Source organism: Malaclemys terrapin, chromosome 1 (assembly GCF_027887155.1).
Source record: "Malaclemys terrapin pileata isolate rMalTer1 chromosome 1, rMalTer1.hap1, whole genome shotgun sequence".
Classification (NCBI taxonomy): domain Eukaryota; kingdom Metazoa; phylum Chordata; order Testudines; family Emydidae; genus Malaclemys; species Malaclemys terrapin.
In genome coordinates, this window is record NC_071505.1 from 135,022,548 (window position 1) to 135,094,184 (window position 71,637).

The 71,637-nt window shown below is 46.6% G+C and overlaps 2 protein-coding genes across 4 annotated transcripts in view; one reads left to right on the forward strand and one right to left on the reverse strand.

Moving 5' to 3' along the window:
* LOC128843260 (C3a anaphylatoxin chemotactic receptor-like) overlaps positions 1-3,950 on the forward strand; it is a 5,112-nt gene extending 1,162 nt beyond the window's left edge. Inside the window, exon 2 of the mRNA XM_054039950.1 lies at positions 2,349-3,950. Within this exon, the coding sequence (XP_053895925.1) occupies positions 2,361-3,539 (1,179 nt within the window). The 5' untranslated portion in view covers positions 2,349-2,360 and the 3' untranslated portion in view covers positions 3,540-3,950. The remainder of the gene's footprint in view (positions 1-2,348) is intronic.
* Positions 3,951-7,863: 3,913 nt separating this feature from the next.
* On the reverse strand, positions 7,864-41,154 carry FOXJ2 (forkhead box J2). Of its 3 annotated transcripts, none has more exons than XM_054039917.1 (11): positions 39,777-41,154; positions 20,486-20,838; positions 19,982-20,056; positions 18,140-18,208; positions 17,625-17,765; positions 16,952-17,150; positions 14,146-14,466; positions 12,481-12,582; positions 11,724-11,924; positions 10,988-11,086; positions 7,864-10,424 (listed from the first exon to the last, which is right to left on the reverse strand). In XM_054039917.1, the coding sequence occupies exons 2-11, from the start codon at positions 20,816-20,818 to the stop codon at positions 10,336-10,338; spliced, it is 1,629 nt and encodes a 542-aa protein (XP_053895892.1). In that variant the 5' UTR covers positions 20,819-20,838; positions 39,777-41,154; the 3' UTR covers positions 7,864-10,335. The 3 variants fall into 3 exon arrangements, with proteins under 3 accessions (XP_053895892.1, XP_053895900.1, XP_053895884.1); XM_054039925.1 differs by having other exon boundaries at positions 16,952-17,147; positions 20,486-20,841; XM_054039909.1 differs by having other exon boundaries at positions 20,486-20,841.
* Between the last annotated feature and the right edge of the window lie 30,483 nt (positions 41,155-71,637).

The window sequence follows — 71,637 nt, forward strand, 5'->3', positions numbered from 1 at the left end:
GAGGGGATATCATTTAAAGTGCATTTCTGCTCTGAAAAGCAGCATTGACCATCTCTCTCAAGGATTTATGTATGTACGTATCAAATGCAATCTGGTGACAAGTAAAACAATGTCCTTTTGCAGAAAACTTGGGGCTTGTCTTCACAAACGGTGATACAGGGCCACAGTAGCACCAGTGCAGTGCTTATTGAGGAAGCTCCTATGCCAACGGGAGAGCTTCTCCCACCTTTGTAGTAAATCCATCTCCCCGGGAGGCAGCAGGTGTGTTGGTGGGAGAAGCTCTCCTATCGATGTAGCGCAGTCCAGACAGCGGACTAGGTCAATGTAACTACGTCGCTCAGGCCTGTGGATTTTTCACACCCTGGAGCGATGCAGTTATACAGATATAGGTCTGTAGCGTAGACCTGGCCTTGTTCTGGGATCTTGGAATGCACACCTCAAATCAATTCAAAATGCTACTCTTCCTCAGTGGTCTCTCTGACCACGTCACCCCCACACCCACCACCCCTTTGTTTCCCTCATTGGGTCTCCCATCTTCACTGTATCAAATACAAACTACTAGTCTTTACTTTGAAGGCAGCTTAGCCCTCCCTTACCAAGCCTTTCTTGGCCATTTTCCTCAAGCACCTTCATGCTTTCAGCTATGCTGCCCCGTATCTTGGGAGCAGCTCCCCCATCACAATCCATAGTGTCCCTTCTTAAAACTCACCTCTGCTGTGATGTCTAAATCTCTTGACAATGGATAGGCAGCTGATGTGGTAAGACTGCTGCTTATTATGTTAATCATTATTGTTTCATTGTTTACCTTGTCCTCCCCTCCTTTGTGTTTCATCCATCTTCTGTCTCATCGTATGTTACAGACTGTAAACTCTTTGGGGCAGGGCCTGTTTGATTTTTATTGTGTGTGTTCAGTGCCTGATTGGAGCCTAGTTGCTAGTGTAACAGAAATGTATAATGATAATAATCATAACAGAATCACGCTGGGTTCTGTCCTTCTCATGCTTCACCAGCAATAATGAAGATGTTGCATGCTGAATTAGACCCTTGGTGACCCCTGTGCAACTTCACTATATTCCTATCATGCCCTGAGTGATACTTCTGCAACCTGATTCTCTTTATGGGTCTGGCATCGGTCTACCTGCCTGGAACTTGTAAACAATTCTGTTAATGCACAGGAAGAAATAGAATCAAGCTCCCTCTCACTGAGCTATCTTGGCTCTGCTAGGGGAACATGAGTGGAAAGAAGTCAAAACTATTTTAGTCAATCACGTGAGTAAATCTGGTTCTGAACACATCCAAGGGCTGAGGGAGAGGTGTTGTTTTTACATTGCCGCTTTTCAGAGTAAAACTGTACTTTAATCTCTCTGTGCCTCTTTCTTCATCTGGAGATAATCACAGACTCATAGGACTAGAAGGGACCTCGAGAGGTCATCTAGTCCAGTCCCCTGCACTGATGGCAGGACTAAGTGCTACATAATCACACTTTCTGATGTATGTAGAGGTCTTTGAGATCTATTAAGTACTGTTATTACTCCATATTCCAATTTCTCTTCTTCTCTCAATAGACCTCTTTATTTACCTTTCCTTTTTCTATCCATCTATTTCTTACTCTTCATGCTGTGTCGCTCCTTCCTTGGAATAGTGGGGGTTGGGAGATGCTCAGGTTTAAGCTGCATTGGGTAGGAAAGCAGGGGAGAAGGAATGTTTCACAAGACTTTTGCTGGAAATGTCCCCTTCTGTATGGAATCGCTGACTCCACCGTTCTAGTTGTTACATCATGGAAACAGTTGCAAATCAGAGGCTCATGGGAATAAAAAAATTGCTTTCAAGGCATAAACCTCACCACCCGAGAGGGAACCGCTTCTATTTTAAAGGAAAGCGGAACTAAGACTGAGTTTTTGCAGTAAAAGAGAGAATTATATATATTTTTTATAGAGAGTTAAAAGGAGATGAGGAGGGACAGCTGGAATTAGGGTAACAGAGTGTAAATAAAGGATAATCTCTACTAAGGATAGTACTGGCATTAAAGGCGATTTTGGACATAGGAGAACCTGAGTACACCAACACTAACACTGTGGCACTATGACCACTTCTAGTGGCTAGACCACATAGAGACGTAGGATTTTGCTACAGCCTTTGCACTAGTACAGCCAGGTCTTCCTGCTCAGGGAGTAGGTGGGACTTGTGCTTTCATATTGATAGCTTCTAGGTTCAATCCCGACTGCTGACAACCCACACAAGGATGTTCTGATACATACAGAAAGTGTAATCTTGGGGATGGGCACATACAGCTGGCAGTGGGGTGTGTTAATGGTATAGCAAATGATCTTCTATTTTTTCCCCACCAGTATCTAAAGACTATGTCTCTGCTCCTGAGGAGTAACAGCACATACAAGCCAGATGATGGTGCCACACTACAGTACACGCCAGAAATCATTGGTTCCTTAATTATCTTCATTCTCACCTTTATCCTGGGCCTCCTGGGCAATGGCTTGGTGATCTGGGTGGCTGGCCTGAAAATGAAGCGGACCGTGAACACTGTGTGGTTCCTGCACCTTGCCATCGCTGACTTCCTGTGCTGCTTGTCTCTGCCATTCTCCATCATTCACCTGATCCTCCATGAGTACTGGCCATATGGCCGCTTCCTCTGCAAGGTTATCCCATCAGCCATCATCCTCAACATGTTTGCCAGCGTCTTCCTCCTCACTGCCATCAGCATTGACCGGTGCCTGATGGTGATGAAGCCAGTTTGGTGTCAGAACCACCGTAACGTGAGGCTTGCATCAGTGATGTGCGGTTGTATCTGGCTCTTGGCTTTCATTATGTGTTGTCCTGCCTTCCTCTACCGTGAGACCTTCGAAGATGTATTCGGCAAAACTGTTTGTAGTTATCAATTTGGAGATGATAGGGATTTCATGGATTATGGGAATGATTCAGCCATGAGCTCTGGCATATCCCCAGATGAATATTCTGTTTTTTTCTCCAGCGGTGATATTCCTGGCAGCCTTTACAATGATACTGACTTACTGGGGAACTTAAATGATGACTTCTCCAACAGCAGTCGGCCAACCACCCTACTGATCATCGGTATTACCAGGATTGTCTTTGGCTTCCTCCTTCCCTTTATCATAATGACAGTTTGCTACATCCTTATAGTCGTCAAGATGCATGGAGCCCAATTTACCAAACCCCGTGGTAAGACACTGCGAGTGATTCTGGTTGTGGTGGTTGCCTTCTTTGTCTGTTGGGCTCCCTTCCATGTAGTTGGGGCACTGTCTCTCCTAGCTATGCCAGGCACTGGATTTAGGGAGGCAGTAGCACTGTGGGACCACCTCTCTACAGCACTAGCCTATGCCAACAGCTGCATCAACCCTTTGCTCTACGTATTTGTGGGGAGGGACTTCAGGCAGAAGGCACGCCAATCGGTGCAGGGCATCTTGGAGGGCGCCTTCAGCGAGGAAGTTACACGCTCCACTTCCTACTCACGGGACAGGACCAAGACTTCAGCATACAGGGATATCAGCAGCAACACCCTCTAAAACGGGGCTTCCAGACAGCATTACCGGGGCGGGGGCGGTGGGGACATTTGCACTTTCCATGGCAGTGACTTTTTGCTTTAGGACAGCAGAGCCAGAACAATGAGTTTGACAATTATCTGTATGGGATGCCCATGGTGACTGGGGCACTTCCAAGCAAGCCAACCTCCCCTTTAATAGCCTCCTGAAGAGAGGAGAGTTAGACATGCCAAAAAAAAAAAAAAAAAAAGACATACAAGGGAGGCAGAGAGCCCACAATTTGAGAGAGAGAGAAGTGCACTTGTGAGAAGACTATGTAGTTACTCCTTGACATTACTAAATAAGAATGTGGTTGCAGAATATCTATGTACTACATTTATTGAGCATGTATCACATCATCTCTACCTGCTAAATTACAGGGAGAAGTTATTTCGACATTTCTCCTTGGAATTTGTCATTGTACCTTTCCCCACCCTTAACTGTGCTTCAGCTGGGACCCTGACCTTTTTTCACAGCAGTGCCCAGAAGGAGTGTACTCTGGGAATTCTAGTTTTCCTCACAACAGTACATTGTAGCAGACATCCCCTACCTGCTCATCAGCATTGGAAGCTGCCTTTCAGGCCAGTATTCCTAGGGCCTTTCAGTTTCAGTTAACCATGGCCATTCACTCTACTTTTCCTGTCCCCAAAGGGCTACTTCTCTTATTTTCATGGCAGCTCGAGAGTTTCTACATCGCAGCTAATACATCACTGCACAGAATCAGTAACTGGGGCATAAGGGGCAATTTTCTGAAAAACAAACCTCATGCTGTGGACATGGGTTCATTAGAAATAGGACCCTCCTTTATGGCTTTAGAAGGTCCCCTTGATATTACAGCCTGAGATACAGTGATGATGCAATTGAGGTAGGTCCCACCAATCATGAAGATGTCCCTACTGCATCTAAAGCAGCTGGATACCCAAGTAATCAGAGCACCGACTGCCATCCAGCAAGTAACCCTGAGCAGGCTGGAGCTGAGTCACCCCTTCTGTAAAATTTCAGAAGTGAGATGGCTCGGAAGGTGGTGTGCCTGAATTCAAACTATATGCTTCTATTAGACATGAGAAAGGACTGAGAGATATGGAAGGAAGTGACCACACAAAAACACACAGTGCTATAAATACTCATGCACACAAACAGCCTGTTGTTTCCTTCAGTGTAAAATCTTAGAGATGCGCCAAACCCGCAGTTCTGATCAGATATAAACTTCCCCAATGCTTAGAGTATTCCAAATGTAGAATTTGACTAGATGTGCACAGTAAAAGATGCATATGGAAAAGTTTTAAAGCAAGGGAGCGCTATCTATACACATGGACACTACCATGACTCCCAAGTCTCTGAGTGTAAATAAATGCTGCACCAAACAGTGGTGACATCATGGTAAGGGTCTACTATGCACCACAAAGCAGGAAGTGGGGTGGCTGAGGCATTTTTAGAACCAATAACAGAAATATCCAAAACATGAGACTTGGTAGCAATGGGGGATTTTAACTACCCAGATATTTATTGGGAAAGTGACACAGCAAACCACAAAATTCCCGTGAGTCTTGGAATGTATTGGGGCATCTTTTGTTTCAGAAGGTGGAACAAGTAACAAGTGGGGCAGCTATTTTAGCCTTGATTCTGACTAACAGGGAGGAAATTGTTGCAGATCTGAAGGTAGAAGGCAAACTGGGTGAAAGTGATCATGATACGCGAGATTTAATGATTCAAAGGAAAGGAAGGAGTGAAGCAATGGACTTCCAAAAAGCAGCCTTTAACTAACTCAGAGAACTGGTAGGTAGGGTCGCCTGGGAAGAAAATCTAAGGGAAAAAGGAGTTCAGCAGAGTTGGCAATTTCTTAGAGACAATATTAAAGGTACAACTGCAAATTATCCTGACGGAAGGAAATATAAGAAGAATAGTAAGATGCCAATATAGTTCCATCAGGAGCTCTTTAATGATGTGGAAACCAAAAAAGAATCCTACAAAGAGTGGAAATGTGGATAAATAGCTAAGGATGAATGCAAAAGAATAGCACAAGCATGTAGGAACCAAATCAAAAAAGCTAAGGCACAGAATTAATTACACCCAGCAAGGGACATAAAAGGCAATAAGAAAAGGAACTACAAATGTATTAGGAGCAAGGGAAAGGAGAAGGAAAATGTAAGGCCACTACTTAGTGGAGAAGGAGAGCTAATAACTGAGACATAGAGAAGGGCAGAGGTGTTCAATGCCTATTTTACTTCAATCTTCACTAATAAGGTTAATCGTAAGACAATGTTTAAGACAATTAATATTAACAACAAGGGGCAAGGAACACAAGACAGAATAGGAAGAACACATTAAAGATTATTTAGGTAAGTTAGCTGTATTCAAGTCAGAAGGGCCTCACAAAATTCAAGTTAGGATATTTAAGGAACTAGTTGAAGCAATCTCTGAACTGCTAGCAATTATCTTTGAGAACTCATGGAGGGCAGGTGAGGTCCCAGAAAGCTGGAGAAGGGCAAACTTAGTACTTATATTTAAAAAGAGGAACAAAAAGGACTCAGGAGATTATAGACCAGTTAGCCTAACTTCAATATCTGGAAAGATACTGAAACAGATTATTAAACAATAAATTTGTGAGCACCTAGTGGATAATAGAGTGGTAAGTAACAACCAACATGGATTTGCCAAGAACAAATTATGCCAAACCAACCTAGTTTCCTTCTTTGACACTGTTGCTAGCGTAGTGAATGGGGAGCAAGGGAGGGATAGCAGTAGACGTGCTATATCTTGACTTTAGTACGGTTTTGACACGTGTCATATGACATTCTCATTAGCAAACTAGGGAAATGTGGTCTAGATCAATATTTTCATTAATGGCTTGGATAATAGAGAGTGTACTTGTGAATTTTGCAGATGACATCATGCTGGGAGGGGTTGCAAAGGTTTTAGAGGACAGGATTAGAATCCAAAATGACCTTAATAAATTGTAGAATTGGTCTGAATTCAACAAAATGAAATTCAATCACCCAAATGCAAAGTACTTCATTTAAGAAAGAAAAATCCAATGCACACCTACAAAAATGGCAATAAGTGGCTACAGGGAGTACTGTAGAAAAGTATCTGGGGTTATACTGGATCACAAATTGAATACGAGCCAACACTGTGAAGGCTAATGTTCTAGCGTGTATTAATATGAGTGTTGTATTTAAGACATAGGAAGTAACTGTCCCATTCTACTCAGCCCTAGTAAGGTCTCACGTGGAGTACTGTGTTCAGTTTTGGGCACCACAGTTTAACTACTAACTGTGGTTTGTAACCTATTGCTGTACAAAATGACTGGAGGAAAGCTAATGTGGTGCCAATTTTTAAAAAGGACTTAAGAGATGATCCCGAACATTACAGGCCGGTAAGCCTAACTTCAGTACCAGACAAACTGGTTGAAACGATAGTAAAGAACAGATTATCAAACACAGAGATGAACGTGATATGTTGGGGAAGAGCCCACATGGCGTTTGCAAAGAGAAATCATGCCTCACCAATCTACTAGAATTCTTGGAGGTGTCAACAAGCACATGGACAAGGGTGATCCAGTGGCTATAGTTTACTTGGAGATTCAGAAAGCCTTTGATAAAGTCCCACACCAAAGTCTCTTAAGCAAAGTAAGTAGTCATGGGATAAGAGAGAAAGTCCTCTCGTGGATCAGTAACTGGTTAAAAGACAGGAAACAGTGTAGGAATAAATGATCAGTTTTCACAATGGAGAGAGTTAAATAGTGGGGTCCCCCCAGCATCTCTGGTGGGACTAGTTCTGTTCAACATATTCATAAATGATCTGGAAAAAGGAGTAAACAGTAAGAAGGCAAGGTTTGCAGGCAATACAAAAATCACTCAAGACAGTTAATTCCAAAGCTGACTGCAAAGGGATCTCATAAAACTGGGTGACTTGGCAACAAAAGGTGAAATTCAGTGTTAATAAATGCAAAGTTATGCACTGCAGCAACAGGCAAATAATTAAAAACACAAACATTTCCCATTACATTTGGGGTAGTTCCATGCTGCCTTTTCTGCTGTGCATCAAGCAATGGACAGAATGAACAGGCGAAAGACTGACTGATCTATATGAAGTGAAAAGGTTCAACGGTGCAGCTCTTTCACTAGCTCCTAGGGCTGTCTTCCCTACAGAGGGTCTTGATTTCATATCTGACTTCGGTGCAGGCAGCTCCTCCTCTCTCTCCAGGCTATACAGGTAGGAGCCGAACCCTAACAATAAAGTTGATAAATCTTGTGTTTCACCTGAGCAGCCGCCACTGAAAAATAACTCAACACCAGCACCAAAAGGGTTAAACCATAAACATTCACTTTTTGTTTTTATTAAGAAAGCATGCACAAAAATAAACTCGTGAGGCCACACCCCCTCTCCTCTCTCTTTGACACAAAGCATCATGGGCCACACCACAGTGCAAGGGTGTGCAAGGGACTCCTCTCACTTGCAGGCTGATCTCCGTTGACTGCATCCCTTCACTCCTGACAGTCTATGTCACCAGCTTGCAGTGCAGTTCCAGTGCGAAGCCCTTTGACTCCATGCGTCCAATCCAACGCCATCTTGCCCACAAATGATGCACGGTATTTCAGGGGTGGGGGGCGAGGCTAATTTGCACACTGACCGGCATATATTTACATATGCAAATGAGGCGCAACTGAATATGCAAACAAGGCAAATGAATATGCAAGTGAGGAGCACTTGACGACACAAAGGAGCCATCTTGGTTTGTTTTCAGGGTTCTCTGAAAGGCCAAGCAGCCTTCTGAACAACTTCCACAGGCCCGGCTCTTGGGAACATCCCCTGCAAAGCACTGAGTGGCATCCGTAGGGAGGTCATCTCTGCTGCTGTGTGCCACAGAAACCCAACTGAACATGGCTTCCTGGTCTTAGCATTCCCGTCCTGGGCAGCAGACAGAACCGCTGGCTAACTCCATGCTGAAGTTGGCTCTGGAATTCCCCACTCCTCTTGGGAATGCTCAATGATGACCACCCCCACTTAAAAAAACCAACAACAACAAAAAACAGTGCCCCCCACCCCCCGTCAAATCCAAGAATGTCCATCTTCCCGACAAAGATCCAATTGGTTTATCTCAACAGCAAATTATATAGCGATGCTAAATTATCTCCCCCACCCTTGGGATGTTGAGTCCCCATGATGGTTTGCTTCCAACTTGGTTCCCCTCACCGATAAACGGGGGCTAGGGGGTTACAAAACAGAAAGGGGAAACATGAGGTTTGACAGAACAGAGCCACGCTAGAAACAGGGGGACAGCTGGGGGAAGGGCAACTCAACCCTCATTCCTGCTTCAACAGCTCTTCTTCCTGCTTTGCAAGTGCTCACACAGAGTCTGGATTTTGGGATGTGCCAACTCTTCACCCTCTCTCCAGTGACGTGTGAGGGGTCTGACCCATCCTCCCCATTCGTCCCTTTGGCTGCGAAGTTTAAATATCTGCCCCACACCTCCTGTCCTGTCATCGGTGCTTCTCAAATATAACAACTGTGAAGCCTCACACCTCTTCAACTGGGGAGAGGGGGACGGGACTCCAATCTCTAACCTACAAGTCTCCAAATCTCCCTCAACTCTGAGCAGTGGCTTCTTCTTTCCATCCTTGGTTCACTCCCCAAATGGGACCCACCGACCGGGTATTTATTCAGACAAGACTCCCTTTGCTTGCATCCTTACACCACAGGCAAGGACAGTCTCCAAAGAAATTAATGGGGAAATAACTAACTGAATAAGAACTCAGGGGGTGTCTTCTTTGGAGATGCAATTTGCATGTGTCTTCTTTGGAGATGCAAATAAAAACCTCACTGCATATTTGTAGGGACGGAGATGGGGTGGGAGGGGAAATGGTGACGTTAAAAGCCCCGGGGAATTCTATTTGATGTGCTGTACCCAATCCCCCCAATGCTTGTGCAAAATACACCTGCTGAGCTTCCCCTACTTGACAGGTGGGCTTCACATTCCCAGAGACTGCAAAAGTCAGCATAGAAAACAGGTCAGGATTCCCTGTGATCTCCTTACAAATGGCAGTGTTCTCTGAATCCCAAATGCATCTGTGCTAGAAATTCTCCTTTTTCTGCACTCAGGGCTTCCCTCTCCCAGCTCGGCCCAAATCCCAGCTGTATCTCACCCCCGCAGAGATTCTGCTTTCTTTATCTTCAGGGTCTTCCCTCCTCCTCTTGCCGTCCCTTGCTGGTGTGAGAACGATCACAAAGCTAAAATCACCCCTCCAATGTCCCTTTGAGCCCCTGACCTTTACAACATTTACGAAACAACATAATTACAGGCTCCCAGGGTCCACTAGGCTCTCTCACTCCGGTAGCCAATACAACACATTCACCGGCAAAGAGGGATTGTAAAACGCAAAATGAGGGAGGCAGAGAAAGATGCTCTTGAGGTTTCGGCCTTCCGAGGTCTTGTCATGGCACCAGGGAGCCATCTCTCCACCCTCCGCCCCACGCAGGGCACCACGCAATGTGGGGAAGCTGATCTGATGTGTCCGAGGCCAGTGGGGGAGGGCTGTGCTCGATTACTGATAATAATAATAATAATGAACAAAAGAAAAAAAGAAGGTAAAACAGGACGCAAGGAAGGATTATCTTCGGCAGCATCTTGCGGTGTCTTCTCTGGCGCAGAGAGAGAATATATATCTATATACAGGCAAGGCAGGGAGGCATGGGCAGCTGGACCTGCGACCTTTCACCCCATGCCCCCCTTCCCTCCCAAGTCCCTCACAAGGGACGGGCTCTCGAGTCTGTTAACATGCTAGGTGATCAAGTCCCAGTCGAAATCGTCGGGGATTTCCTCATTGGCGCCTGGAGGAGGGACTGGAGGCCGGGGGACCAGATGGTGAGCTGAGTGGAGGGGAAAGAGGGAGAAAAGGGGAAAGAGATGTTAGAGGAGAAGTCAAGCTCTGTCCTACTAGGTTCTTGGGAACAATAAACGGGGAAGGACTCAGGTGGCGTGAACTTCCCCACAGCAGTGACCTGCCAGGACACATTCCCCCTCAGGCAGCACACGTTGCCACCCCAAGGCAATGTCCTATCAGTGTCCAGATTGGGAGTAGGGGGTCAGGTGGTCTAAGGGTAACTGCAGCAATGGGAGCTTCCCCATGAGCTGCCCTCAACAGTGTTCAATCAGCATCTAACTATGGCCTAAGGAGTCTGTCAACATGAGCTTCCTCACAGCAGTGCCCAGGGAGCACCCAGCTATGGGAAAGTGGTGTGAATGGGCAACGAGATGGGGGTGGTGAGAGGAGTCGGGCAACAGAACTTGCTGTCCTCTGCAGTCTAGGCTCCCTCAGCCCTACTCCCACTCTCTGACAGCAGAGGGGAAAGGCCCTGCCAGCATGTGCTGCTGGATGGCTGAGTTAGCTGGGGTGGGAGTCGTAATAACATGTCATCGTTTCACCCCTTACCTGGGCGATTATACCCTGGATTGTCCTGGGTGGAAATCTGGTACATAGGAGATGGCCCGGAGAAGAGATGGGGAGGCTGAGGCTGACCATAAGAGTTCACTGCCAAACAAAAGGGAAAAGAACCATGAGTGATCCCCTCACCCAGCTCGCCTGGCACTGACTGGGCGTCGCAGCTCAGCTGCAGAACAGACTGACTGACACTCGCCAGGGAGAATCAGGAAGTGTTCAATGGACAGGCCCTGACAGTGCATTACAGCTCAGCCACGGTACCAAAACTATCTTGTTATTCTACTGGGTTAAAGTGGGGAATTTTGGCCCATCGCCCCCTCCCTAAACATGTCCAAAGTCGGGTCAAAATCAAGCTGCTGCAAGGCCATGATCTCTCCGCGCTGCCCTTGTCTGCTCCCCATAGTGAATCATCCTACTCTCAATCCTACCACAGCATCTTCTATACAGGGAGACCGTCTTCTTCTCTCCAGTGCTTAATTTGTGCCAATGCTGGTCAGGGCTGAGCCCCGGCACCTCTTTCATTACAAATTAAGTACTGGGTGGGACACAGTCTGTATGAAAGACACTGACAAAGACTGAGTGTTTTTGAGCAGTGTAGCACTGGGCTGTTCAGTGCCATGGTGCTTAGCATGGTGACAAGGTGTCCACCACCTCTACACAACTGGGAATCTGCTTCACCCATTTGCACGGCATCCTGGGTCCCCCTCCTGCCCACCCTCCTGTGTACCTTGGTTCATGGACTGCTCCTGCTTGCCACTATTCAGGGCGCAAGAATCAGAGATTCGGGGGGGCTGCTGAGGGCCCCCCAGGTGAGGGAGCTGACCAGTCTGGGTGAGAAAGTGATTGAGGGAGTCACAGAGGTTGGCAATGTGGTGCTGATCCAGGGTCCAGTTCTTCCGCTCAGCCTGGCGCAGGCTCTCCATCAGCTCTGCGAGGGCAATGGGGGGGGGGGGGGATGAAATCCAGTTACTTCATGCATATTGCTACCTCCCCTTGCCTAATCCCTAACCCTATGGGTACTCCCCTGGGAATCCTCCTTTCCTCACACTCAGGGGCTCACCCTTTCCTTTCTCACGGCTGTATCCCCTCATAAAGTCCCTTTCTCCCCACTCAGGGCTTCCCCACTCCATGCGCGCCTCTAATCTCCGCTGTGCACTCTCTGGGGACCTCCCTTTTTCTAGTCGCAGCGTGTTATCTCTGACACATGAGCGGGACAAGCAGCAGCAGGGACTGGGAAGCCATCCATCTATCTTCTAGTTGCCCCCATCAACGCTGTATCTGAGGGCCCCAAAATCTTGAATGGATTTCTCCTCCCCACAATCCATGAGGCAGGGCAATGCTATTATCTCCATTGTACAGATGGGAACTGAGGCCCAGAGAGGCTGAGTGACTTGCCCAAGGTCACACAGGAAGTGTGTGGCACAGCAGGAAACTGAACCTGGGTCTCCCACTGGGCCAAGCAAGAGGTGGGATCTCCCACTGACCTGAGAATTGGGAGTGTTCAATGCTAGACCAGTTCAGCCGGTTCACCATCTTGAAGCTTTCCTTCAGGGAGTCAATGTTGGAGCACCACTCAGGGGGGAATGCTGGAAAGCCAGGCAGACAAGACAGTTACAAGGGAGTAACACCCCTCTTCTCCCACCAGTACCGGGTTTACAATCGCGACAGTGGTGCCGGGCCCATCCACAAAAAGGGGCCTTGACCCAGCCCACTCCCCTTGCGCTGCACCCTCAGCTGCTGGCTCCTATCCACCTCTGGCCACTGCTCACTCCTCTCGGCTGGCCAACCGGCTGAGTGCTCCTCTCCGGCCCCGGTGACTGCCTGCCAGTTACAGGGGCAGAGAGGAGCCCTCAGCCTCTCTCTACCGCTCTGCAAAAGCAGCGGGCTGGGGAAGCCAGCAGCTCCTCCCCCTCTCGCCACTGCAAGGAAACGCCTCCTCCACTGCAGGCACCAGCCCCAGGCAGACAGAGCCGGGTGGGGCCCCAGGGGACGGGACTGCTCTGTGCTCCCAAGCTTCAGCGGTCCTGCTCCCTAGCACTGTGATGGGAGGGGAGATCCCTGCTCTGCGCTGGCTCAGCAGGGCCAGTGAGTGTGCCCAGGGGGCAGGGCGTGAGACAGTGGGTCTGTCGGGGGGTGCTGGGCAGTCCGGGAGGCTTGTGTGTTTGGAGTGCTAGGCAGTGGGGGGGCTCTGTTGGGGGGACACTGGGCAGTGGGGGGAGGTCTGTGTGTGTTGGGGTGCGGGGCACTGGGGGGGGTCTGTGGCGGGTACTGTGTAGTTGTGGTGAGGGACTGTGGGGAAGGACACTGGGCAGTGGTGGGTGGGGGAGATCTGTGTGTGTTGGGGCACTAGGGAGTGGGGGTTCTGTGTGGGGTAGTGGGCAGTTGTGGTGGGGCTGTGGACGGTGGGAAGGCACTAGCAGGGGTGGTGGTGTGCAGGGTGCTGTGTATTTGTGGTGGGGGATGGTGTTGGGCATAGTGGGTTTGGGGGGGCGCTGGGCATAGGGAGTCAGGGGGTGTTGGGCGGGGGGGCTGTGTGGCGCAGCATGGGCCCGCCCCTGAGGGGAAGGGGCAGGCTGGCACCACAGGGTCGGGCAGGCCAGTGTGCACCTGGCGACTGCTGGTGTGTAAACAGTGCCCTCGCACTGGGATGGGCAGAGCAGGACCACCTCTGCCATTCCATGCCCCATTTCCCTGGGCCAGACCCTTGCTCCAGGACCAACCTCCCCTCACCATGCTCCATTGCGGCCCACAAATACGTTTGGCGCCGGGCCCACAAAAAGTTAATCCGACCCTGTCTCCCCCCATGTAATACAAAATAAACAGAACCTGGCCCTGTCCATTACTTGCCAAAAGACCCTAAATCTGCACTGGACAGGAATTCAGCTTCCCTGGTCATTCAGTACTCAACTCCCCCCTCATTTCTGCACCCCATGCCTTGTGGGGCTGGATCCCCCTCTGCTGGAGGCGAAAGGGGAATGCAGTTTCCAAGTTCACTCAGACCTCTCCCCCCGGTTTGTATCTCATCTTCTGTAGTGCATGGGCACTGCTGTGAGGGAGCTCACCACTGGAGCCCTGGGCACCCTACTGAACCCCAACACTATCCCAGTCCCCTCTGCCCCCAGCAGCTCCCTTCATTGCCTGCAGCTCACCAAAGCCAGCGTTGTTGATTGAAGCCTGTGACTGCTGGTGCTGCTGGTGTTGGTGCTGCTGTTGCTGTGGGTGGGTGTGCGGGTGGTGCTGCTGGTGCTGGTGGTACCCTCCATGCTGCATTGGGGGTGGGTGCATGGACATCACAGGTGGGGGGCCATAGCCATCGCCACCCTGCTGTTTGCCCCCCTGGGGTGGACAGCCCTCTGGGCTTGGGGTGTGGAGTGGGGGAGCAGCCCCCACTGATGAGGGGCCCTGCTGCTGCTGGTACATGTAGTAGTTGTGATTGGAGGGCTGCATGTCGCCAAGGAGAGAAGAGAAACCTGCAGGGAGAGAGTAACAAGAGTTAAGAAATGTGGGTAAGGTGGCTGCCAAGCTCAAACACCTGCCTGTGTGTGACTTCATCCTACTTACCCTAATAATGCACTCAGTCATTAGAGTGCCTTCTAGAGGCTCAAACAGATAGCACATGACGCAGGCCTTTCCATAGTCTAAGGGTAGGTCCACACTACCCGCCCGATTCAGCGGGTAGAGATCGACCTTCTGGGATCGATTGATCACGTCTCATCTGGACGCGATCAATCGATCCCAGAAGCGCTCCCCCATCGACTGCGGAACTCCTGCTCGCCAAGAGGAGGAAGCGCTGTCGACGGGGGAGCTTGCCTGCGCCGCGTGGACCCGCAGTAAGTAAACTTAGTTCGATCTAGGAAACGTCGACTTCAGCTACGCTATTCTCGTAGCTGAAGTTGTGTTTCCTAGATTGATCCCCTGCCCCAGTGTGGACCAGCCCCAAGTCAGTGGTTCTCAAACTGTTGTACGGCTGATCCCTTTCACATAGCAAGCCTCTGAGTGCGACCTCCTCCTTATAAATTAAAAACACTTTTTTATATATTTATCACCATTATAAATGCTGGAGGCAAAGTGGGATTTGGGGTGGAGGTTGATAGCTCATCACCCTCCATGTAATAACCTTGTGACCCCCTGAGGGGTCCCGACCCCCAGTTTGAGAACCATTGGGCTAAGTAATGGCCACATTTTTATTTAATGCAGTTTTACCAAAATTGAACTAATTCTCCTGAAATATCACATACGTGTGGTTCTGCTAGAGGAGACTGTGTTGCACAAAGCTGAAGTTAGACAAGGCGTTTAGATGACGTGAGTGTTGACATGTGAGATTTGGTTCCTTCCCCCCCCCACCCCACCCCTGAGTTTCCTTTTGTGGGTGTGATATGGTTTTTGTTGTTGTTGTTGTTGCGTTTGTAGTTCAAAAGCACTTGGGATAGAAACTTTGCCACTTCTCTAATGTAAATAACTAGAGGGCTGCACACTTTGTTGTTTCTGTTGGCTGAGTGCATTGCACACATCAGAGGCTCCTTGCCTTCCTCTATGCCCTCCATAAACTCCTGTGCGCCACCCTTCCATCCCCTCTATTTCAGGACTCTGCAACCCTTCCACACCATTCCCCATGCCAGGGGGGTTTGTGTACCCTCATGTCTCCTCCCCCCAATATCACTGTTCCCCATCCCCTCCCCCCATGCTAGGGGCTCTGTATTTCTCCCGTGGCCCTCGGTTCTCCCCCACCCTAGAGTCCCCCATCCCCGCCATGCCAAGAATTCTGTGTGAACCCTCTTAGCTTATGAGAGCTGCTGGGCTCCCAACGGTTTAGAGGTTGGACTTTTTGTACAGCACCTAGCACAATGGGGCCTTCCTCTATGACTAGGGCTTGTCGGTGTTAGGGTAATACAAATAATAAATCATTATTATTGTTGTCACAGAAGAGCTGTGACCCACTGGAGTCCTTCTGCTTGTAGGTTTGTTTGATCCTGCTAGAGTAGCAGTTTGCCTGCAGTGTGGAAAGACTGACTGACTGAAAGTTGAGTGATTATTGATATATGGTAGGTCCTGGTTTAATAATATTGCCCTACCCATACCAGATTGATCTTTTCAAGGATGTCTCTCTTTAAATATAGGGACAGCAAGCTGAAATTGTTCAAGGTTTTCTGCATCCCCTATTCTTGTCGCAAGTGTGACACTGCCCTCTAGTGGCTGATCCCTGAATCACAGAATCCAGAGGAATTCAAGATGAGACTGGATTAGTAGGTTATATCTTGTCCACTCCACCCTATCCCTTCCTTTACAGTTGTTCTCTGGGGCTTTGTCCAGTCCTACTTTTAAGTGACCCAAGTGATGGGAACTTGCACTCCTTCCTTTGAAGAGACCCTTCCACAGCCTAATTTCATCCCACTACTTCTAGTTTATGCCAAATAACTGTTGGTCTCCTGCGATTTACAACCTGACAATACTTGCACCTTTAGATGGTAATTCATGACCTCAGACCTCCACATATTTATCTTTTCAAGCCTTTCTTCACAAGCTGATTCCTCTAGCCCTTTAGGAATTTTTCTTGCTCCTTTTGATTCAACATCAGATATTTTTAAAAATCATTGTTAGTTCTACAGAAAGAGAGAGAAGGGCTGACAGTAGGGTGACCAGATGTCCTGATTTTATAGGGAAAAACCTGATTTTGGGATCTTTTTCTTATATAGGCTCCTATATTACCCCCCATCCCCATCCCGATTTTTCACACTTGCTGTCTGGTCACCCTAGCTGACAGCCTGAGAAAGGAGAATTTCTGGACTACACATTGTGTGTGTGCAGGGAGGAGCTAGAGCATTTGAAAGCAGGGGAACCCTCTTTTCACATGCTGCTAGAAAGAGGAAGTGACTCAGATATGCCAGGAGGGGCATCACTAGGGGATATCACAGGGTCACACATGCAATGCGCCATGCATCTAGGTCTGATACTCACCGTGCTGGGAAGAGGACGATTTCTCCAGCATGGATTTGTAGAGGTTTCGGAAAGACCAGCTCAGGTCCTGGAAGTTGATCTCAGAGTAGGAGAACTTGAAGTCGTGGTTAGTACTGTAGAGCGGGGGTGGCACATCTGCCCCTTCACGGCCCTGCCCTCCCGCCACAGTGGCTGCCACATCCACGGGCCCTGTGCCCTGCTAAAGACCAGACAATAGTATGGAAAAAAATATCTATATAGATTGTTGGCTTTGTAACTTCAGGAATTTGAGGGGGAAGACAGGGGGTTGCTCCCAGAAAAAGAACACCCAGCAAATCCCATATCACCTGTCTGTCTCACCCTCAAAATCCTCGCAACTCTCCTACCAGGATGAGGGACTCCATCCTCCTCTTCCTCCTAAGGACATACTAGCTCCAGCCCATCCTCAAGCCACTTCACACCCTAATGGCTTTATCCCTGCCCCGTCTGCTCCTTTCCCCTGTTCCACTTCCTCCCTACTTCCCTGCTGATGACTGATCTCCCCTCTTCAGCCCCTCTTTTGCCCATTGTTTCCATTCTTCCCTATGGCCCTCCCCATCACTGATTTACTCTTCCATCTCTGCCACCCTGTCCCCCTTTATCTCTTACCACGTCTCCCACTTCGCCCATCTCCGCCCCCTACTCTGCCACTCACCTGACTGTAGTTGGCAATGGGTGTGGTGCTCTGCAGTGATAGCTGAGGGGTAGCCTCAGGGGGCAGAGAGGCTTCTGTGCTGACTGGGACAGCCCCCCGTGGGCTCTTACTCGCCTCTTGTTCTGGGGAGTCCTGTGATAACTGTGAGCAGGGGGAGAAAAGAAGAGGAGAGGAAATCAGAAACAGACAGAGAAGGGAAGCTGCAGATGAGAAGCCAGCTCCACATTGTACAAGCTTCTGCCCTAGGAAAGCGAGGTACTGGCTGTAGTGGAAGAACATTCAAGAGGACAAAGCCGCTCTTCAGACAGGACTAGATGGCGCTATTGGGTGACGGCAATGGAAGCCATATGTTGGGGACAAGAAGAGAATTCAGACTCCATGTTCACCTCCCTACAGACACGTCCTGTTCCCCCACCAGGACCCCAAGCTGGCCCTGGAAAGACTCCCTTCTGGAGTAAGACCGGAGTTCAGCCCGCCCCCAGCCCCATCCGCTCCCGGAAAATAATCACACTCACATCATCGTCTGGAGGGTGCCGCCTTTTGCGGGAGATATCTGGACAGGAATCTATTGTCCAGTAAGAACCCTGGAAAGAAAACCCAATGGTGAGAGGAACTCCCTGCTGCAGGATGTTACTGAGACCCACCGCGCACAACATCAACTAATATATCAATTGTCAGGGCCATCAATGTCCATGCTACAGCACATGAACTAATGCCAGCTGGGCATCAGGAAGATGTTTTCCTCCTGTAGTATAGGACTGCACAGTGAAGCACATTGCTATTGTGGGAGTTTCATGCCTTCCTCTGAAGCTCCAGGTGCCAGCTACCTTGAGAGACAGGTCAAGAGAAAACATAAACAAAGGGTCTGATCCAGCATGGAAGGAGATGGCCTGGCCTAGCACCCCATCAATGTCCTCTGCCTTTCATGGAATGTCATTGTTAGTAATAAGAGTATAGACCAATTAAGCTATAATGATCAGAGTGGGCAAGGTGACCTAAAAGCATGTTTGCTAGGAAATTTCTGAAGACCCAGTTCCAGATTGTGCTTTGGTGCTTGGCTGGCTGGCTCTTGCTCATGGTCTAACTGATAATATATGTGGGGTTGGGAAGGAATCTTCCCGCAGGTCAGATTGGGAGTGACCTTGGGGGTTTTTCACCTTCCTCTGCAGCATGTGGGTACATGTCACTTGCAAGGATTATCTGGGTATATCTCACTCATTTCAATGCCACTGCAGGGCCATGGGGCTCTTGTGCACCTCAGTCCCTTCTATTCTCTGCCTGTGGTGCACACCGGTTTGGTCTCATTTTGATTGTTGGATTTAGCACGCAGGTGTTAGTGGCCTGTGATACACAGGTAGTCAGACTAGCTGAGCTGGAGGCCCCTTCTGGCCTTAAACTCAAGGACTGTTACTAACCTCTGATTGTGATTTAGATTGATCATTACAGAGGCAGGACATGGTGGCCTTAGAAGTGAAGGCCAACCCGCACACTAGCAGTCAGTCAGTTAGGGTTTACTGAAACAGGGCATTCTAACTAACTGAGCCTTACGAGTTGTGATCTCCAAAATGATGATTCTGTATTACCTAGATACCTAAGTGATGTCAACTGAGCACCCAGTCCTTTAAAGGTGATCTGCAAAGAAAAAAAGAATCTGGGCTTGGGCCCTTTTCTGAAGCATTATGATATAGAAAAAAGACTCATGATGTTCCTGTCAATATATTTACATCAGTAATATCAGAATATTTTTTTTCTTGGTAGTCTCCCTTGGGAACTCAGAGATGCAGCTTCGGCGTTTCCTCTTTAGCCCTTACTGGAGGTGCAGAGATGCTGAATTTTTAGCAAAGCGAGCTTTTCTTACAACTGTTTTGGGGTATGTGAGTTCAGTGGGTGATAATTGTTTTAAAAACCCGAAGTTATAAAACAGCTTTAAACAAATATTAGTTCTGCTCTCTGGTGCTTGGATTTCATTTCCCCGGTACCCATGATGTAATAATCCTACCAGTTCTTTAGTCACCCATGACGTTTTTCAGGCAGAACAGGTTATACAAGATCTGCATTTCTAATATTAAAAAAAAAAAAAAGGTAGAAAAAAAAAATCTTTGAAAAAAATATTTCAATCTAATTAAAGATCACAAGGCAGGGTGAAAAAAGTGGGCTGAAAGCCATTTTCATTTCTTTGCAGGTCCTTTAAGTGTTTTAAGTGTATATTTCTGGAGTCATCGAATACAGCAGTACATCTCATTGCTTTAACATATATACTACATATTTCAAAGTTTTAACCACCTGGGCAGAAAGGGCAACACTGGCTTATTCCCTGTGGTTTAAGTGACTCACCCGGGAACACATCAATTTCTTACCTTCCCAGGATCGTCCCTCGGTCGAGGCACCTTTCGAAAACATTTATTCAGAGACAGGTTGTGGCGAATGGAGTTCTGCAGAGGGACAGAGAGAAGTAAATAAATGCTACGTAGGAAGGATAAGGGCTGCAGAGGAAACTGAAGACTGCTGTGTATGCCCAGGATGGGGTGAGAGATCACTCAAGGCCAAAGCTGTCTGTGTACGTGCAGGATAGGTCAGGACAGAGGCTAAGGAAAGGAGAGGGAGGGACAGTTCTGGAGGCCAAGGCTTTCTCTGTACGCCCACAGAAGGTACAGTGAGGATGGTATTTGGGCCAGGAAAAGATTGGCAAAGAATACTTTTGTGAAGAGTTATCTGGCTCTGCACTTCCTCCAGCTGGTAACTAGACCTTTGCCTTTACACCTGGCTCTTTTCTTTGCTTAGTGGGAACGTTTTGTATTGAAAAAAGAACGAGCGCTCTCTTAAGGTGGTGGAGACTTTGCTCCAGCCACAGCGTTCCTCACCTTCCATCCGATGCCAGCATTCTTGTAGTAGGGGAAGTTGTCGCAGATCCAACGGTAGATCTCGCTAAGTGTCATCTTCTTGGCAGGCGACGAGTTGATGGCATAGGTAATCAGAGTGGCATAGCTGTAGCGCGGTTTCCCATCCTGGTGCACTGCAGCCTCATCCTTACTCAGGGTGGCGTTGGGGTCAGTGGGGGAGCCTGGGGGGCATTTCCGGGCAGCCCCTGGGGGCCCCGCCTGCGAGGAACCCCCTAGTTTCTCAATAGTAGCTCGCAGGGTGAGCTGGGGGAGCCAGTCTATGGAAGTGAGACTGCTTTCCAGGTCAGAGGCCATGATGCCGGAAGCGGGACTGTCTGCTGGGAAGACAGGAACAAACAGGACTGCTGAGATACAAGCAAACTGTACCTTGATAATGGAGGGAAAGATGTACTCCCCCACATCAGTGTACCTTGCTCACTGGTCACAGCTAGGGAAGGTTGTGTCACTACAGACCTGGGATTGTATCCCTGGGAGGACAATCCTGCTTTCTGATAATGTTACACAGTTTGTCCTGGAATAGTAACCTAGTCCTGCTCTGTGTATCCCAGTCAAACTCAGGTAAGCTAACTAGGAGAGAAGAGGGATCTATCCCGGGGAGTGGGGCCATTCCATTTGCCCAGGCATGCACACCATGATAGCATCACCTCAGCATGCCAAGACTGGTATGGAATCCAGGGGGACCATCCCTCTCACCATCGCCCAGCTGTAGCCTCATAAAGTCACCTCCTCAGCTCAGGAGTGGGATCATAGCTAGGGAGGAATGTCCCTCATGTTGTATCCAAGTCACACCTACATAAGATCACCTGTATGGGTCAGGACTGGCAATATATTCATTGGGGGTGGGAGGAGGAATTTCTTCCCCATGGCCCGAGGTAATTTCTCCCTACATCATATCACATTGTATCCAACCCAGTTTGTAAGCTCCTTGGGGCAGGGATCATAAAAAATCCCCCCCAAGGACACACCTATAGTGGTATATACACATAATTATATCAAGCACATCAAGGAAGGACTGAAACTGGACTGAAAACAGAATCATTATAATTAAGACTTTGCTCTTCTTTAGCCCTTTTTCCCTAAGGATCTCAAAGCATTTGACTGAATTAAGCCTCATGAAATGTAGGTAAGTATTATTATCCCCAAGTTGAGAAATCTGAGGTACGTAGAGAAGTGACATGTCCAATGTTACGCAATGTCAGGGATGATCTAGATAAATTTAATTCTGCCATGAGTGCAGGGGACTGGACTAGATGACCTCTCAAGGTCCCTTCCAGTCCTATCATACAGTGAATCTGTAGTAGGGTAGAGAACTGAACTGGGGTCGAACTGAACTGCGGTCTCTTGACTCTGATCCTTGCCTTAGTCACAAGACCATATTTTCCCTCATAAAATTAAAGCACCCCTGCACAGTGAGAGCAGTAATTATACCCAAGCATTCAATTCAAGATGCCACATTTTTACAATAAAACAATATATTTGGTAACCTATGTGAAATGGGCAGGTATATCACCATCCAGGTTCTAGGGGGTCAGGTCATCAGTAAAAAACATCACCACAACTGTCACTAATTGGCTGCACCAAGGACTGAATTTCCCTCTCATCCCTGCCAGTGATGGTCCCTTTGAATCTGAGCTGAGACAGTTAGTTTGCATGACTGCAGCCTGCACTGTACCTGTTCTGGAGATAAAGAGGGGAATTAAGTCTTTAGGGGCTGCAAGTTCTGCACCTTTCTCCAATATGAAATTTACTTTTAAAAAGATCATTGTATAGAGATGCATGTCAGCACACATAAAGGCAACAGTCGAACACAAACAACACACTCATAGACTCATAGACTTTAAGGTCAGAAGGGACCATTATGATCATCTGGTCTGACCCCCTGCATGCTGCAGGCCACAAGACCCTTCCCTGGACTCTGCCGTTGAAGTCCCCAATCCTGTGTTTTAGTGACTTCAATCGGCAGAGACCCTCCTGCTAGTGATCCCTGCCCCATGCTGCGGAGGAAGGCAAAAAACCTCCAGAGGCTCAGCCAATTTACCCTGGAGGAAAATTCCTTCCCGACCCCAAATATGGCGATCAGTAAGACCCCGAGCATGTAGGCAAGAGTCTCTAGTCTGACCCCTGTTAGCCATTATACTATTTACGTACCATTGCTTGGTTTTCCTTGGCTACTATGTTTTACCATTAAACCATTCCCTCCATAAACTTATCTAACTTAATCTTAAAACCAGACAGGTCCGTCGCCCCCACAGTTTCCCTCGGAAGGCCGTTCCAATACTCTGGTAACAGATCTCTCTCTCTCTCTCTCTCTCTCTCACACACACACACCCACCCCTACTCAGGAAAAACCATCAGGTGGCGCCTCCTACTAAGTGCATCACCCACACTGACTGGATCAGCTGAGGCGCGGAGTGTAACCAGTAGATATCCTTTCTAAATATAGATACTCCAAGACGACACAGTGTGCACGCATAGATCCAGACATGTATGCACCCAGCACCTTTGTACACAGACACAATTCCCAGCTTCTTTCACACAACACCCTGTACTCACACGCCACAGTGTTCTCACAACACAAAAGCACACAAGGTTCTACACCCAGTCTTCACTCCCAACACACACACAACCCAGGGCTTTCACATACACACACACACACACACACACAGGGCTTGCATTTTCATACACACACTCACTCACTACATAGAATATTCAGGGCTCAAACACCCATGCACCCAAACAATCAGACATTATCTAGCGCTCAAAGACAACAACCAACACTGTCTCAAACACCCAGCACTCAGACAACACCTCTCTAATCACACAGCCAGCACACACACACAAAAGTGAAACTATGCCATCACCCTATCTGTAGCTGGTGGAAACATTATTCTGCTTCTGGAGTAGAGGGAATGAGGAAAGGAAAGGCCCAACTGCAACTTACTTATCTTCCCAGCATCAGCCATTCCATCAGCTACAATAGTGATGAGCTAGAGCAGGGGTGGGCAGACTTTTTGGCCCGAGGGGCACATCTGGGTGGGGAAATTGTATGCAGGGCCATGAATGTAGGGCTGGGGCATTGGGTTGGGGTGCGGGAGGGAGTGCGGTGTGCAGGAAGGGGCTCAGGGCAAGGGGTTGGGGTGCAGGAGGGGGCTCAGAGCAGGGGGTGAAGGAGGGGGTATGGAGTGTGGGAGAGGGCTCAGGGCAGGGAGTTGGGGTGAAGTAGGGGACTCAAGGCAGAGGGTTGGGGTACAGGAGGGGTGTGGCAGGGTGCTCAGGCAGGGGTGCAGTCGGGGGGCAGCAGGAGGCTCAAGGCAGGAGGTTAGGGGGCTCAGGTCAGGGAGTTGGGGTGTGGGGTGCAAGCTCTGGCCCGGCGCCACTTATCTCAAGTGGCTCTGGGGTGGTAGCGGCACACAGCAGGACTAAGGCAGGCTCCACTCCCGGAAGTGAATAGCATGTCCGGCAGTGGCTCCTGGGGGTGGGGTGGGGTTCCGCCATGTGCTTCCCTTGCCTGCAGGTACCACCCCTGAAGCTCCCATTGGCCGTGGTTCCCCGTTCTCGGCCAATGGGAGCAAGGGGGGTGCCTGCAGCTGAGGTTAGCGTATGGAGCCCTTCCCCCCCCCCCCCCCCCCCGCCCCATCAGGAGCCGCAGGGACATGGTGCTGGCCGCTTCCGGGAGCAGCGCGGGGCCGCTGCACCACGGGGCTGGCAATCCTGCGGGCTGGACTGAAAGTGCTGACGGGCCGAATCCGGCCCGTGGGCCATAGATTGCCCTCCCCTGAGCTAGAGTAATACAGCAATCTTGACAGGTAGTGTTGCATCAGGCCTTCCATTGCAAGCCCATTTTCAGCTGCACATATCTTATTGAAAATATCTCCTCTCAGGCTGAAGACTGAAACTGGTCTCATCCCAAAGATTTTTTTTTTTTTTTATTTAAAGCTTAAGCAGAATCCATCCACCCTTTTTTGGAATTATACAAGGGTGAAATAACTATAAATTTTCCCAGTGTAAAAAAACCAAGCAAACAAACAAAAAATGTTCTTAGTGTCTATATAACTTAAAAACAGCAGAACTTCAATAGCATGCAACTTTCCACATAGTCTGGCCTCATTAAGGACTAGACTCAAGGCCAACTCGGGAGAAAAGAAACAAAATAAATAGCAACTAAATATTCCATTTTGTAAGTGTGCATTACAAAACCTCAGTCATGTTAATATGTACAGGACTATACAATAACAAAACTAATATGGAGCTGTGATTTCATGCTGCTATTTCATTATGGAAATGAATATTTGTGTAAGATTTTAACTATGCATCCCTGGAATTATGAAGTAAAATAAAAACAGAGCTTAAAAAATTCTCTCTCTCTTTTTCAATGTTATGCTACTTTAAGATTCAAATTTGAAACATTCGAAATTCAGCAAATGCAAAAGTTACAGTTTTCACAGGACTTTTAATTTGTTTATGTTGCATAGATGGAGCATTCTGGATTATTATGTATGTAGTTAAATATAAGGTTAATATACAGTAGTGTTATAAATGCAAGCCCAACACCCCTGCCTTCATGGGGGACTCATGCCAGGGTAAATTTGGATTATATGTACACTGCATACACAGGTTAAGTATCTTAACTTTTTCATTTACTAACTTTTGAGAGTTTTTTTTTAAATATAACTTTCATATTACCCTCAAGCTTGCATTAGTGACTCCTAAATTATCTCCATAAGTAATGCAAGTTTTGCATTTATACATACACAAGGATCATGCACTGCTTAACACAGCTGCCTCCTGGGGTGAAACACAGCAATTGTTTAAGAGTACACAGCCACACTAAATAACAGTTTAGGATGGGAAGTGAAGAAGAATCCTGTATCCAATAGAAACTGTATGGAAAATTTGGGGGAAAGAATATAATTTCCTAAGATGAAGTTTGGCCACAATGTTGGATTTTTGTTCTGTCTCTTATGAGAGGTGCTATGGGATATTTAATGACCATGAACAGTCAGGCTGGTCAGGTTCTCAGTTTGACAACTTATCTTAAGATCGTACCTCCAGCAGCATGGTAACTCTAGAAAAGGGGTGGGCAAACTTTTTGGATTAAGGGCCACATTGGGTATGGAAATTGTATGGCGGGCCATGAATTCTCATGAAATTGGGGGTAGGGGTGTGGGGGGGGAAGGGCTCCAGCTGAGGGCGCGGGCTCTGGGGTGGGGCTAGGAATGAGGGGTTTCGGGTGCAGGAAGATCCTCTGGGCTGGGATCGAGGGGTTCGGAGGGCGGGAGGGAGATCGGGGCTGTGGCATGGGATTGGGTCACGAGATGAGGCTCAGGGTGGCGCTTACTGCAAGCAGTTCCTGGAAGCATGTCCCCCCTCTAGCTCTGAGGTGCAGCCAGGTGGCTCTGAGCGCCGCCTTGTCTGCAGGCGCCGCCCCTGCAGCTCCCATTGGCCTACGTAGGAGCCAGAGGAGAGTCATGCCGGCTGCTTCCTGGGAGCCGCATAGAGTGGGGCAAGCCCCTGACCCCGCTCCCCGGCTGGAGCTGAGGACCGGATTAAATGGTCTGATGGGCTGGATGTGGCCCGTAGTTTGCATGCCCCTGCTCTAGAATCAATCTGTACAATTAAGTCACTGCTGACTTGTAGAGAAGAGTGCCCTCACTCTACTTTGGGCAGCACACTGGGTTTTCCTTAGATGTCTCCTATTCAACTAGTGAACCAGCTCAACACTGCATAGCATGTAACTTCTGGCATCACAGGGTAAACCAGAACAACTACTACACTCATGGTTCTTTCAACTTCCACTACCCACTCAGGCCTTTGTACTGTCTGGCAAATCTTCCCTCTACCACCTCTCTTATTCTCTCTCTCTCTCTCTCTCTCGCTCGACTACAGAAAAACCTGCTACCACAGAATGAACTGGATGAATCCAAATCAATGTGTTTTTATAGGCCCTACTACATTATCTAGCCAGCTAGAATTAACTGTACACATCCATTTTACAGTCAGTCAAATACCTACACTAACACTATTCACATCGCCTATAGGCATAAATGTAAAGTTGTACAATCATAATATCAGACAGGATTGAAAATGGGATAGAGCCTTTCACCTCTTGGTCACTAGTTTCAACATAACCCCAGCTCAGGAAGAGTCAGAGAGATGGGGTCTAGAGCCTTTAACTTCTAGAGCACTCATCCAAATCTGTACTTAAGCAAACAGTGGTTTGCGTGGTTCAGAGAGAGAGAAAATGACTAAGAAAAATCCCATAATCAGTTGACATTGAATAACCACAAATTCACTCAGGACAAGTGATACTTTAAGGCAAGTCAACAGCTTGTTCAGTGAGCAGTAATAAACATCCTGGGTGCGGTGACTGACCAGCATGTTCGACCTGAGGCTGAAAATGGAAGCTGGCCTCCCCCATCTCAGGTTCCCTGTACTGTACATGCCACTGACTAGCTGGCAGAAGAAATTATTATTTTGCCTGACCAGCTAATTTGCAAAGTTCTTCCACTCAGTCAGTCATGCCCCTCCTTGCACCACTGCTAACTTCACATAGCAGGGCTGAAAACGTATTAGAGGTGGTGTATGTAGCTTTAAGAACTGTGCAAATGTGTGGTTACTGCCCCTTTATGGTCTGGAATACTCTTTGAGGCAGGACTCAAAAGACTTGTCAGTTTAGAATCAGGTGCAGCTGGAGTGAAACTATGAATGAAATGAGGCTGGGTGTAGCTTTTAAAGGACCCCAAAACTGTACCAATTAGATACTTCAGTTTCATTTTGATCCCCTGAAAATCAGTGGCCAAAATACTCAATCCTAGGAACCTAAAGTTAGGCTGCTAAACCTATATTTTAGGCACCTAAATGGAAGTGACCTGATTTTTACAGGTGCTGAGCACTGCAGCTCATACTGAAATCAATGGAGCTAAGGTTGCACAGCACCTCTGAAAATCAGGCCACTTCTACTTAGGTGCCTAAAATATAGATACAGAAGCCTAACTTTGGGCTCCCTGGTTTGAAAAGTTTTGGCTCAGGCAGTAAAAAGATACAGTCGGCTTTTGGGAGAAAATCACTGTTGACAATGCCAGGGTCACCTTATCTTTGAAAGAGCAAGATGATCAGAGTGACAGCAGTGAAGGAGGCGGCCTAGAAAAAGAAAGGAAGAAAAAGAAAAGATAAAACTAGCCATGTATGGAAATATGGATAACTTCTACTCCGATGAAAGAAACGAGGATTTTGAAGTTTATGTGCAAAGGTTGTGCAATATTTTTATACCAATAACACTGAAGGGAATAACACGGGGGGGAAATCAATTTTCTTAAGTTTGTCTGTGAGAAACATTTGCAGTTTTGAGAGATTTTTGTTTTCCCTCAAGAACCACGAGATATGAATGAGGGAGACTAGAATGAAGTGCTTAAAAATGTTATCTGCTCCAAACAAACTTCCTCACTGAGAGAGATACATTTCACTTAAGAAACCAGAAAGGAAAAAGCATATCTGATTTCCTGGCTAGTCTCAAATCACCATCTATAACCTGCCATACTGGTAACTATCTGTGAGACTCGGGAAATTGCTTTGTTTCTGGAACTAGAAATCCAGAATGAAGAGAGAGGCTGCTCTGTATTATTCACAAATGAAACTTATCTTGGAAGGAGTGGTGGACATGCTATTCGTATCTGAGTCAGCCAAAAGAAAGCACTGCCGTTTGAGAGTGCACTTCTGCCTACATGCCGCATGGAAAAAGTAAAGCCCAGCCCACAGGGCAAGGAGCTGACAGGAGTCACTGTACCCAGGAGTCCGTGGTTCCATTGTTTAGGACTAACCCAGCAAGCAGAGGAATATATTTTCCAACAAGCTGAAGTGCTGGAGATGTGGTTACAGAGGACATGTAGCTTGTGTTGGCCATAAACCACAGAGGAGAAAGGAATTCAACAAAAGGAAATTATTGTCACCTACAAGAATGAAGTACAACAACTAGCGAATATAGAGGGGCCTGTTACAAACTCTGAGCCTGTCCATAACAAGATGGCTACTCAGAACTATTTGCAGTGCAAGATAGAAGGGATTCAAATGTTTTATTCTGTGTTCATGTAAATGGATAAAAGTAATGCAGTAGTTTTGATTTTTTGAACGGGAAATTTGCTAATGTTACACTAAGAGAAACTAACACTGCACTTTAAAGCTATAATCAAGGGACAATCAAAGTTTTAGGATGTCTGCAAATAAATGTAAACTACTGGGGTACTTGTTTGCTGTTATTATTGTTGTTGTATTAGGATATGGACCTTCTCTAATTGGCACAAACTGGCTCAAGAACATAAAGTATACCAAAAGTTAGGTCTGGTGGCGAAAGAAAAAGAAAAATCTATTTTTGGTACAGTCACGGGTTTAGTGAAAAGCATAACAGAATATATATTTAAAAGCCAAACCAACATTTCTTAAGGCTCATCCGGTGCCTTATGTTTTGTGAGAACCTGCAGAAAGGCATTTAGAAGAATTGCAGGAGCAGGGAATAATTTCATCTGCTGAGTTTAGTGAATGGGCTGCACTGCCTGTGTGTGTTCCTGAAACTGATGAAGTGTGAGGATTTGTGAGGACTATAAAGTCACCATAAGCCCCAGGTGGCAAGCAGATCAGAATCCAATTCCAAAACCACAGGATTTATGTGCTAAACTGTCAAGAAGGGTAAAGTTTACAAAGCTTGACCTGCCTCAAACATATCATGAGGTCACGTTAGAGCCAGATTCTAAAATATCCTTACTATGGAGATAGGCACAAAAGGCTACCATTCAGTGTAGACAGTGACCTGCCAGATTTTTTTTAAAAATGGATAGATCAAGTTCACCAAGGTTTTTATTTTCTTGTCAGCTGTTTAGACATATGGTAGAAATGTAGAGGAACACTTGAGAAATGTTGAAGGGATTCTGAAAACTTTGCAAAAAATGTGGTTTTAAAGTTAAGAAAAATAACCAAGTTGCTTATTTACGGCCTAGCACAGGTGCAGGGGAAGACAACACAACCCTTACAAGAAACAACAAAAGGTATTGAGAACATGGCTCTACCTAAAAATGCTTAACAGCTGAGGTCATTTTTAACTTTGTTAAAACTACTATAAAAGATTTATCCCAAATATATATACAATAAGCCTAATGTTTACACTGTTACAGAAAAAAATGTAAAATGGTTTGAAGCAAAGGACAAAATAAGGCTTTTGAAGATGCACATTGAGGAGTTCTACTGTGCTGGTACATTTTAATCCAGAGCTTTTCTCACTATTACTAAGTGATGCTTCACCAGTAGAGGTAGGAGCTGTAATTTCACACATATGCAAAGATGAGCAAGATAAATCCACCACATTTTCTTCAAGAACATTAACAGAACAATTACTTTTATACTGAGGAAAAGGCATTGGGTATTATTTTTGGAGTAACTCAATTTTATGAGTACTTATTTGGAATGAAATTTACTTTGGAAACCAATTACAAACCTCTGATAGGAAAACTAATTCCAAAAGAAGGTATTCCGGGCCTGGAAGCATCCAGGATGCGGAGATGGGTTTTAATCTTAGCTGCATATCAGTATAATATCCAGTGCAAACCTTCGGTACAGCACACGCTAACACTGATACGCTATCGAGATTGCCTCTGAAATTAGAGACAGACTCAGAAGTAGATCACTGTTCAGAATAACCCACTCAGAAGATCTTCCCATTACTGCAAAAAAGATAGCCACAGAAATGAAAAGACCTATTGGGTTAAAATAATGTAATATACTCTTTCTGCAGGACTGTTCATATAGGAGAAATTTAGTTCTAATTCCTGTAACAAACACGGATTCATCAGTGAAAAATGACTGTTCACTATGGGGTATAACAACAGTAATACAAGGCTTACACAGTAGGAGCCCGGCTGAGTTACATGAATTTCACCCCTGCATAGTGAAAATGAAAAACTGACTAGAAGTTGATTTTGGTGGCCAGGCTTTGAACAAAACACTGAAAAAGATTAGTCAATGTGAACTCTGAAGTAGTCACCAACACATGTCACAAACTGTTCCACACCGTCCATAGAAATTGGTTACTATGGCTATACTGGAAAGTTTACAGTGGTGCAGCTGCACCTCTGTAAGCTCTCTAGTGTAGCCGCTCTAAGTTGACAGGAAAGAGCTTTCCCCCTGACAGCACTATCCAAACCGGTGCTTAGGTTGGTGTAACTTATGTCGCTCGGGGGGAGAGGGGGAGGGCCGAGCGACATAAGTTATACCGACCTAAGTGGTAGCGTAGACATAGCCTAAGACTTGGCAAAGATTCCACGTTCATTTTGCACATAATAAGCAAATGGACTTCTATGTAGTTGATGCTTATTCCAGGTGGACAGAAGGACATTTAACAAACACTTCCACCGATAAGATTACTGAGACATTTATGGAATGTGTTCACTGCATGTGGTTGCCCAAGGAGTTTGGAAGCAGATGCGCTGGAGCTGAAGTTGGAGACTGAACGTAGGAATGAAGGGATGCTAGATGTAGCTTGTAAATAAGGACTCTCTGTCTTTTTATTTTTGTTATTATTATGAGCCAGTTAAAGTCACTCCAATTAATTAAAAGAAGCATATTTGATACATGGGATTTTGGGAGGCATAACACCCAACACCCATCAGTCAGACTTCCTAGCCAAAAGTTTATATGAAATCTATGAGGAGGATGGCCAACAGCAAGGCCAAGAAGCAATGTTCTAGTGGAAAGCCTACACCCTCTAACAACTCTCTATGGCTGGGAAGCTAGAATCTCTATTGGGAATTCTGCATCCTGCAGTTTTGGACTCCTAAGGGGATACATTTTTCATACCATCCTCTGAATAGTAGCTACCTGATAAGATCTTAAATCCCCCTTCCAGTCCCCGCTAGATGCTGGAAGAAGCCTTTTCTCTCTTCCCCACCCCAGACCCTCCTGACCACTGTGACAGGGATTCTCTGTTACTCTAACCCATCCCTCATCTTCCTGGTTGCTTTGGGGGGTGGGGTGTCTCTACTTCTCCAGCCTCTTCTTTTTTATCCTCCTTCCCTATAAGGGAAACAGGGAGGGAGGACGAGGGTAACAAGCTGATAATCTGAACTTTATGTATAATTTTTAAATATATAAATACATAAATATATGATCCTCACTGGCCCCTGCTTGGCCATTACAGGTTGGCAGTTTCCTGTAGGTATCATGGTAGAATTACCTGAGGAGGGATTTGAAGGAGGATAAGGTAATGGGTTTATGGACTGGCTAGACTAGGGAAGGCATTCCACAAGTATGGTGTGGAAGTAAGTACATGGAATGTTTCTGGAAGAAGAGAACAAGCAGAAGGTCATACTGGTCATGTCGTATGTAACCTATCATTTAAATCGGCTTCTGTACCAGATGACTGGAGGATAGCTAATGTGACGCCAATTTTTAAAAAAGGCTCCATGGGCAATCCCAGCAATTACAGGCTGGTAAGCCTAACTTCAGTACCCGGCAAATTGGTTGAGCTATAGTAAAGAACAGAATTATTTAATATAGAGATATACCAATCTCATAGAACTGGAAGGGATTATCAGACACATAGATGAACATGTTTTTTTGGGGAAACATCAACATGTTTTTTGTAAAGGGAAATCATGCCTCACCAATCTACTAGAATTCTTTGAGGGGGGTGAACAAGCATGTGGACAAGGGGGATCCAGTGGATATAGTGTACTTAGATTTTCAGAAAGCCTTTGACATGGTCCCTCACCAAAGGCTCTTAAGCAAAGTAAGCTGTCATGGGATAAGAGGGAAGGTCCTCTCATGGATCAATAACTGGTTAAAAGATAGGAAACAAAGAGTAGGAATAAATGGTCAGTTTTGAGAATGGAGAGAGGTAAATAGTGGTGTTCTCCAGGGGTCTGTACTGGGATCAGTACTGTTCAACATATTCATAAATGATCTAGAAAAAGTGGTAAACAGTGAGATGGCAAAATTTGCAGATATAAAGTTATTAAATATAGTTAGGTCCAAAGCAGACTGCGAAGAGTTACAAAGGGATCTCACAAAACTGGGTGACTGGGCAACAAAACGGTACATGAAATTCAATGTTGATAAATGCAAAGTAATGCACATTAGAAAACATAATCCCAACTATACATATAAAATGATACGGTCTAAATTAGCTGTTACCACTCAAGAAAGAGATCTCAGAGTCATTATGGATAGTTCTCTGAAAACATCCACTCAATGTGCAGTGGCAATCAAAAAGCTAACAGAATGTTGGGAATCTTTAGAAAAGGGATCAGGGCCGCCCAGAGGATTCAGGGGGCCTGGGGTCTTCGGCGGCAGGAGTCCCTGCCGCCAAATTGCCGCCAAAGACCTGGCACTTCGGTGGCGGGTCCCGGGGCGGAAGGACCCCCTGCCGCGGGTCTTCAGGGCACTTCGGCAGCGGGTCCCAGAGCGGAAGGACCCCCCGCTGCCGAATTGCTGCTGAAAACCTGGAGCGGAAGAATCTCCGGGGGCCCGGGCCCCGCGAGAGTTTTCCAGGGCCCCCGAAGTGAGTGAAGGACCCCGCTCCAGGGGCCCCGAAAAACTCTCATGGGGGCCCCTGTGGGGCCCGGGGCAAATTGCCCCACTTGCCCCCCCCCCCGCCCCCGCCCCGGGCGGCCCTGAAAGGGATAGATAATAAGATAGAAAATATCATATTGCTTCTATATAAATCCATGGTACACCCACAGCTTGAATACTGTGTGCAGTTCTGGTTGTCCTATCCCAAAAAAGATATACTGGATTTGGAAAAGGTACGGAAAAGGACAATAAAAATTATTAGGGCTATGGAATATCATCCATATGAGGAGAGATTAATAAGACTGTGACTTTTCAGCTTGGAAAAGAGACAGTTAAGGGGGGGATTTGACAGAGGTCTATAAAATCATGACTGGTATGGAAAGAGTAAATAAGGAAGTGTTATTTACTCCTCATAACACAAGAACTAGGAGCCACCAAATGAAATTAATAGGTAGCAGGTTTAAAACAAACAAAAGGAAGTATTTCTTCACACAATGCACAGTCAATCTGTGGAAGTCCTTGACAAAGGATGTTGTGAAGGCCAAGCCTATAACAGTGTTTAAAAAAGAACTCGATAAGTTTGTGGAGGATAGGTCTGTAATGGGCAAGGATACAAAACCATACTCTGAAGTGTCCCTAGCCTCTGTTTGCCAGAAGCTGGGAATGGGCAACAAGAGATGGATCACTCAATGACTGCCTGTTTTCTTCATTCCCTCTAAAGTACCTGGCATTGGCCACTGTAGGAAGACAGGATACTGGGCTAGATGAACTATTGATCTGACCCAATATGGCCGTTCTTATGTTGGCATTGACGCAATAGAAGACAAGGGCAGATAAGAAGGGAGACACAGAATTGTGAAGGGCGTTAAGTGAGGACAAGAAGCTTGACGTGATGGGGTGGACAATGGAGAACCAACAGATGGATCTGAAGAGGGGGGTGACATGGCAAGAGCAAAAAGCCAGGAAGATGATTTTAACAGCTGTGTTATGCAGGGGCTGATGTTGTTTCAAGGAGGGCAGTGAGGAAGTGGCTGCAGCAGTCAAGATGGGAGATGATGAAGGCCTGGACAGGAATTTTAGCTGTGTGGATAGAGAGAAATGGTTGACCTTAGGTTATGGAGGAAGAAACAGCAGGATATGGACACAACCTCCATTTGTGGGGCAAGAGTGGGAGTGGTCAGAAAGGATACACAGACTGTGAGTCTGGGTGATAGAAGTGTGGTGGTGTTGTAAAAAAAGGACAGAGAAAGGGGGTGGGGGGGAGACAATGGGCATGGTTTCAGAAGGAAGTTCAAAGTTCTGTATTGGCCATGTTGAGTTGGTACTGAGTCATCCAAGGGAAGATGTCCAAGAGATAAGCTAAGATGTACGACTGTATGGAGGAAGACTGGTCAGGAATGGAGAGGTAGATTTGCAAGTCACTGGCATAAAGATGGTAGTGAAGCCAACTGAATAGATGAGATCACCAAAAGAGTGTGTACAGAAGAGTGAGGAGGAGGGGGCCAAAGATGGAGCCCTGTGGTATCCTTATGGAAAAGGGGAGAAAGGAAGAGGTCAGCCTAGTGAAAAAGACACTGAACGAATGACCAGAGCAATTAGGAGGGGAACTAGGAGATGACACACACACAAAAGTCAAGAGAGGACAAGATGAGGATGGAATAGAGACCCTTAACCCTTGGCCAAGAAAAAGTGACTGGAGATTTTAAGGAGAAAGGTTTCAGGAGACCCAGAATGTCTTTGCTTAAGTTAATTTAAAACATATTTAAACAACTTAAAACTAGTTTAGTTTTAGTTTACTTTAGTTTAAAACAACTTAAAACTACACTGACAAGCTATGGGGCCTTTCAGCTTACAGATGACCTGCAAAGGAAAAAAATTGAGTCTGTGCTCTCTATTTGCTCCTTCATGATGCATAAACAAGGTCTGAAAGGCTTTTTGTTTAATTTCACAAGGTTTTTCCTAATATTCATTACCTTAGATAGCTCTGGAATAATAATACCCCCTAGCTCTTAGATAGCACTTTTCAGCCTTAAATTTTGAAGTGTTTTATAAAGGATCAGTTTCATTCCTCACATTTTACTGGTGGGGAAACCGAGGCACAGAAAGGCAAAGTGATTTGCCCAAGGTCTCCCAGCAGACCAGTGGCAGAGCTTAGAAGAGACTCCAGATATCCTAAGTCCCAATCAGGTGCTCTATACACTAGGCTTATCTTTTCTGGGGAGTGTTTTGGAGGTCAAGAGACCTCCCTGCCCCCATAAGCATATGATCTAACAAAGGTAAAGGCAAGACAGGGTCACAACACCAGTGTGGAAGACCACTGATGAGGGGCCCAGTGCACTGCAGGCTAGGAAAGATTCCTGGAAAAATGGGTTTTAAGGAGGAGATGGAGGATGCTTGGCACATGAGGACAGGGAGAGTGTCCTAGGCATATAGGGCAGCAGGATAGAAGACCCAAAGAAGAGTGGAAAAAAGAGATGCAAAGATCAGTAAAGAGAGAACTGGGAGGAGTGCAGGAGAGTAGGAGGAAATCAGAGCAGAGACGTAGGTGGGATGAAAATGCGCAGGGCCTTAAAGGTGCAGAAGCTGAACTTAAATTTGATGCAATAACAGATAGGAAGCCACTGAAGGGATTTGAGGAGTGTGCTGACATGGAGTGAGAATCAGCAGAAGAAAACAGATAACTAGTTGCAGCAATGGGATTCTGAGTCTTTCACCTCTAGGGCACCAATCCCAATCAGGCCCCACGTTGTGATGGGGAAATGGATAATGAGCCTTTCACATTTCAATAAAGCCCCAAGAAATTCCTTAACCAGATGGCCCTGAACTCTGCTACAAGGTCTCTGGATTGAGCCCTTCTGGATATTCTGCACCAGTTTCATTTACATTTTAAAATGGAGGCTTTAAAATGAGTTAAATATGAAAATGAATAGTGCATTCAGTACAGTCTCCCCTGTGTTATTCATTTGTACATTAAATGCAATTTATTTTAAACTGTCTCCACATTTTCACTTTTTTAATATGCCACAGATTTTTGTACTTACAATGCATAACTGTATCACAGACATTTTCATAGCGCAAGCTGAAGATTTTGAGAGCAGGATAGGGAACAGTTGGGGCTATTGGTACGTAGGGAGGTGTGGGAGGCATTTTGGGAATGGAAAGAGCACATTAGCTGGATGTTTCTCTTAAATAATCAGCAGTGAAATAGTTAGTGATTATTGACATTTAAATGGTTATCTTTAGATTTCCAAGTTAACATCTAATAGAGATGAATGGGCAGTTCACACTTAGAGCCTGAATGAGTAGCTTCTGCAGACTCAAATACCTGATTCATGTTTTCAAGGTTATCTTCAAAACCATCAGGTCTAGAAATATAATTTAATTTTAAAATGAAAGCTGAGATTCTGAAGCACTATTCTGCAGCTGTAGAACTCACAGGGCTCTGCCTGTAAGGTAATGGTTACAATCTGGCCTTAGGTTAGGGGGACTAGTTGATTGCTGGGGAGAATTGGGGAAATGAATTACTTGTCTTAGTGCAGTTCTTCATGGGCAGATGCTCACATCACAGATGGCATTAATAGGTCTCCCTGCTGACATTCTCAGCAGAGGCCAAAGGTCTGAACAGGTCATGGAGACTGAACTCCCTGCTACAGGAGGCTACACAAGGCCAGGGATGAGGTCCATTGGTGGGGGTAGTGTATGGAAGATGCCTGCATTGCTGTGGCCCCTGGGGTTAAAAAGAGAACCAAGGAACAGAACTCTAGCATTCAAGGTCAGTAACATTTCATAAAGCAAAAAAATTGAATTTACAAGTGTCCCACCTCCCTGAATTCAATAATTTTCACAAGAATCCGGGGTCACAATCAGATTCCAAATTGGGTACTAACATTCAGCCTCCTTAAATTGCTCCTGCTATTTCAGTTCAATATGGTATTGCCTGACCCCTTATCCTGATCCCAGGTACTGTCCATAAAACCATGGATTTTGAAACAAAATCCAAGGAACCAACAAGACGTGATGAGACTAATGTTATATGTTATCATTCATTTAGGTAACCCTTGCCCTGCCCCTTTAATCTCTCTCATCTGATGTGAAATCTTATTTAGGGCCTGAACCTGAAAGGTACTGTGTACCCTCAACTCTCATTGACTTCCTTGGAAATTGAGGACACTCAGCATCTCAAAGGATCATATTGCTTATACTGTAAAGATGAAATTTTCAAGCCTGAGTGCCTGAAGTTAGGCTTCTAAATCTATATTCAGGCAATTAAATAAGTAGCCTCATTTTCAAACTGCTGAGCACCTAGCAGCTCTCACTGAAGTCAACTGTGGGCTGATGGACACTTATGACAATCAGGTCACTTATTTAGGTGGATTTAGAAGCCTGACTGGTACCCAGGTTTGAACGTCTTCATTACACTTCTAAGGACATAAACCTGTTATTTGTCTGTAAAGCACCTTGCACATTTATGGAGATAAATAATGTTCATCCCTTCCCCTCCCACCTTACACCTTTATGTAACATCTTTGGTGCAGGATGGCTGCAGCATTCCACCCCAGAGGCAGCAGCATTTCAGCCTTGGGTTAACAATCACAGAATTGTAGAATCATATAACTGGAAGGGACCTCGAGAGGTTATCTAGTCCAGTGTCCTTCACTCATAGGCAGGAGTAAGTATTAAGACCATCCCTGACCCAATCCAGGTAAATAAGAATCAACAACAACAAAAACCAGCAAACCATACACCTCTCAAGTTACTCCCTCCCCTGGATTTACCAGCATGTCCTGGCTTCTGCATATCTGTCTTTCAGACTGCAAGCTTTTCAGGGCAGAGATTGTCCTAATTTGTGTTTCTAGAACAGCACTGAGTACTCTGTCAGCAATTAATGAATAAATAACAAACAATTATGCACAGGCCCCACACAGCATTCCGCCTTGCAAAATTGTCATATTGACCAGTTCAGCCACAAAATCTAAACACTCATCCTTTATCACAATGACAGAGAAGAATGAAAATACAAATCTTTTATACACCCTTCAAAATATTACTTGCTGTGGACAAGCAGAATTTTGCAAGGCTGGCATACACATTCAGTAAAGTGCTGTGGCATCCGACTGAACCAAAGGCACTAGAAAAATGTCAAGTCATTATTGTAAGAGCTGGGGCAGAGGAAGGTAAATTAACCCCAAGAGCAGGAAGAGTCAGTAAATCCCTTTGAGTGTACGAAGGCCAAAATGTCTGTTATTACCTTCCTTGCACTAGACAACATATTCTACTCAAAGCAGATGGATTTCAAAACTGGAGAGCAACAAGTGGGAAGGCATCTTATAGCACCCCCAGAACACAAACATTATGATTTCAGTCTCCCTCTATAAAATCCACTGTGCCACCCTAAGAATCACAGAGAGGTCAAAATGCAATGGCAAAGATGGGGTGTCATCTGGGGATTGATTACCCCCCTCACACTCTTTTGTCTGAGTTTACTGTCCAATTACACCAAGAAATCCCTCTTGATCATCATTCTTGGATTTCCCTGTTACTACGTATTTTCCTACTGGAGTCTGAGTTGGTATCTGTCACAGCAAGGGATCCTTTGGCCTTGGATTTCCTTGCGACTGTCTCAGGAGAATGAACTTATGCCAGTATCTTGAACAGGGAAAGGGATACCTCAGACTGGGATTTTTATGGGATTGTCTTTGGGGTGCTGCATCTGCTAAAGGAATCTGAATTTGTCTCTTCTGAGGTGATGTCTCTTTTGGACTTGATTTCCCAGTGAATGACCCAGGATAACTGTGTTTTCTGGGGAAGGAGAGGGAGCACTGTGGTAGTGTCAAAGGGCTCCCTTGGTGTGGGATTTAACTATCCCATTTTCACAAGGCAGCAGGGCCTGTACCCCATGACACAAGCATCAGCATTCACATTCCCAGACCCTAAATAGAGCAGGATCCACATGTGAAGGGTAGTACCGGTAGCAATGGAATGGCTCCTCTTAGTTTTGAAAGTGGGTTCCACCAGTACTACCACTGAGATTGTCATTCCTAGACCCTGGGTACAATGGGATTCACACCAACGGGCTCATTCCCAGAGCCCCTGCATACAGTGGATCTACATCCGAGAGTACTAATACTGATATTCACACAACTCCCAGTCCCAAGCACAGTGGGTTTCTGCAACCCCTAGGTTACTAGCAGCAAGATTCACACACATAGCCTCATGAGCATTACATGAGACACACCCCTAGAGCACCAGTGCTAGGATTCACCCTCCCCCTCCACAGTCTTTTCAATCAACATGATCCTATGTATTACCCCCTGGATGAGAGAAATGTATTTCATTTCAGTGATGATGAAGGCTGAGTCCACAATAAAGTCAATACACTAATGACTGATGGTGGATGGGGAATGCCAGAGGGACTTGGATACAATACCCTGAGGCTAGGGTCTCCAAAAAGCAATGCACTGGAAAGAAAATCAGGCTGGTTCTTTATAATGAATAAAAGGAGACAATTAATTCCAGAAATAAAAATGGAGAAAGGCACACCGAGGAAGAAGGGTGGGGAGTATTTAGAAATGGGAAGATGGAGAGAGCTACAGAGAGGTATAGACAGAAGAGAAAATTGATGGGAAGTGAGAAGGATAGAGAGGAATAGTCAGAAGGAGAACTGAAGGGAAAAGAGGGGTGATGTAATGTGGTCACTTACTCTGTCTGGAAGATTTTCTGTAGGGAGGGGGGGCGTTATCTCCAGCACTGGTTTTTGGGGTGCTGCCCTTCACACTCCTCCCCTGGACTCCATCCTCAGAGCATTGCTGCCAGCTATTCCAAGATCTTCAGATTTTGAGAGTGGGGGGATTGTGGATGAAGTCGGGACCCTGAGAGGTAGAATGATCTGCTTGGGGTGGTCTGCCCCCTAAATTGCTGGTGGTATCCTAGGATAGGGATCTCCTCCTTTGTCTCTTCTTTAATAGCTAACTATTTAAGGGATGTCACTCCAGGGAGATACTGTTTTCTTCTCCCCACTGGCTCTCTGGTTATATGGGAGATCAATTCCCCCTTCCCTCCCTAGCTGGGGAGCCCTCTTCTCTTCCCTATAGGTTCACGTCCCCTTTTGGGGCAGGCAAATCTCCAACTTCTCTGGGGGAGTTCCTCTTGCTAACTGCGGATATTTCAGGGAAGTCTCTTTTCTCTTCCCTGGTGGCTGGCTGGCAGGTGTTTCTCCCCCACCTTACATGGGATATTTGGGACAGTCTCTTTATAAGAGTGTGAGGATATTTCCTCTTTCAGGAGGGAGTGCCCCTTGCCAGGTTGGTATCTAGAACTGGGTTCTAGGCACTGCCAGTCGGTGAGAGGTGCCTCTTCCCCGGGCCTTACTTTCTTGTTGGGTACTGAATGGGTGTTAATTAATTACTGGGTAACTATTTGGTGTTTTGCTTCTTTCTGGCTAAGTATTTGAGGGGTTGTTCTGTCCCCGATGGACATAAGGGGTCTCTCTCCTGGAAGTTCCCCACTGACTGTCTGGCTGGGCTTGGGAAAAATGGGGGAGGGGGTGTCTCCTTGTCTATTTTAGATCTGGAGGGATGGGGGAGGGTGTCTCTCTGCGCCCTCTGACGAGGTACTGGGGAGCTAAGGGTGGCGCCACCCCGGATGGGTAGGGGGCTGCAGAGGGTCTCGCCCCGGTCAGTGGGCTGAGTCCGCCGCTTGGCAGATATTTGGGGCTGGGGATCGGGGTCTCTCCCTCGTGGCTGGGGATCACGGAGCTGCCTAGGAGGCTCTCGCCCCTCGGCTGGGATTTGGGGTCTCTCCCGCGGCGGGGGACGGGGCTGTCACCCCGGGCTAGCTGGGGGCTCTCCCTGGCTTCCCCCTCCCCAGGCCCCGGCTCCTCTCGCCCGGGCCCGGCTGCCACTGGAGGCCGCGGCGGCTCTTGGGCCTGAGCGGGGCTGGGCGGCCGCCTCCACCACCTCCCGCCGGGCCTCGGGCTCGTTCCTGGGGGGCTCCCCGGGCTCCTTGCGGGGGGCCCCGTCCGGGCGGCGCTGAGTCTTCCCGGGCCCCGCCGCTCCCACGGCTGCTGCGGCTGCGGCTCCGGCTGCGGCTCCACTGCAGGCCCCGGCTCCTCCCCGGCCTCCGCTCCGCCTCCCCCGGCTCCCCCCGGCCGCGGCCGCCCCCGCCTCCCCGGGTTAAGGAGGCTCCTAGAGAGGGGGATACCCAGCCTACCCCGGGAATAACCCCCCCCCCCCCGCAACACGCCTAGAGAATAACCCCCCTAAACCCACCCCAAGGAATAACTTCCTAAACCCACCTGGAAAATCCCCCCCCCCATCCGTTTGGGGAATAACGCCCCGATCCATAATCCCAACCCATGTAATATTCCCCCTACACGATCATCTTCTCAATAACACTAACACACACATCAGTATCCCTATGACAAATCAGGCAATAATCAGGCTTGGAAAGATTAGATTTTTATCAGTAAATGTTGGTAAATGTCAATTTCACAGTACACACACACAAACCAACGAAAAAAATATTTCCATCAATAATCAAAATGTACAGCTAGGCAAAGTAAAACAAATGCTAGTTGCGAATTTATTAGAGTTTGATTTAATGATATTTGTATATGTTGACATGTGATGTTGACAATTAGTTGTTAATGGTTATAAAGCTTTAACTTCTTGAATCTCAGCATCTACTGTCATTAAATATCTATTACCCCCCCAATTTCCCACAGCTGTAAATTTTTAAATACAAATCTAAAAAGTGCTTTAAAGTGAATATTGCTATTATCCATCAATATATAACAACTTTCCTGCAATCCCACATGTAATAATGTCCCTCCAACCCAGATGATAATTTTATCTAGGTGAGATAATTCAGATATGTGTGTTAACCTCACCCAACCCATGTAATGTCCAAGTTCATAATGATCTCTTACTATCCCTGAGCCTATGTGACTGTAGCTCCTCTGGTGATATCCCCCCAATCTGAGATAATCTTTTAACCCTGCCATGTGATTATCTCCTCAAAACAATTCATCAAACCTGCTAAGAATCCCCACAATCTATTTGATAACCTACTCCCAACCTTCCACCTAGTGTCCCAGTTTGACAATCTCCCATGTCCTCATGGGGTCCTCAACTCATATGATAATCTCCCCCCAACCCAGGTGATAAATTTCCTAACCCTCTAAATCTTGTGGTAATCCCCTCCATCAAATCCCAGCCAGTGTAATAATCTTCCTTCCTTCCCAGACCCTATTGTGCAAGGTACTGAACAAACACAGAACAAAGTGATGGTTGCTGCCCCCAGAGACAACAGATGGAGTCAGAAAAAAAAATAGAGTTGTCCTTGTGTAATTTATTTTTATATTAAATTCAATTTATGATGTCCCTATACTTTCAAGTTTTCACAGATTTTTATGTAGAAAACACTTGACTGAATGGTGAATATATCCGGGAAAGCTGGAGATTTTGACAGATGGATGGTCAGCACTTGTGGTTTCTGGTATCCAGAGAGGTGAGAAAGGTGGCTTTGTTTTTGGCAGTCAGGACCCCACAGCTTTTGGTAGTGGGATGGTGGTAAATTTCTACATCCTGGCTAATAAAGGCCTGTTTTCTCATTCACAATTAACAGTAGTGGTAAACAGATACCTTTGTAATCTAATGTGACCTGAAGATACTCTAATATTTTTATTTCCCCCTAACAATAGTTTTTTCAAAACCATGTTTCTTTGGGTTTTACTTTACTATTCCTGAAAAAATGTACAAATGAAAATTTCCTAAATGCCATGTTCCCCAGTCTCATTCTTCCTTGTTAAAATCTCATACTACCATGTGGAAATACATACTGTATATCCCTATGTAATATATTAGCTAGTGCCATCTATTCTTCGTGTGATAATCTTGATCAAGATTTTCAGAAATAGGAGCTTAAAATTGGGCACTTTAAATCCATGTTTAGGTACTTGCCTGATTTGCAAAAATGCTGAGCACCCACTGGGTCACACTGAGGTCAATGCCTAAACATGCATTTACAAACCTAATTTTAGACCCCTATTTCTTCAAGTGCCATCTCTTACCTGTATAGTTTCTTGTGTCTCAACACATAAAGTTTCATGTGACAAACTCCTATCTCCCCATATGCTAAATTCTTTTCCTTTGGTGCAATACATCCTCCTATGTGGTAATCTTATGCCCTGCACTGTGATAGCCACGTATCCTGAGTAATAATTTCACAAACACAATATGATAATTGTATACCTTTCTGGCATGATATATCCTACATGTTAATTTCATAATTTTGTATTTGATAATCTAATATACCCCTTTAAGATAACGGAAATAATCTCATACTCCCTTAGAATAATTCATGACCCCTGTGATTATCTCCTATTTCCCTGTGGGATAATTTAATCTTCCAATGATAATCCCTACCTGAAATAATCTATGTCCTTCACTGAATATAATAAAAGATAACCATTTAATAACATAAATGATCATGAAAGAATATCTCCTCCAAACAATAGATCTTTTCTGCAGCTCCCCTCATCCACCCCCCAGCTCCACTCCAAATGCCTTGTTCCATATAATAATTGTCCACCTCTCCACAATGTGATAAATTTACATTTTCCTGCTGTATATAACACACAGCTCTTATATGTGGTCCCATGCTATATACCTATATGACGCTCATATCTCCAGGATATAAAATACCTACCCTCTTAACCATCCACAGTTGCATAGACGTATTTTCACCCATGGGGTGACAAATAAATATATCCTATCTCCTAGAACTGGAAGGGACCTTGAAAGGTCATTGAGTACACCCCACTGCCTTCACTAGCAGGACCAAATACTGATTTTTGCCCTAGATCCCTAAGTGGCCCTCTTAAGGATTGAACTCACAACCCTGGGTTTAGCAGGCTAATGCTCAAACCACTGAGTTATCCCTCCCTGCTAGGGAGGATAAGGGGGGGCTGCAGGGCAGGGCCAAGGGACATTGGCCAGGCGCTGTGGCGTGCCCAGAACTGGAATAGCAGGCGAGCTGCAGGGCAGGACAGAGGGACATTGGCAGAGCTATGTGGGGAGCCCAGGACTGGAATAGCAGGGCTAAGGTTCCTGGGGCTGGTTTTGTTTAACATCTTCATTATTGATCTGGATGATGGGATGGATTGCATCCTCAGCAAATTCGCGGATGATGCTAAACTGACAGGAGAGGTAGATACGCTGGAAGGCAGGGATAGGGTCCAGAGTGACCTAAACAAATTGGAGAATTGGGCCAAAAGAAATCTGATGAGGTTCAACAAGGGCAAGTGCAGAGTCCTGAACTTAGGACAGAAGAATCCCATGCATTGCTACAGGCTGGGGACTGACTGACTGGCTAAGTGGCCGTTCTGCAGAAAAGGACCTGGGGATTACAGTGGACGAAAGGTGGATATGAGTCTGAAGTGTGCCCCTGTTGCCAAGAAGGCCAACGACATATTGGGCTGCATTAGTAGGAGCATCGTCAGCAGATCAACGGAAGTGATTATTCCCTTCTATTTGGCACTGTGAGGCCACATTTGGAGTATTGCATCCAGTTTTGGGCCCCCCATTACAGAAAGGATGTGGACAAATTGGAGAAAGTCCAGCAGAGGGCAGCGAAAATGATCGGGGGCTGAGGCACATGACTTACGAGGAGAGGCTGACTGAACTGGGCTTGCTTAATCTGCAGAAGAGAAGGGGGGAGGGGGGAGTTGATAGCAGCTTTCAACTACCTGAAGGGGGTGTTCCAAAGAGGATGGAGCTCGGCTGTTCTCAGTGGTGGTAGATGACAGAACAAGAAGCAATGGTCTCAAGTTGCAGTGGGGGAGGTCTAGGCTGGATATTAGGAAACACTATTTCACTAGGAGGGTGGTGAAGCACTGGAATGGGTTACCTAGGGAGGTGGTGGAATCTCCATCCTTAGAGGTTTTTAAGGCCTGGTTTGACAAAGCCCTGGCTGGGATGATTTAGTTGGGGTGGGTCCTGCTTTGAGCAGTGGATTGGACTAGATGACCTCCTGAGTTCTCTTCCAGCCCTAATCTTCTATGACATTGGCCAGGCTGTGTGAGGAGCCCACCACTGGAATAACCGGGGGCTGCAGAGCCGGACTGAGGGACATCGACCAGGCTGTATGGGGAGCTCAGAGGGGAGAGAGACTGGCAGGGTTGAGACACATTGGCAGGGCTGTGTGAGGAGCCGGGGCGGGAGAGCGTAGCTGGGGGGACTGCAGGGATGTGCGAGGACTTTCTGGCCAATTGCGCGGATCCACCTTAAGGAGCTGACTAAGCCCCACACGCAGAGCCCAAGCGGCTCCACCCAGGCCCGTGTCGAACCCAGCTTGGGAACGTGTGGTTGAGGCGAAGAGCCGCAGGGGGAGCCACCCGGGAAGCGCCGCGGGGCGGCGCGTTATCAGGGCTCCAGGCGGCTGCTCCCCGCCCCGGGGTTGGGGCCCGAACCCTCCATTCCCGGGGGCGGGGGGAGCGCTGGACAAACGCTGCCGCCCGGCCCCGCCCCCTGCGCGGGCGCCCAGTCGGGCTACGGGAGCACCGCGCTCTGGGCAGGGGCCCTGCCGCGCGCACTCTCCGCCCCTCCCCCCTTATCAGTGGTTCCAAGGGGGATTGGCACCCCCCCCCTTCAGGCCCGTTCCCGCTACCTCCCTCATTCCTCAATGCTAATTGGAGGGGGATGAAAATCCAACCTCCGTCGCTGATTGGCTGGTGATCCCATCCATCAGATAGCGGATGGAGGGTAATTTGCCCCTTCGATTGGTCAAGGACGGGGAGGAGGCGGTCCAGAGCGCGAGTAAGAAGGAGCCCCCATTGGTTGCCAACGACATGTCAATCAAGTGGCGGGTTGAGCGTGTCCGTGCGGTTTGGTTGCGGCTCAGGGAGCAAGGACCGGAGACGAAGAGGGGGGTGGGGAGCGGTTGTTGCTTGTAAAACGGGGGCACTTCCTGTCCAGCGTGACAACTTCCTGAACGGTTAGGGGTGGGGGCGATACAGGCGGTGCATGTCCTATGGTCGCGCGGGCTGCGGGTTGGGGTGTTCTCAGGCTGGAGCTCGGGTGTCCACGTCAGTCCCGCTCTCAGCAGTGGCCCGTCCCCTGGCACCGCCTGCGGCAGGCTCCGCTGGGGCCGGGGCCACGTGGGCGGGCAGAAGCCCCTTGACCCCCTTAGAAGGGGTCAGGACTGGCTTGTTCTGCCGTGACTGTGCGCGGGGCTGAGCAGAGCCTGTTGCTGCCCTGGCCCTTACCTCAGTATTCAAGACACTTTTCTGTTAGTCTTAAAGGTGCCACAGGACCCTCTTGCTTTTTACAGATTCAGACTAACAGGGCTACCCCTCTGATACAAGACACGTTTGTAAGTGTGTTTCCCTAAGCGACTGTTTCTGTGCAGCCCTTGCTATGCCGCCCCAGTGTTTCCTGCCGTGGCGTTGTAGCCAGGTTGGTCCCAGGCTATTAGAGAGACGGAGTGATTGCTTTGTGAAAAATACTCACCCACAAAGCGATCTCTGTATCTGACCTGTCAGTCCTCAGCTCCAAAGGAAACCTGCACAGCGCTTTCAAAAGACTTACCTGGAAGCTTAAATTCATAACTTTGCTATATACTACGGTTACCATATTTCAATACTGAAAAAAGAGGACACTCCATGGGGGACCTGGCCCTGCCCCAACTCTGCCCCCATTCCCATTCCAACCCCTTTCCCAGCTCTGCCCCCTCTTCTGAGCACCCTGCATTCCCCTTCCTCCCTCCTGCTCTGATCTTGGTTGGGGGAATTTTAAATTAAATTAATGGAGATATCCTATCTCCTAGAACTGGAAGGGACCTTGAAAGGTCATCAAGTCCAGCCCCTTGCCTTCACTAGCAGGACCAAGTACTGATTTTGCCCCAAATTCCTAAGTGGCCCCCTCAAGGGCTGAGCTCACAACCCTGGGTTTAGCAGGCCAATACTCAAACTACTGAGCTATCCCTCCCCTGCAGCTAAGTGCTTCCCTGCTCTCCACTCACCCTGCAGCCACTGCACCCCCCCTTGCCCTGCAGCCTCTGTGACATCTGTTCCCCACTCACCCTGCAGCCCCTGCACCCCCCGCCCCTGCGGCCTCTGTGATCCTTGCTCCCCACTCGCCCTGCAGCCCCTGCACCCCCCCGCCCCTGCAGCCTCTGTGACCCCTGCTCCCCACTCGCCCCCCCCCCACAGCCTCTGCGTCCCCTACCTCTGCATTATCTATGCCCTACCTGCCCTGCTCCTCCTCGCCCTGCACCCCCGCTCACCTGGCAGCCTCTGCCTGGCGGGGGCTTCGGAGGCTCAGCGGCGACTGGGGCGGCACGGGTCCCTGCAGCCCCGGCACAAGCCGCACTCCCCACCCCATGCCGCGGGCCTCCTTCCTACTGCCGCTGAGCACTTTCCCCGGCCTGTCTGTCCCCACTGGAACAGCTCCCGCGGCGCAGGGGCCGCAGGAAGGGTCCCCCAGTGGCCGGGGGGTCTGCGCCCGCGAGGGAAGGCCAAGCCGCTGGCTGGGCCCGGCCTCCCCGTGGTCCTGTGGGCTTGGCTGGGGCACGCAGTCCGCCCGGCCTGCGGGGGCAGCAGCGGCCCCTCCGCCACCTTCTGCGGCTGCACCTTCCCCTCCCCTGCCCGAGCTCGCTACAATGTAGCCGGGGCGGCTGGGCTGCGCTGCGGACCCGGCAGATTGTGCTGGTGCCGGGTGGACCCTGGCTTATGCCTCCCTATTTCCCCGGACATGTCTGGCTTTTTGAAAATTCCCCCTGGACGGGGATTTGAGTACCAAAAAGCCGGACATGTCCGGGGAAATCCGGACATATGGTAACCCTTTATATACTAAAAATCATGGACTGAATGGAGACATTGGATTTATGGCTTATTCCAACAGTTTGTATCCCATTAACAATCTCAGCTGTTTTCCTCTTCCTTCCCTCCCTCCCTCCCTATGACTGGAGGGGTGTTAACAGGACACTTCACCTTGAATGGTCCCTTGGAATATGTTTTAACTACTTATGCTAAATAATCTGTTCCACCTTGTATTTAGCTGTGACACTGTGAGGGCAAGTATGCACTAAATGTTGGCATACAGCTGCCCAAGTAATTACATCGCTTGTATGTGTCTACACTTTGTTCCTTGTGTCTCTGGTGCATGTCCTGACCAGGTGTGCTTGTACCGATTGGATTGTCAGTGTGGGATGGTTTCTGAAAGCCAATAACCATTTATGTAAGCCAGGGATTCTCAACCTTTTTCTTTCTGAGGCCCCCTAACATGCTATAAAAACCTCCACTGCCCACCTGTGCCACAATAACTGGTTTTCTGCATATAAAAGCCAGGGCCAGCATTAGAGGGTAGCAAACAGGGCAATTGCTTGGGGCCCCATGCCAGAGGGGCCCACGCAAAGCTGCATTACTTCAGCCCTGGGTGATGGGGCTCAAGGCCCTGGGCTTCAGCCCCATGCGGTGGGGCTTTTGGCTTTCAATGTAATAATGTCATTCTGGGCCCCAGCTAGTCTAACGCTGACTGTGCTTGGAGGACCCCCTGGAACCTGCTTGTGCCCTCCCAGGGGGCCCTGAAACCCTGGTTAGGAACCACTGATGTAAGAAACACAGTGTTTACACTGGCACTATCGACCTAACTACATTTACATTGATTCTACACCTCTTGTGAAGGTGGCATTATTAAGTTGGCATAGCACAAGAACAAATGGGTGTACTCTGGCCACGAAAAAATTCAGGCTGGAACAAGAAGGTTTCTAACTATCAGAAGAGTGAAGTTCTGTAAAAGCCTGCCAATAGGAGCTTTGGGGGCAAACAGTTTTAAGAGACAACTGGACAAATTTATGAGTGGGATTGTATGATAGGATTGCTTGTGCTGATGGCGGATAGGTCTCGGCAGCCTTGGAGGTCCATTTCGGTTTATGTTGTATGCTCCTAAAATCTCATGCTTCATGGCTTCAGCTACTTGCTTGCAGGGGTCAGGAAGGGATTTCTTCCGTGCATCACCCCCCTAATGTATTCTGAGGGTTTTTGTGGTGTGTGGGTTTTTTTCTCCCTCCTTTCTCTGAAGCATCAGATAGCCACAGCTGGAGATGGGACACTGGACAGGGTGAGCAGGTGCTCTGAGGTGGCATCTCTCTCTCTCTCTCAAGTATGTGGCTAGCTGGGTCTTGCTCACATGCTCAGGGTTTAACTGATGGCCATATGTGGGGTCGAGAAGGAATTTTCCCTCAGGTCAGATTGGCAGTGACCAGGGCGGGGGGTGAAGAGGGGGTGTTCACCTTCATCTACAGCTTGGGGTGTGAGTCATTTGCTGGGAACATTTGGGTATATTTCACCACCTAAGTCACTTTGTGAATTCAGACCTTAATCTGGATCAGACTTGGAAACTGTTTTCCAGGAGGAACAATGTTAGCCTACCCTCTAGCTTTGTTATTAAGTATGGCCTGTGTGAAGGTTTGGTTTTGTATTGCTCCCTATAGGTGCTTACTAAGTTTGGGCTTCTGGAGTCTGGTGGTAGCACAGTTGAAGACTCCCCACTGAGAGTGCTCTGTTCCTGGCTCCCATGAAGATTCTAGCTGACCACAGTTACTGCAGTGGGGTGCAAAGAGAGGGTCTTTGAGAGAATACGGATCTTGCTCATTAATAGTTTTAATGACAAGAGACCTGGATCTTACATGGATTTAGAAGAGAAATTCTACAAACTAATAATTAATAATGTGAGATTTTCTGTTATGCGCAAATCCCCATCTCCAACCCATTCAGGACTGCACAACAAAATAAAACCCAAGTGCGGTATCAATAACACATTATGAAATGCCACTGTCTAATAATACAAACACCACAAGACAAAGAAAGGGATTCAAAACAAGGGAAGGTTAAGGATCATAGGGGAAAGGAATTAATATAATGCCATCAGTGGTTCTCCTAAAAAACACCTTTGTAAGGAAAAAAATCCTTTCAAGTGAGTATTGCCACTAAAAATGGCATCATGAGGCTCCATGCTGGTGTCTCAGCAATCCCCACTTTAGATCTGTTCTGTTTACTAGTAAAACGGTGTTTTCTCTAATGGCTGGTCCTGCAAACATAAGATAGGATCTGACAGTTGGGCTTGGTTCTTCTGGTTCATGCATCACAAACAATAAACATTTTGCATTCAGAACTCAGTTAAAAGTTCTTCTGTTGATGCATGAGTCAGAATAGTATCCCAGTCATTATCCCTTAGCTGTGTGAACTCTGCAGGGTAGACAGGAGTAAAATAGCAGTTAAAATCTTGTTTTATTCACTGAAGTTAGCAGATATGACTGAAATCACATAGGGTGAAATCCATCTCTTCATAGAGGGGTAGCACAAGGCCTATGCCTACTTAAGTTCCACTCATGCCCTCTGCACAGGGATACATTTCACCCATAGTGAGGAGCAGACCTGAGTAAGAAGTCATTTTAATACAGTCACTTCAAGGTAGAGCTGCCCTTTAAGGTGTTGGTAAACCTTAAGAAGACGGGGAGAAATGAAAGGGCAGAGTGAGGAACGATGGTGGAGTGTGGTTAGGGCACTAAAGCTTGATACTTGTGTGACGCAAGTTTAAGTCCTTGCTGTGCCACAGGCTTCCTGTGTGACAGTCATACACTTCACAGGGTTCTAAACTAACTGTCACCTGGGCCTTATTGTAGACAGTTCAGTAAAACTTCTGCTCAATGTGCACATGCGGTCAGAAAAATGTATGATGATAAGATACATAAGGAATGGCATGGAGGTTGGTACAGAGAATTTTATAATGCCTTTATATATCAGTGGTGTGTCCTGATCTGGATACTGTGTGCAGTATTAGTCACACCATCTCCAAAAGGATATTGCAGAACTAAAGGGTGTTCAGAGAAGAGCAACGAGAATGATCTAGGACTTGGGAAATCTCTCATATGAAGAGAGACGATTAGTATTGTTACTTTAGAAAGGAAACGGATATGAGGGGATGTGATAAAAGTATTTAAAATAATGAAGGGCTTAGAGAAGGTAGATCAGGAACTTCTGTTCTCCTTGTCTCATAACCCAAGAACAAGGAGACATTTGGTTAAATTAAAAGGTGAGAAATTTCAAACTGATAAAAGGAAATACTTTTTCACACAATGTGTGATTAAACTGTGGAACTCATTGCCACAGGAAGTAATTGAAGCCAAGAACTTAACAGGATTCCAAAAGGTACTGGACATTTATATGGATATCAAGAATATCCAGAGTTATAATTAATGGTAACAAATTTTGAAGGGATATTAAACCTTGTGCTTCAGGGTTTCAGTCAGTCTCTAACTATTAGGGACCAGGATGAGATATATGTGGGGGAGGGCAGATTAGCTCCCATCTGCCTACTACAGGATACTGACATCTCCCTCTGAAGCATCTGGTATTAGCCACTGTCAGAGGCAGAATGCTGGACTAGATGGACCTTACATTTTCCACTATGGCAATTCCTGTGTTCCTATATGTCCTTGGGCAAGTCACTTAGGGCCAGATTTTAAAAAAGATTTAGGTGTTGCTCGGCTGAGCGGAGTAATGCCTACAATCCAATTGGAATTTTCAGCCCTGTGTGAGGTGGCTTTGCCTAGGTTCCCTATAGAATGCATGAGGATAGTTAAATGCCTTAAGAAAGGTGTTCTCAGGAGCCAGATAGTGGTGTGTGGAGCCGCCTAACTTAGCCAAGAATGAAATGTTAAAGAGAGGGAAGATGGGGTTGGGGGGAGGCTTAGTTGCCTAAGCAGCTGACCTGGTGTGCCTGGCTGATCTACTCAGGATCCTCAGCTGTGAATGCTCTCCTAGAGTCCGGCACCTAAACCAGGTCAGCTGCTTAGGTAGCCCATGCCCTAGTAGCCACAGTCATCTCTCTCCCTCTCTGTCTCCAGCTCATGCTTGATACCTCTCTCACCCAGTTGTCTTCCATCCACCTCCCTCTGTGGGGTCTGATGAATTTAGGCAATCTCAGATTACACCCACAGGATTGGGCCCTTTTGGCAAAATAGGCGTTCCCTCACCTAGTTTAAAAATCCTGCTTTGGGCTTTTGGCTTGAGCTAGGGCTCTGAGCAGCTCATTCGCTTTGGGGCAGCAGCAGCCCTTAGGTCAGTGGTTCTCAACCTATTTACCATTGTGGGCTCTCTATGCATGGGCTGAGGGTCCCATAGGCTGGGGGAGGCTGTGCCTCCCCAAACAGCCAGGCATGGGGCCCTGCCCCCCTGCTCCCTGCATGCAGCGGCTCTAGTCCTGCTTCAGCACCCCAGTGCTCCGGCTGGGGCCGCATGCTGCCTGCGCTCCAGAGCTGGGGAGGCTGGGGCCACCCACCTCCCGGCGCGCCAGGGCTGAGAGGAATGCGGCTGCACGCTACCCAACCTCCCTCCCACGCTCCAGGGCTGGGGAGGCTGGAGCCACCCGCCCTCCCACACACCGGAGCTGGGGAGGCTGGGGCTGCATGCCGGACGCTCTCCCGGCACTCCGGGGCTGGGGGGCTAGCCTGGGGCCGGACCGGGCTGGTGGCCACAGTGTGGCAGGGGGCTCTGGGCTCCAGCGGGGGAGTGGGGGTGGAAGGGGCGGAGCCTTGGGCAGAAGGGGTGGGGCTGGTGACTAGCCTCCCCAAGCTGGCGGTTCACGTGTTGCCCATTTCTCTATGTGTTATGTGGGCCACATTCACACAATATATATACTACCTGCATGGCCCTGAGGAAGTCACATGAGCTGCAGCTGTGTGCTGATTGGGCCACAAGCAGGCTGTGGGTTGAGAACCACTGACTTAGGCTATTTTAAAACTGTTGACTGCTAGAACCTTAAGCACCTACGGAGTGAGGCAGTGCCTGAGTGACAGTTTTGAAAATGTCATAGTACCTACATGGTGGATTTAGTCGACTATCTGCCTCTTTAGAAGTTTAATTCCCTTTAAAAATCTGATCCTTAGGGGCTGATCCAAAGCCCATTAGAGCTGACGGAAAGACTCCATTGGGCTTTAGATCAGATCTATAGTTTATCTGTTCCGCAGTTCCCAATCTGTGAGATGCGGATAATAGCACTTTCCTACCTCACAGGGGTGTTATGAAGATAAATACCCTAATGATTAAAAAGAACAGGAGTACTTGTGGCACCTTAGAGACTAACAAATTTATTAGAGCATAAGCTTTCGTGGGCTACAACCCACTTCTTCGGATGCATAAGTGGGTTGTAGCCCACGAAAGCTTATGCTCTAATAAATTTGTTAGTCTCTAAGGTGCCACAAGTACTCCTGTTCTTTTTGAGGATACAGACTAACGCGGCTGCTACTCTGAAACCTTAATGATCTTGAGGCACACCGATACTATTGGGATGGGAGCCATGTAAGTATTTCAGATAGATAGTGAGCCTTAGATTGTAGGGCCCAGAAGTTTGCTGAGATACAGTTGTGTATGGTGTGTCATTACAGGCTCAAAGAGCAGACCTCAGATACAGCCCAGTCCTTTCAAAAGTTACTATATAAAAGAGGTGCCTTCTTACTCAGCAGATAGGTTCCCAGGATGTGCTCTGACTAATCTGCTGACTCGACTGATTAAAATAAGCTTTTACTGTTTTTATGCCCGTTCGCCCTGATGAGTCAAAATAGCTCAGCGAGCGGAAGCTGAATTCTATTCCTTCCTTTGCAACATCAACAGAATTGTGTGCTATGTTTCAATCAGTTATACCTGTGCAAACCCATTGAAGATCGTGCAGTAGTACAGGTGTCACTGAGGGCAGATTTTGGCCTGCAGAACCTTGTTATTGGCAATGATGCACAAGAAGGAAAGGTTGATTCTCGGATCTGAGGCTGAGGTGGTTGGTCTGGCAGTAGAAAAAACTTTTTTCTTTTTTTGCTTGAGCAGATCTGATTCAGGAGTGGCTATGAAACAATAAACACAGACTCACACAATGCCATGTTTCCAGTCGCTTTTCAAAGAAGAGCCACACCTCATAGACTCTAAAACCCAGCAGTACTCCTTTACAGTCAGTCTTCCACTTCGGAGGCGGCCAGTCTGAGAACGTAGGCTGGACGTAACATTTGATCACAATAGCTCAAACTACTGAACAGTCATGCCATTTCATCCTGAATGAGAGGCAAGCATATCAAAAAGTAAAGGATGTGAAATCCATTGAGGTTGCACGTACGCTACTTTAAAAAAAAAAGAGTCTGAGAAGATATGCTGAGCACCACTGAGCAAAAAAGGAACCAGGAAGGTAAGGAGTGAGCCAGTATGGCTAAATGGCAATGTCTGAGAGAGGCTATTTGAGTCAGAAATCCTTCAAAATTTGGAAACCTGACCCTAGTTAAGCCAATAACCAGGAATGTAAATTAAAGCAGGCAATATGTAAAAGGGAAATTGTGTGCATGTGTGTGTGTGTGCATCCGTGACCAACTTGTCATTCCATGATGTTTCAATGGGCGGTGCTTTTATCTCGGCAGTGCCCATCTCCTCTCTGGGAAGTATCAAAATGGTGTTTGAAGAACAAATAGCTAAAGGTGTAAAAATGACTCTCTAAGTATATCAGAAGCAGAAAGACTGTGAAAGAATCAGTGGGTCTTCTGGATCACCAGAGGTTAAAGGGAGCAATTAAGGAAGATAAGGACATTGCTGAGAAGCTAAATGCTTTATTGGCACAGAGGATGTTGAGAAGATACCGACTCCTCCTTGCTCTTTTTTGGTAACCAAGCTGAGATCTCAGAGGTCAAGGTGTCAGAAAAAGAGGTGCTGAAGCAAACTGATAATTTGTCAATCACAGTTAACTCACACGATTAACTCAAAAAAGTTAATTGTGATTAAAAAATGATTCGCAATTAATCACACTTATAACAATAGAATACCAATTAAAATTTATTAAATATTTTTGGATGTTTTTCTACATTTTCAATATTGATTTCAATTACAACACAGAATACAAAGTGCACAGTGCTCACTTTGTAGTAGTATTTTTATTACAAATATTTGCACTGTAAAAATTATAAACAAAAGAAATAGTATTTTTCAATTCACCTCTTACAAGTTCTGAAGTCCAATCTCTTCATCGTGAAAGTGTAACTTACAAATGCAGATTTTTTTGGTTACATAACTGCACTCAAAAATAAAACAGTGTAAAACTTTAGAGCCTACAAGTCCACTCAGTCTACTTCTTGTTCTGCCAATCGCTAATACAAACAAGTTTGTTTACATTGATGGGAGATACTGATGCCTGCTTCTTATTTACAATGGCACCTGAAAGTGAGAACAGGCGGTCGCATAGCACTTTTGTAGCCAGCGTTGCAAGGTATTTACGTGCCAGATATGCTAAACATTTGTATGCCCCTTCCATGCTTCGGACACCATTCCAGAGGACATGCTTCCATGCTGATGATCTCGTTAAAAAAATAATGCATCAATTAAATTTGTGACTGTACTCCTTGCGGAGAGAATTGTATGTCTCCTGCTCTGTTTTACTTGCATTCTGCCATATATTTCATGTTAGAGCAGTCTCGGATGATAACCCAGCACCTGTTTGTTTTAAGAACACTTTCACAGCAGATTTGACAAAACGCAAAGAAGGTACCGATGTGAGATTTCTAAAAAGAGCTACAGCACTCGACCCAAGATTTAAGAATCTGAAGTGCTGTCCAAAATCTAAGAGGGACGAGGTGTGGAGCATGCTTTTAGATGTCTTAAAAGAGCAACATTCTGATGTGGAAACTACAGAACCCGAACCACAATAAAGAAAATGAACCTTCTGCTGGTGGCATCTAACTCAGATAATGAAAATGAACATGCGTCAGTCCGCACTGCTTTGGATCGTTATCATCAGCATGGAAGCATGTCCTTTGGAATGGTGGTTGAAGCATGAAGAGACATATGAATCTTCAGTGCATCTGGCACGTAAATATCTTGCAATGCCGGCTACAACAGTGCCATGTGAATGCCTGTTCTCACTTTCAGGTGCAAATTGTAACCAACCTTGTTTGTCTGAGTGATTGGCTGAACAGGAAGTAGGACTGAGTGAACTTGTAGGCTCTAAAGTTTTACATTGTTTTATTTTTGAATGCAGGTTTTTTTGTACATAATTCTACATTTGTAAGTTCAACTTTCATGATAAAGAGATTGCATTACAGTACTTGTATGAGGAGAATTGAAAAATATTTTTTGTTTTGTTTTTTACAGTGCAAATATTTGTAATCAAAAATAAATATAAACTGAGCACTGTACACTTTGTATTCTGTGTTGTAATTGAAAATAATATATTTGAAAATGTAGTAAACATCCAAAAATGTTTAAAATAAATGGTATTGTTGTTTAACAGTGTGATTAATTGCAATTAATTTTTTTATCGCACGATTAATTGCGATTAATTTTTTAAATAGCTTGACAGCCCTAATCATTTGAAAATCAATAAGTCACAAAGCCAAGATGGGTTACATCCAAGAGTTCTGAAGGAGCCCAAGTATGAAGTAGTTGAGCAACTGCTAGCAAAAATATGCCATCTCTCATAAACTAACCATTGTTCCAGAGGATTGGAGGGTAGCAAATGTTGTTCCTGTATTTGAAAAAGGGTCTAGCAGTGATCTGGCAAATGATCGATCAATAAGGCTTATACCTGTACCTAGAAAATTGGTTGAAAAGATAATTTAAAACAATAAAACACCTGGAAGATGATGATGTGATAGGGTCTAACCTGTACAGATGCTGCAAAAGAAAATTGTGTTTCTTTAAATCTCTTACATTTCTTTGAATGTGTCAGTAAAGTAGTAGTCAGTGGATAAAGGAGAACCAGTTCACAATTTATTTAGACTTTCAAAAAACATTTAACAAGGTCTTGCACAAGAGGCTAACAAAGAAACTAAGTTGTCATGGGGTGAGAGGGAAAGTATTGACATGAATCAAAAACTGGCTATGAGACAGAAAGCAGAGAAGGAATAAAAGGTCAGTTTTCATTATGGCAAAAGATTAAGGTGTGGGTATCAAGGTTCTGTATTATGTCTCATGTTGTTTAATGTATTTATTAATTACATGGAAAGGTGGGGGGGTTGAGTAGTGAGGTAGCAAAATTTGCAGATGACCCAAATTTATGTAGGTCAGTCAGGAGCAGAAAAGGCTGTGAGGAACTTCAGAGAGACCTAACATGCTAGATGAAAGGGAAACATGATGACTGAGGGCAGGATGGCAGCCGTGGTATGAGCTGGGGTGACTAATGTGTTCTCTGAACATGGACTCCCAGTGTGACACTGTGGCCAAAACAGCTAATGCGGTCCTGGGATGCATAAACAGGAGACTCTCGAGTAGGAGTAGAGAGGTTATTTTACCTCTGTATTTGGCACTGGTGTGATTACTGCTGGAATATTGTGTCCAGTTCCAGCAGTGTCAACAACTCAAGAAGGACATTGACAAATTGGAGAGGATTCAGAGAAAAGCCATTAAAATGATTAAAGGATTAGAAAACATGCCTTATAGTGTTAGCCTCAAGGAGCTCAATCTATTTAGCTTAATAAAGAGAAGTTTAAAGGGTGATTTGATTACAGTCTATAAATATCTATCTGGGAAACAAGTATTTAACAATGGGTTCTCGAAACTAACAGACAAAGGCGTAACATGACCCAATGGCTGGAAGTTGAAGCTAGATAGCTTTGCCAACTTTCTAATTACACAAAACTGAACACCCTTGCCCCCTTGCTTCTCGAAGGTCCCATCCCTGCTCACTCCATTCCCCCCCCTACCTCTGGCACTCACTCTCCCCCACCCTCATTCACTCGCTCATTTTCATCGGACTGGGGAAGGGTGTTGGTGTGCGGGAGGGGGTGCCAGCATTGGAAGGGAGTTTGGGTGCAGGAGGGGGCTCAGGGCTGGGGCAGGGTTTGGGGTGCAGGAGGGCTGCATACTCTAGGTGGCTCTTACCTCGGGGGCCTCCCTGGAAATGGCGACATCCCTAGGCTTCTAGGTGAGGCGCGGCCAGGGGGCTTTGCACACTGCCTCCTCTCGCAGGTGCTGCCCCTGCAGCTCCCATTGGTCACGGTTCCTGGCCAATGGGAGTTGCGGAGCTGGCACTCAGGGTGGGGGCAGTACGTGGAGCCCCCCTGGCTGCGCCTCCACGAGGAGGTGGAACGGAGGGACATGTCATTACCTCTGGGGAGCCACGTGGAGCCGGGTAGGGAGCCTGCCAGCCCTGCCAACTGGACTTTTAATGGCCCGGTCAGCAGTTCTGACCGGAGCTGCCAGGGTCCCTTTTCAACCAGGCGTTCCGGTTGAAATTGGATACCTGGCAACCCTAACGGTAGACAAATTCAGACTGGAAATAAGGCATAAAGTTTTAAGAGTGAGCGTGATTAACCACTGGAACAATTTACTGAGGATTGTGTTGGATTTCTCTGTTACTGACCATTTTAAAATCAAACTTGGATTTTTTTCTAAAAGATCCGCTCTAGAAAATTATTCTTGGGAAGTGCTATGGCCTGTGTTATACAGGAGGTCAAACGAGATGATCACAGTAGTCTCTTCTGGCCTTGGAATCTATGAATCTATGACTCTAACATTCCTAACAAATTTGACCCAAAATAAGAATAATGTGGCAACTTTATTCTTGGTGCAAATAAAGATGAGTGTCTGAGAAAGAACCTTATACACAGAATAAGGTTCCTGGAATGAAGGGAAAGAATGGAGGTTTTCTAAAGGAATGGATATAAGGAGAAAAATCTTTGTATTTATTCTAGCTATTCCTCAACTAACCACCAGATGGCAATAAATATCTATGTGAACATATTCACTGGCAAGGCATATATTACTTCTGTATTTCAACCACTTTGCTGGCTAAAAGAGTGATGCTAACCAGATGGGCACCCAGACACAGGAAATCAGAAATAGCAAGGGGTTGTTTCAGGGCAGTACTGAAGTGTATCATCACTGCTTTGGGAGGCCCCCCCGGACTGAAGTAGCAGGGGGGCTGCAGGCCAGGATTGAGGTGCATCTGCAAAGCTGTGTAGCGGGTCCCAAGACTGGATATCAGAGGCAGCTGCAGGGCAGGTGGTGATCCCAATGGCCTCCCTAGATTTTTATCATTGGATTTAAACTAATTTGCTCCTGTATTGTCAATTGTCATTTTGACCTCCAACCAGTCAGATGACTTCAGCTGTTGCCATAGCAACCAGCTCGCCCTTCCCTCTCACCATTCACATCAAGCCCCTGGGAAGCAATCAGCTGTCAGTCAAGCTTTATGTGGGCCATCTATCTCCTCCTGGTGTCATTCCAGCCTCTGCTGCAACAGTCCCTGTTTTAGGTGCTTAACTCACTTTTGAAAATCCCACAAGGCACCAATCTGCCTCTTTAGATACTTCAATCACTTTGTAAATCTGGCCCTTAGGGATTTTCTACACAGGAAAGTCAGACCGATATAAGCAAAGATGTCAATTTAAACACCTTTATAGCTATACCAAAAAACTCTGTGTGTGGATGCTCTTTTTCCAGAATAAAAGTGCCTTTTTTTCCAATTTAGCAGCTGTCGCTTTGGAAGGCACTCTGATACTGGAACAAGAGTGCCACATGGGGGTTATACTAGTGTAACTATTGTGGTTTAACTATACCAGTATAATTATACTAGTACAACTGGAAATACCTCCCATGTAGACAAGCCCTTAGGCTCTGTGTTCCTCAGTTCCTGAGCTGTAAAATGGGATAATAGTACTTCCTTACCACACGGTGGTATTATGGGGAGAAATACATTAAAGATTGTGAGGTGCTCAAATGCTACAGTAAGGGGGGGGGGGGCATACACATACCTCCAGCATTAGATAAAGTTTAGCTCAGTAGAAGGAAGAGAAGCAACAGCATAAGGGAAAGGAAAGAAAATGGAGGGAGTAAATGAATAAAAGAGCCAAACTTGAAATTGGTGAAAGAGAAAATGGAGAGAGATTAAATCTGTAGTAACATGACAAGGAAGCTGGAGTGAATCAGAGAGAGAGAGAACAACTTAAAATGGGGTGACAGATTGTAGGGGAAAATGCAGAAGAAAAACTAATGTAGAAAAAGGAAAAGAGACCAGAAAAACCCAGAGCCAGACCTTTCTCAGTGATTTTCTGGAACATAGTTCGCTGATTATGTTAATAGAGGCTCCCATGTGAAAAGAATGTTTTACTCACATTGATTTGGACCTCACAATATGAGTTCGTTTTTCATGTCCCAGCAGAGGTTGGTTGATTGGAGAGAATCCTCCTTCTCACCCGCAGAGATTTGACTTTGGATGACTTAACATTAAAGAAAGACATAGAAAAGCCTCACAAGGTGAAGAGAAGGGCTGTTTCTTTAGTGGTGTTTTTTTGTTTTTGTTTTTAATTTAGTTGGTCTAGAAAGCCTCTGAAAACTCAGAGTCCCAAACAGCGGCACAACTAACAAGAAGCATCACTGCTCCTCTGGTTTAAAGTATCCTTACAGATCCTGAGCACAAGCAGCAACAAGCCACAAAACTCTTTTCAGTCCGGGGAGAATGGATTCAGTAGTCTGCATGGCAGGAAAAGGGTTTTTGCTAAGGGGAGATCAGTCAGATGGCTGAATTCCAGTGGGCAAGTTAATAGCTTCTCCTGAAGAACCTTCAATCTATACAGTCCATCTTGTGCACCAAATGGGGCTCAAAGGGAATGGAAAAAATAGTTTGTGTCCATGTAACTAAAGCTTGTATCATAATGCAGAAGCACAAGGGAGCAGAGTTAAAGTTGTCCTGATCCCTGCCCGCAAGAGCTGCTTCCTTCCCACCCCCTACCCCCAGATATCCCCCTCACTGGGTGCAGGCTGGTCCCTGCCCCCCATAGCTGCCTCCTCTGCCCCCTCCCTTCCCCGGATCCCCCTCACTGGATGCAGGCTGATCCCTTCTCCCCAGAGCTGCCTCCTCCCCACCCCACTGTGCATTACGCCACTGTGTAGAGAAGACCTGAGTGCATAGCAGGCTCATGTGAGATAGATTTACACCCTGGCTTTAGATGCAAGAAGTGTTGCTATAGACAAGGCCTTAGTCTAGTGCCTTATGTACCAGACCATACAGTCATTAATGAACATGAGTCATGCCCATCTGATGCTTATTGGCAAGGTCTGTGTGAAATGAGTTGGTGAGTCTCAGTCTGGTCTCCAGAGGGATAGATACACCCACATCGTAAAATAACGGTTGGGTTTCATCATCACGCTCCTTCCAGTTAGCACTACTGAGTCACTTGTCTCAGCTACAAAGACTAAGAGGCAAAGGACTGAATGAGCTATGGAGACTGAGCTCCCCTCTTAACTGCTCCAGGGCAGGATTGAAGCTAGGGTTGCCAGGCATCCAATTTTTTGACTGGAACGCCAGGTCGAAAAGGGACCCTGGAGTCTCTGGTGGGCACTGCCGATTGGGCCGTTAAAAGTCCAGTTGGTGGCACAGCAGGGGCCCAGGGCTAAGCCCTGCCCTAGCTCTGTGTGGCTCCCGGAAGCAGTCACCAGGGCCTTGCGGCCCATAGGCGCCAGAGCGGCCAGAGAGGCTCTGTGCGCTGCCCCCGCCCCAAGTGCTAGCTCCACAACTCCCATTGGTCGGGAACCTGGGATCAATTGGAGCTGCAGGGGTGACACCTGCAGGCACGAGGCTGTGTATGCAGCCGCCCTGGCTGCCTATGTGGCTAGGGGCTGCAGGGACCTGGAGGCTGCTTCCTGGAAGCTGTGGTAAGCGCCGCCAGGACCCTGAACCTTCTGCCCCAGCCTGGAGTCCTCTCCTGCACCCAAACTCCCTCCCGGAGCCCGCACCCCCAACCCCTCAACTCCCTGCCCCAGCCCGGAGCCCCCTCCTGCACCCCAAACCCCTCATCCCTAGCCCCACCCCAGAGCCCGCACCCCCAGCCGGAGCCCTCACCCCCCTCCTACACCCCAACCACCTGCCCCAGCCTAGTGAATGTGAGTGAGGAGAGTGAGTGATGGAGGGAGGAGGGATGGAGCGAGCAGGGGGCAGGGCCTTGGAGAAGGGGCAGGGGAGGGGGCGGAACAGGGGTGTTCGGTTTTGTGCGATTAGAGAAAGTTGGAACCCTAACTGAAGCATGCTGGTGGGGGTAAGGGAGAGATTGCTTTGCTGCTGCCCATTCTGTACCAATCTGGTAGTTAAGAGAGGATTCAGTGTCTGGGGGCTGCTTATCTGTCACCTGTTGGCAGGAACAAATTCACTTTAAAGAAGAAAAAGGGAGAGAAAGAGATGAAGGAGGGAGACAGGAGGAAGGATAGAGAAACAGACGGGAGAGAATAGGGGAACTCAAGAAAGAGAACAGTGGCGGGGACAGAGAGAGATGAAGGAGGGACACTAGGAGACAGAGAAGGAGGAAGATAAGAGAGAGGGGGAGTTGGGGCAGGCTGAAAAGTACAGAGACAAAGTGGGTGAGAATGTCTTTTACTAGATCAGTGGTTTTCAAACTGCGGGTCACGACCCAGTACTGGGTAGCAGAATGGAAGGGACTGGGTCGCGGCGGCTCTGGCCAGCACCACCGACCAGGCCGTTAAAAGTTCCGTCAGCGGTGCTGCCCACCTAAGGCAGGCTAATTCCTACCTGTTCTGATACTGTGCTGCGCCCCGGAAGTGGCCAGCTCCTAGGTGGGGGGACCACGGGGCTCCGCACACTGCCCCCACGCTGAGCACCAGCTCTGCACTCCCATTGGCTGGTTCCCAGCCAATGGGAGCTGGGGGAGGGGGGTTGGTTCCTGTAGATGAGAGCTATGTGGAGCAACTAGCATACCTCCGCTGAGGAGCCGGACCTGCTGTTGGCCGCTTCTGGGGTGCAGTGGGGTCCGCAGTGCCAGGACAGGCAGGAAGCCTGCCTCTGCACCCCTGCTGCACCACTGACCAGGAGCTGCCCGAGGTAAGCCCGTGGCCCAATCCCCTGCCCAAGCCCTGAACCCCCCCCCAAACCTGGAGCTCCTTCCTGCACCCGAACCCACTGCCCCAGCCCAGAGCCCCCTCCCACATCCCAAACCTCTCATCCCCAGCTCCGTTGGGTCACGGGTATTAACAATTTTCTTCAACTGGTCACCAGAAAAAAAGTTTGAAAACCACTGACTGTGCTAGACCAACTTCTGCTGATGGAAAATACAAGTTTTCGGCCACACAGAACTCTTCTTCAACAACTGGGAAAAGTACAGAGGTAGTCACATGAATGACATGATGCGGCTGGGAGAGTGAGCAAGAGGGATGCAGCGATTGGAATTTACTCTCATCCAGACATGCCTGGAATGTTCCCCTCCCATTCCCCACTACACTTGCAGGCCTGGCTCACCAACTTCCTTTTCCCCTTAGGTTTTTACTCTGTGTTTTCTAATGCTGTGAAGAAGTTCATCTGAACACACCAGAGCTGCTTCCACATACCTCTCAGGGGGCCCCTGATTTCTAGCCAGAGGAGAAGAAGATTAAAATTGTGACTGTACAAAATCTCCAGATGAAGGTGTATCTGTGTGGGGAACCCAGCACTGGAATAGCAGGGGGGCTGCAGGTCAGGACTGAGGGGTATTGGCAGAGCTGTGGGGGGAGCCCAGCACTGGAATAGCAGGGGGCTGCAGGGCAGGACTGAGGGACATTGGTAGAGCTGTGGGGGGAACCCAGGACTGGGATAGCAGGGGGGTTGCAGGGCAGGATTGAGGGGCTCTGGCAGAGCTGTGTGGGGAGCCCAGGACTGGAATAAGGGGTGCTGCTGCAGAGCAGGATTGAGGGGCATTTGGCAGAGCTGGGTGGGTCAAGAAGAGATCATCAGATTTTCTTTAGCTTATCAAAAAAAAAGTGTACATTTGATTATTCCTTCTTTATATGTAGTACATTGCATTTATCTTTACTGAATTTTATCTTGTTGATTTAAAACCAATTCTTCAATTTATAAAGATAATTTTGAATTCTAATCCTGTTCTGCAAAGTACTTGTATCGCTTCCCAGCTTGATGTCACTTGCAAAATTTATAAGCATATTCTCCACACCATCACCTGAGTACCAGACCCCAGACAGATACCTACAGAACCCCAGTTGATATGTCCTCCAAGTTTGATAGTGAACCATTGATAACTACTCTTGGAGAATGTTTTTTCAACCACTTGTGCATCCACCTTATAGTAATTTCATCTAGAACGTATTTCCCTAGTTTGCTTATGAAAATGGCATATGGGATTGTGTCAAAACCTTACTAAATTCCAGATATATCATGTCTGCAGCTTCCCCAGTATCCACTAGGCCAGTTGTCCTGTCAAAGAAGGAAATTATGTTGGTTTGGCATGCTTTGTTCCTGACAAATCACATCTTATTATCCTCTAGGTTTGAACAAATTTATTGTTTAATCATTTGTTTCAATATCTTTCCAGGTATCAAAGTTAGGCTGACTGGTCTCTAATTCCCTGGGTTTTCCTTCCCATCCCCCCCCCCCCCACCCATTTAGAAGATAAGTACTATACTTGCCCTCTGGGACCTCACCTGTCCTCCATGAGTTCTCAAAGACAGTTGCTAATAGTTCAGAGATTGCTTTTGCTAGTTCCTTAAACACTGTACTCTATGATGAATGTTTCAGAGTAGCAGCCGTGTTAGTCTGTATCAGCAAAAAAAAACAGGAGTACTTGTGGCACCTTAGAGACTAACAAATTTATTAGAGCATAAGCTTTCGTGGACTACAGCCCACTTCTTCGGATGCATATGATGATGAATTTCATCGGACCTTGCCAATTTAAATACATCTATCTTATTTAAGTATTCTTTAACATGTTCTTCCCTATTTTGGCCTGAGATCCTTCCCCTCTGTTAATATTCATTGTGTTAAACATCTAGTCACAATTAACCTTTTTAGTGAAGACTGAAACAAAAAAGGCATTAAGCACTTCAGCCTTCTCTGTTATATGTTAATTGCTCTCCTTCCCCATTAAGTAATGGATCTACCCTTTCCTTCAGCTTTCTCTGTACGCACACTCTGTCTTCATTGTTATTTACCACTCTACCAATTTTTGTGTAATCTGCAAATTTTATCAGCAGCTATTTTATATTTACTTCCAGATCATTGATGAAAATGTTGAATAGTGTTGGCCCTAGTACTGGAACCTCACTAGAAACACCCCCCTTCGAGGATGATTCTCCATTGGCAACTACTTTTTGAGACAATGTTGGGAGTTCTGACTGTACCAGTTCTGAACGGTGGATGATTTTATGAAATTGTTTTATGAAGTTACTGTGTCATGGAATGTCTATATGGATGTGGATCTCATGAGTTAGGAGGGTTGTGTCATATCTCTGCCAGACCAGTGACAATGGTGAGTGATCAGCACTCAACGATGGTCTATTCAAAATAAAACACCTTAGGACAATGATTTGGCTCTAGCTGGGAGAAAACACTTCCTCCTCTTGTCTGAGGGTTTGAGAGTAATGGGAAGTGACCAGAAGGGGAACAAAAGAAGCAAGGGATCCCAGCAGGAGTCTATAAAGGGACTCACAGGGAGAGACATGTTTTGCACCAGATTAAGATGAGGGAGGCTGCTGCAGGGGTGGCGTAGACAAGGGGATGGAAGACTCTGCCTGCCTGATGGAACACCCCAAGAACTCCCAAGGGACAGGTGAGCTAATGAGGGACATTGTGTTTAAGATGTTTTATTGTTCAGTATGATCTGTACTCTCTTGTGCCTTACATGATTAAATAGAAAAGAGCATAGAGACGTTAGACAGGGCAATGGGTGTGTGAGTATTGATTGCTTTACAACATCTGTGTGTCCCTGAGAGAGTTAAATTGCAAACCAGAAGCTTCACACCTTTGGGTGGAGGTCTGGGAGAGAGTGTGATTAAGTATAGAGGAGTCTAAAGGGTCAGCATTGTGCCCAGAAGGCGAGGTGGTTGGACAGTGGGTTCCAACACTTGGAGGAAGGTGCCAGATAGAAGATAGCGCAATAGGCATGTCTAGGGACTGTGAGATTAGGACGCTGGCTTGGCTCTGTTCAGATTCCAGGGACTTGAAAGACCTTGGGGAACCAGAGCACAGAGGCTTGAATTCCCTCACAGCAATCCTAGTGGGTGGCCCCCAAAGGGCACTCACTAAGATCTGTGACAACCCCTATCTCCTTTTCCAAGTCACTGCTTTTTGGGATCCAGTCTCCCATTCTGTAGGTATGGCCTATATTCCTTGTTCCTGGATGTATAACTTTGCATTTTGGTATATTAAACCACATTTTGTCTGAGTGGGCCCAGTTTACCAAGCCAACCAGATCAGTCTATATGACTGCTTTGTCCTCACCATTATTTACGGCTTTGCCACTCTTTCTGTCATTGCAAATTTTATCAGCAGCTATTTTATATTTACTTCCAGATCACTGATGAAAATATTTAATAGTGTAGGGTCTAATACTGACCCCACTAGAAATATCCTCACTTGATGACGATTCTCCATTGACAACTACTTTTTGAGATCTGCCACCTAGCCAGTTATTTAATCCATTCAATGTGTCTTCTAATCATGTATAATGCCAATTTTTTAGTCAGAATGTTTTGCAGTACTAAGTCAAATGTCTAACAACAGTCTAAGTTTATTACATCTGCAACGTTATCTTTATCAACCAAACTTGTAATCTCCCCAAAGAATGAAAGCAGATTTGTTTGACAAGACCTATTTTCCATAAAACCATGTTGATTGGCATTAATTATATTCCCATCCTTTAATTCTTTATTAGTTGAATCCTATACCAGTTTTTCTATTATTTTGCCCAGGACTGAGGTCAGGTTAACCAGCCTATAATTACCTGGATAAACCCACTAGTCCTTTTTGAATATTGGCACATTAGCATTCTTCTGGATGTCCCACAAATTCTAGGATTATTAAAAAGTAACTTTGGTGGGCCAAAGATCTCCTTATCTAGCTCTTTGCAAATAATCCAGGCCTGCTGGTTTAAAAATGTTTATCCCTAGATGTTGCTTAACATCCTCTTTAGTTACTAATGGACTGGATGTTCTTCATCATCCTCATATGATATGAGGATGTCATTCTCTTCTTTATAAATACAGAACAGAAATATTTATTGAAATATTTATTAAAGCCTCCTCTGTAGCATTATTAACAATTTTGCCATCTCTGTCTAGTAATGAGCCTATACCAGAGAGTCTCAAACTGTGGTCCGTGGACCACCAGTGGCCCGTGAGTTCCATTCAGGTGGTCTGCAGATAGTTCCGTCTAAGGTGTGTGCCTGGGCAGCCGCAGAGTAGAGAATGAAGGGCCACCCACTAATTAGGTGCCTGGACCCTGGAGAAGACGCAGATATAAGGTGAGGTGGTGGCCTTGGGGGGAATAGGAGGTAGGTGGGAGGGGGCAGTGGCGTGAGAAGAGGGGGTGGGGAGAATTTGGGACATGCAGGGCTGCATTGGCCAGAGAAAGAGGTGACTTTCCCCAGCTCCAGGGCTGCGGCTGCCGGGGAGAGATGGCCTCCTTCCCAGCCTCAGCTCTGCGGCTGCTGTGGCGGGGAAGAGAACCCCCTTCTTCCCAGCCCCAGCTCGGGGGCTGCCACGGCAGGGGAGAGAGGGCACATCCATCACATTAGAATGGTAAGACTACTGATATTAAAATATGAGTTGTGTGCTTTAATTTGTAGAACAAAAAATGTTTATTATTATTAAGGTTTTTTTATATAGCGCTTTTATCCAAAGCGCTTTACAATAGTTATCTAATGGTACAAACAACATTTGGAAAGATCATTAAGTGGTGCGCTGAGACCCTCAGTAATTTTCAAGTGGTCCGCGGAAAAAAAAGTTTGAGAACCACTGGTCTATACGATTGTTAGGATTTCTTTTCTTTATTAATATACTTTAAAAACTCCTTATTGTCCTTAGGTCTGCAAGCCATGGATTTTCCCCTCGTGTCTTTAGCTTCCCTTATCAATTTTTGACACTTCCTAACTTCTCATTTATTTTGATTGCTATCAGTTTCATCTTTTTCCATTTATTTATTACATTTTATTTCTAATTACTGCCTTCATTTCACCACTGAACCCGGATGATCTTTTATTAAAATTTGTTCTGTTGGTTGACTGTGGAATCAGGGCTTTCTGGCCATATAATAAACTCTCCTTAAAGAAGTCCTAGTTTTCATTCAAATTTTTATGTCTAAATTTTTACTTCCAATCGGTGTTGTTCTTAATTTCCTCAGTTTTGGGAAATTAGCCCTTGTGGAGCACGAAGCATAGGTGTGGACTTTTATTTTTCCCCGGGGGTGCTCCACCCCTGCTCTGCCCTGAGACCACACCCCCTCCCTCGAGGCCCTGCCCTCACTCCACCTCTTCCCATCCCCGCTCCACCCCCTCCCTGAGGCCCCTACCTGCCCACTGCTCTCCACCCTCTCCCAAGCCCCTCCCCGAGCCACCAAACAGCTGTTTGGCAGTGCCACTGATGCCGAACAGCTGTGGCTGGTGGGTGCTGAGCACCCTTTTTTTTTCTGAGTCAGCGCCTATGGCACCAAGTACATATATAACTGATTGGCACTGTTCTCTGTTTGCCCATGTTGAGGGTGATCAGGTCATCATCAGTGGTCCCTTGACAACTTCCAAAATCCAGTCCAGTGATTGATTCATCTTTATTTGTCATAATGAAGTCCAAAATAATTACCGTGCGTTGAGTACAAGGCCTTGTGTATTAGAAAATTATCATGTATAATTTTTTAAAACTCTGACATTTTTACTACTGACTGTCTGAGCTATCCAGTATATGTCTCCCAAACTGTTGTCCCCTATAACAACACATTTTTTTCTTTACACACATTACATGCAGATGCCAACTCATCCTTTGTTCTGGTTTGATTGGATGGCTTCTGATATACCCACCAGTACCCACACCTTGGCTTTCTTAGTTATCACATTGATTCCTGTGCATTCAAGATCCTGTGCTTCTGAGTTATTAATAATTGTAAAGCAGGCAAAGGTGTCTTTAATGTAGAGTGCCACCTCCCACATCTTTTACCCACTCTCTCTTTCCTAAACAGGTTATTACCGGTGATTTTAACATTCCAATTATGCAAGTCATCCCATCAGATTTCAGTAATGCCAATTATATCAAACTTCTTCTCATCAATGAGAATTTCCAATTCCTCTTACTAGTTATCCACACTCCTAGCATTGAAAAATCTCTTCTCTTCACATTCTTTGGCACTTTGGTTCAGTTAGTTCATGACATACTCAGTTTGTGTTTGTACTGCATTTGTCTTCTTAGCACCCTCCTCCTGCATTGTTTGTTTAATGCCTTACTGGCTGCTCCAGCTAGTCTCCAATCAAGAAGATTAGCCCCCCATCTATGTGATGCAGGCTTCCCCATTTATACAGTGCCCTCTCTCTCTGGAACCATGGATCAATGTTTCACAGATCCAAAATTGACAGTCTCACCACAGTCACACAGCCAGTAGTTCACCCCAGCATATTCTGCCTTCTACCTAATCATGATTATTGGTCCAGCAGGATATCTAAGCATATCACTAGAACTTTCCTCTTCTTCAACTCCCTTCCAAGATTCCTGAAGTCTTCTATAATTGGTGTAGTTTCATGTGATGTCAAGTCATTAGTTCCAGTATATATCATCACAGTTGAAGAACTGCCAGACAACTTTGTAAACCTATCCAATCTTACGGTGACTGTGACACCTTGGCACCCCAATATTCACCACTGTCATGTAATTAGGACATGTTTTATACAAAGTATGTCTTGTGAAGTATCATTCTAAAAGTCTTGATTCGCTAGACCAGAGGTTCTCAAACTGGGGGTCGTGACCCCTCAGGGGGTCACAAGGTTATTCTGTGCGGGGTTGTGAGCTGTCACCTCTACCCCCAAATCCTGCTTCGCCTCCAGCATTTATAATAGTGTTAAATATAAAAAAATGTGTTTTTACTTTATAAGGGAGGGGGTTGCACTCAGAGGCCCGCTGTGTGATAGGAGTCACCAGTACAAAAGTTTGAGAACCACTGCGCTAGACAGTAATATCTCGTTGGATTGTATGTGCTATCGTATGTGAAGTTATGAAGTTTGGCTATGTATGTATTACTGAAACATGTTGTGAGGTTGAAAACACCCACAAGCAGCCTTTCAGGTACAACAGTAAAAAGACCAAACAATGTTAATGGCTTATTGAGGAAATGCACACAAGCACATGGATTACCCCAGGAACTGTGTACAATAGAAAACTCTCAGAGAAAGCACTACACAATGGGAACTGTTTGACCCAGGTTACAGCAAAAGAGCTTTCCAGCAAGTGGGAAGAAGATATAAAAGGGGGACAACAACATCATGATGGGACCTCACTCTCCCTACAACAACACACCTGGAAACACCTGAGGGGCAAGGACTGAACTGTAGGAAGTGATGGTTCCAGGCTAGAAGGATTTTTAGCCTGTGTATTAAAACCTGGGAAAGCCAAGGCAACTTGTGCCTTAAGAATTTGCCAGCCTGTTTATCATTCAGAATGAGAATTTGCTAATTCATATCCTACTTATCTAGTGTGTTAAGCTCAGTTTGCAGTTTTGTTTATTTACTAATAAATAATTTGATCTGGTTTCTATCACTTATAATCACTTAAAATCTATCTTTTGTAGTTAATAAACTTGATTTTGTTTTGTTTATAACCAGTATGTGGAAATTATAACTTGGGGCAGAAAGCTGTTACATATCTTTCTGCACCTTGAGGGAGGGGGCGAATTTTATGAGCTTACACTGTACAGTTCTCTGTGCAGCGCAAGATGGTATAATTTTGGGTTTACCCTCGGGGTGGGGGGGTCACTTGAGTACTGGGCAATTCCTTAGCTGAGCCTTCCTATGCAGAGCTGATCTCAGCATCTGTGTGTAAAGCTGCAGTGGGGTGTGTCCCTAGTTGTATGTGTGCTGGTAAAGTGCAGTCTGAAGCCTGAGGGAGGGCTGGGATGGTTGCCTCAGCAGTAAAGTGTATAGATAGCCCAGGCTGGTGGGTGAGGTGGGCTCAGTGGTAACCCAGTTCCAAATGGCACCCTGGGGGGAACCCGTCCCAGTGACAGCTTGTATTTTTGCTAGAGGGAGACAATATGCTGTCCTGTTGCCCTTGTGTCTTTTGCTAAATTCTCTGTCTTCTCTTCTTAATATGCAGTTGCTGATTAGGATTGCTTGCTTTCTTAGGATGGCTGGAGATCTCTCTTCATAGCTGCTTGTTTCATACAGCAAGGATGCCCATCAGATATGTCCCCTGTAGCTTTCTGTTCTAGTCCTCCAGAGACAGGGTCTTCCAGGGTTGACTTACTGAGCCTCTGATAATGTTTTGATGCTTCTACCTGGGCGTGGAGCCACCAGCCACGGCATGCAGGCAGCCTACCTGCCTAAGCCCTGCTGCGCCGCTGGCCGGGACTCAGGGACAGGTTGTCAGATATTTGTCCTGCATTTTGGGGGCCCCCCTGTCGTTGGGGGCCCCATGCCATCGCACAGTTTCTTTCATGGTAAATCTGCTTCTCATGTTGTGCAGAAATAAAGCTTCAAGTTGAGGAGTAACATGTCTCAGCTACGTAAGAACAGTCTAGTGGTTTCATGGATGTGTCACATGAAGCCACTCTAAACCCAGTTTCTTTTTC

What these genes read in the sequence shown, in the direction of transcription:
- FOXJ2 (XM_054039917.1), bottom strand. Translation starts at nt 20,818, where the DNA reads ATGGCCTCTGACCTGGAAAGCAGTCTCACTTCCATAGACTGGCTCCCC. An exon ending in TGAACACTCCCAATTCTCAG is followed by an intron (nt 11,925 to 12,480) that starts GTCAGTGGGAGA and finishes TTGCCCTCGCAG; the next exon opens with AGCTGATGGAGAGCCTGCGC. An exon ending in TCCAGGGTATAATCGCCCAG is followed by an intron (nt 10,425 to 10,987) that starts GTAAGGGGTGAA and finishes CCCTCCACTCAG; the next exon opens with CTCACCATCTGGTCCCCCGG.